Source organism: Somniosus microcephalus, chromosome 3 (genome assembly GCF_052327205.1).
Source record: "Somniosus microcephalus isolate GS21.2 chromosome 3, FLI_Smic_1.0, whole genome shotgun sequence".
Classification (NCBI taxonomy): Eukaryota; Metazoa; Chordata; class Chondrichthyes; order Squaliformes; family Somniosidae; genus Somniosus; species Somniosus microcephalus.
This window is the reverse complement of record NC_140989.1, coordinates 173,176,953-173,249,041: the sequence shown is the minus strand read 5'-3', so window position 1 is coordinate 173,249,041 and position 72,089 is coordinate 173,176,953. Positions and strand designations below refer to the sequence as shown.

Genomic DNA, 72,089 nt, shown 5'->3' with positions numbered 1-72,089 from the left:
ACAACCTGATCACACAGCAGGTCAAAAGACTGATACTGTTGAACAACCTGATCACACAGCTGAGAAATCATCATCTGAGGCAACAACTCAGATTCAAGGACAATCAATCAGAAAATCTTCAAGACACGTGAAGCCTCCTGAGAGACTCATTGAACAAATTTAAGGACTCTTGTTATGGAAGGAAGTAATGTTATCTTATTCTTTCTTCAAGTTCTAGGTGTTTACATATTTCATGTGAACACACAAAACAAGGTTAAAAAACCTTGATCATGATAATGATAATGTAAGTTCATTAAGTGTTACAGTTAAAATGCAGAGTAATACAAAGAAAACATGTTGTTAGATAAAAGTAAAATACTTTTGTTTTAAGAAAGGGAGATGTAGTGATATCAGCAAATAGAGATGTTATTTGCCTGTTTGATTATTTATGCCTTACCAGCATATTTGCCTGATTGATTATTTATGCCTGACCAGCAGAGGGCATGTGAGAGACAAGCAGTTTAGTTTTGGTTTCGTTTTAGATGGATCTCTAAGATGGTGTCTCCTGTAATGCTGTTAACAGAGTTGAACATACTTTAGATAAAAAGACATTTCTCTTTCATGAATGTGTCGTCATTGAACCCACATACAAATCAATACACCTTCCACTCCCAAGCTCAGCACCAACCTGTGTCCTGTAATCCGGTGCCTTCCTCCAGCCTCCTCCCAGATAGTAAATCAGTAAAAGGAAATGTATGGAGAGAGGAGACAGTGGGAAGGAGAGACTTTCAGAAGGAAAGAAAGACTTACATTTATATAGCGCCTTTCACGACCACCAGACGTCTCAAAGCGCTTTACAGCCAATGAAGTACTTTTGAAGTGGAGTCACTGTTGTAATGTTGTAAGGAGAGAGTGAGAAAGGGTCAGAGACAAACAGAAAGATGGAGACAGAAGGAATTAGTGAGTAAGAAACAAGCAGAAATATATTTACAGGAAGAGAGAGACACTTTTATTTATTTTTCTCTGCAAGAATCGACATGGGAAATCAACTAGTGTTCATTTAATTTCAGACAGCTGCAAATCATCATCACAAAGAGCCAGTCAATCTGATCAATCAATTCAAGCAAAATGGGATTCAAACTAATATTTGATTTCTATCCGCCAGTTGCTAAATTCCCTTTCCATATCTGCATCATATGAATCAACTTACAGCATTTACCAAAACTATAGAAATGTTGTGACATTGCAAGTCATTATTTCAATAGGCTTTGACTTGCAAGATATTTCAATTGCATACAGATTCTGAAAATAACTCCTTTCCCCAGAACTACTTTTAAATATTTATATAGGCACACCTATCAATATATATGTGAAGACAGTGATCTTCATTATTCAACTTGTGGTGCATAAAAGATGCATAGTGGGCTAGTTGGTGCAATGGGCTAGCACACAGCCCTTTTACCTCTGAAGATGCTTTTGTACTGCAGTATATTGGCCAGGATATGAGGAGAACTCCCCTGCTTTTATTCAAATCGTGTCATGGGATCTTTTACGTTCACCTGAGAGGGCAAAGGGGGCCTTCATTTAACATCTCATCCAAAAGACAGCACCTCCAACAGTGCAACACTCCCTCAGTACTGCACTGGAGAGTCAGCCTAGGTTTTGTGCTAAAGTTTCATGTGATTGAAGCTTGAACCCACAACCTTCTGACTCAGAGGTGAGAGTGCTACCACTGAGCCAAGGACCTACATGCTTGCGTCCTGACTCATTTCGCCTACTGGACTTCCAGGAACCTGCGGCAGATAAGGAAACCCAGCATTATTGGGTCGTTACTGCTGCCAAATTTGATGATTCAGCTACATTTGCTTCCAGTGGTGCCTCCAACTGAGCAGGGCCCATGTGCCAGGAGTCGGCAGTGCTACCATAACATGAAGAGCAACCTAACACTCTTGAAATCCCGCTCAGAAAGGCTGGTGCAGGAAATAGAAAATGCTACGATGTTCCTTTTTCCCTTGATGAGCACAAAAAGATAAATATATACCATACTGCCCATTCACATTTTACTGCAACATTACCACCCCTTCAGCAGCTTTGTGCTGTCAAAGTAAAACATCTTGTGATGCTGAATCGTGGAGGTAAGATGAAGTTTTAGCACTGTGATTTGAATCAAAGGCAAATGCCAACTGTAAAATATTGCTTTTCAATCAAAGTTCAGCCGCTATATGAAAATAAAATATGCTGCATGTAATTAGGAAGTTGCAGGCACCCAAGCGCAGCATCAAAAATTCCCAGGTCAGGTACAACACAGCCACTGTAGACTAAAATTCCTTTGATTCTCTCCCTGAGCAGGGAAGAGTATCCCCCGTGCAGCAGTGTGATGTATTTACACAATGAAGGGTTATAGACTAAATATTGTATTCAAGAGAAAGGATTCGAGCATGATAAGTGGCTCATTATTGAAAGTGTTGGGACATTGTATGGCAACAATAGCAAGAGCTGATAGAATGTTTGGGGCACAACAAGATCTACAGGGTAAGAAGCCCAGAACATCACACTAAAATCTCTCTGGAGCATTGGTCACCATATTTACTGCAAGATACTGATGAAATATTTCAAAGAAGAGCAACAAAGCTGGCTACAAGTCTCAGATCTTTGAATTGTGAAAAGAAGCTCCTTAATCTTTCTCATCCAAAGTTTAATAATTGTGAAGAGAATCAACAGAGTAGATATGGAGAAATGATTTGTCCAGACCAGGAATTATGATTTTGATATCATGGTTTTGATAGCGTGAATAAGGAGAAACTGTTTCCACTAGCAGGAGGATCGGTAATCAGCACAGATTTAAGATAATTGGCAAAAAAAACATGGGGAGATTGCTGCCGTCACTGGTTGCTGCATATGTACAAAATAATGAATCCATGACATCTGTAACTTGCATCATGAAGCCTATAACATCCAGAACCTAATAACGCATCATTTCATAGAAAGAAAGGAAAACTTACATCTCTGCGTTTCACAACCTCAGGACATCCCAAAGCGCTTTACAACCAATTAAGTACTTTTGAAGTATAGTCACTGTTGTAATGTGGGAAATGCCACAGCCAATTTGCGCACAGCAAGCTCCCACAAACAGCAATGTGATAATGACCAGATAATCTGTTTTAGTGATGTTGGTTGAGGGATAAATATTGGCCAGGACACAGGGGAGAACTCCGCTGCACTTCTTCGAATAGTGTCATGGGATCTTTTATGTCCACCTGAGCGGGCAGACGGGCCTCGGTTTAACATCTCACCTGTAGGACGCCACCTCTGACAGTGCAGCACTCCCTCAGTACTGGCACTGGGAGTGTCAGCCTAGATTGTGTGCTCGAGTCTCTGGAGTGGGACTTGAACCCATGACGTAGAAGGGAATGGTAAATGTTAATGTAGGCATTGACTTCTTGTTGGGATATGGTTCCATCGTGCTCCTTGCCCAAGTGGCTATTCCTCACGTTTGTGCCATAACAGTGGATGTTGACAGAGAATGTAACTGGAGGGCCATCACAGTCAAGTCTCATCCTGTCCTCGCCAAATGTCCATGCCAGCAAACTTCCAGCAGGGATTGCTTGATAACGATCAGAACGGGAACTCTGGCCAATTGTTCTCTCCCCAGCTCAGGGACGCAGAGGCTAATTGTAGCACCTCCATCTCCACACTATCAACAACAACAACAACAACTTACATTTATATAGCACCTTCAGCACAGTAAAACGTCCCAAGGCACGTCACAGGAGTGTCGTCAAACAAAATTTGACTCTGAGCCACATAAAGAGATGTTAGGACAGGTGACCAAAAGCTTGGCCAAAGAGATAGGCTTTAAGGAGTATCTTAAAGGAGGAGAGAGAGGTAGAGAGTTGGAGAGATTTAGGGAAGGAATTCCAGAATTTAGGGCCTAGGCAGCTGAAGGCAAGGCCATCAATGGAGGGATGATGAAAATCGGGGATGCGCAAAAGGCCAGAATTGGAGGAGTGCTGAGATCTTGGAGAGTTGTAGGGCTGGAGGAGGTTACAGAGATCGGGAGGGGCGAGGCCATGGAGGGATTTGAACGCAAAGATGAGAATTTTAAATTTGTGGCATTGTCAGACCAGAAGCTAATGTAGGTTAACAAGCACAGGGGTGATGGGTGAACAGGACTTGGTGCTTGGCTAGCTCAGCAAAGACCGGAGGTTGAATACGGGACTTTCCTTGGCCTCCATTGCTCAGGCTGCTGACTGTCTTAACCAACTCTCCCATTGGAGGGCCCTTTTATTTTTTGTTTATGTAAGTGTTGGCAAATGTTCTTTTTAAATCTTATTATTTGTTCTATTGCCTGAAATTATCATATGAGCATGGCAGCTAAATTAAAATAAGTGCTTGGATTATTTTTGTTTTGAAATTCTACTGCGTGATTTTCTTTCATTAGGGACAGAAATAGACTTTCCATATCCGCAGCAAATTAGGATGTCTGGTATGTGCTTTTGCTATGTTTAGTCCAGTAGACTGTGGTTTGTTAATATTTTGTGTCCAGACATTTGCGCAGTCTGGAATTCTGTTGCTCTTAGTTTCTCTCTTAATTCTCCTACACTGGTTAGTGTTTTCTGTTGGTATATTTACATTAGTCTTCTTTACCATTACTTTTATAATACTTCCTGATTTCTTAGGCTAGTTTTTATTTCACCATTGTTGGTGTTTCAGTACAGCTCTGTGTAATGTGTATATATGATTTGTAAACTTCTACTATGACCTGATGGGATTGACTGTTTTGCATGCTTTTTTGGTTTTAATGGCCTCATGTCTCTTGAGCTGGCTTGTGTGCCTGCCTTCTGCTGAGTACTCTTTCACTCCTGCCCCTTATTGTCTGTCACTTCATGTAATATATCATTCAATAAACCTTTTTTTCCAAAACAACAACAACTTGCATTTATATAGCACCTTTAATGTAGTAAAATGTCCCAAGGCATTTCACAGGAGTGTAATCAGACAAAAATTGACACCAAGTCAAGTAAGGAGACATTAGGACATGTGACCAAATGCTTGGTCAAGTGGTACGTTTTAAGCACGTCTTAAAGGAGGTAAGAGAGATAGAGGTGGAGATGTTTAGGGAGGGAATTCCAGAGCGTAGGGCCTAGATGGCTGAAGGCACAACATAATATTATGATGGATTCAGTAATACTACGCCATATAATATCTTGATAATACCAGCAGACAGCTCATCGTCAGTGGGTTTTTAAAGTTCTTTTTGCTTACTATTGCTTTACAATATAAATATAATTAGGTGTCAGCCTTGGCTCAGTAGTAGCACTCTCGCCTCTGACACAGAATGGTTCAAGCCTCACTCCAAACACTTTGGTGCAGTATGGAGGGAATGCTGCACTTTCATAGGTGATGTCTTTTGGATGAGACGTTAAACCGAGGCCCCATCTGGCCTCTCACAGGGACGGAAAAGATCCCATGCCACTATTTCGAAGAAGAGCAGGGGAGTTCTCCCGGTGTCCTGGTCAATATATATTCCTCAACCAACATCACTAAAGCAGATTATCTAGTCATATATCTAATTATCATTTGTGGGAACTTGCTGTGCGCAAATTAGCTGCCACGTTTCCTATATTACAACAGTGACTACGCTTCAAAAATACTTCATTGGCTGTAAAGTGCTTTGGGAGGTGATGAAAGGCACTATATAAATGCAAGTCCTTTCCTTTCCATTATTTTGAAGTCTTGTAAATATGCTTCTGAGTGCTGCTAGCTTATAGTTAGAGTTCATTTTTCATTTGTACCAAGTATGTTGCTAGTATATGGTCTGGCCCTATCTGGCAGGTTGGAGAGAACGATGCACTGACCTGCCGTGTGCTATTTATATGGGCCTGTAGTCACTATTTGCGCTCCCTGGGTTGTCCCCCAAAACAACCTAATTTTTTTCATATGTCCATCAATAAATTCTTGAACACAAAGCAAAATACTTCACATGCTGGAAATCTGAACTAAAACACGGAAAATGCTGTAAACCCTCAGCAGGTCAGGCAGCATCTGTGACGAGAGGAAGGTTGTGTTAACGTTTCAGGTCTATGACCCTTCATCTAGAACCCAATAAATTCTTCCTGTTTGATGTATTTGTCCAATGTTTTTTCTTCTGTGTCCGCACACCTGTTTTGTCTAGATAGCCATGTTTGTTTTCTGGTTTTCGAGTGATCCAGTGTTGGCTGTGCTACACATTGGGCAGCAATTGTTTGTTTGTTGTGTCTCTTAAGGCAAGTTGCAACTTTCTGGTTTCCTGTTAAGAACATAAGAACATAACAAATAGGAGCAGGAGTTGGCCATTCAACCCCTCGAGCCTGCTCCACCATTCAATAAGATCATGGCTGATCTTCTACCTCAACTCCACCTTCCCACAATATCCCCATATCCCTCGATTCCCATAGTATCCAAAAATCTATCGATCTCTGTCTTGAATATACTTAATGACTGAGCATCCACAGCCCTCTGGGGTAGAGAATTCTAAAGATTCACAACCCTCTGAGTGAAAAACTTTCTCCTCATCTCAGTGTTAAATGGCCGACCCCTTATTCTGAGACTGGGACCCCTGGTTCTAGACTCCCCAGCCAGGGGAAGCATCCTCCCTGCATCTACCCTGTCAAGTTCCTTAAGAATTTTGTATGTTTCAATGAGATCACCTCTCATTCTTCTAAATTCTAGGAAATATAGGCCTAGTCTACTCAATCTCTCCTCATAGGACAATCCCCCATCCCAGGAATCAGCCTGGTGAACCTTCGTTGCACTCCCTCTAAGGCAAGTATATCCTTCCTTAGGTAAGGAGACCAAAACTGTACACAGTTCTCCAGGTGTGGTCTCACCAAGACCCTATATAATTACAGTAAGACATCTTTACTCTTCTACTCCAATCCTTTTGTAATAAAGGCCAACATACCATTTGCTTTCCTAACTGTTTGCTGTGCCTCCATGTTAACTTTCTGTGATTCGTGTACAAGGACCCTCTGAATACCAACATTTCCCAATCTCTCACCATTTAAAAAATATTCTGCTTTTCTATTTTTCCTACCAAAGTGGATAACTTCACATTTCTCCACATTATATTCGATCTGCCATGTGTCACCTAAGTCATTAATATAGATTGTAAATAGCTGAGGCCCAAGCACTGATCCTTACAGTACTCCACTAGTTACAGCCTGCCAATATGAAAATGACTTTTTTATTCCTACTCTCTGTTTTCTGTCCATTAACCAATTCTCAATCCATGTTAATAATATGAACCCCAATCCCATGAGCCCTAATTTTGTGTAATAACCTCATGTGTCGCACCTTATCGAATGCTTTTTGAAAATCCAAAAACACTACATCCACTGGTTCCCCCTTATCTACCCTGCTAGTTACAACCTCAAAAAATTCTAACAGATTTGACAAACACGATTTCCTTTTCATAAATCCATGTTGACTCTGTCAAATCATATTATTATTTGCTAAGTGCCCTGTTACCACATCCCCAATAATAGATTCTAGCATTTTCCCTACTACTGATGTCAGGCTAACTGGTCTATAGTTCCCTATTTTCTCTTTCCCTCCTTTCTTGAATAGTGGGGTTACATTTGCTACCTTCCAATCTGTGGGGACCGTTCTAGAATTAAGGATTTCTGGAAGATCAAAACCAATGCATCCACTATCTCTGTAGCCACCATTTTTTAAAACCCTAGGCTGTAGGTCATCAGGTCCAGGGGATTTGTTGGCTTTTAGTCCCATTAATTCTCCAGTACTATTTCTTTACTAGTACTAATTTCTTTGAGTTCCTCATTCTCACTAGTCCCTTGATTCCACACTATTTCCAGAATATTTTTGTGTCTTCTTCCGTGAAGACAGATATAGTATTTGTTTAATGTCTCTACCATTTTGTTATTCCCCATTATAATTTCTTCTGTGTCTCCCTGTAAGGGAGCCACGTTTACTTTCGCTAATCTCTTCCTTTTTACATACCTATCAAAGCTTTTGCAATCTGTTTTTATGTCTCTTGCTAGTTTACTCTCATATTCTCTTTTCTATCTCTTTATCAATTTCTTGGTCACCCTTTGCTGAATTCTAAAATCCTCCCAATCCTCAGGCTTACTACTCTTTTTGGCAACATTATTACTGTTGTAACAGTTCTTCAAGTTTTTCCTCTGCAAAGTCCATTTTGTCGAGTATGTCCTGTATAATTTGCACCCTCCATAAACTAGAGCTCATCCAAAACTCTGCTGCCAGTATCCTAACTCACACCAAGACCCGTTTACCCATTACCCATGTGTTCACTGACCTACACTGGCTCCCAGTACAGCAACACCTCAATATTAAAATTATCATCCTTATTTTCAAGTCCTTCCATGTCCTCACCCTTACCTGTCTCTGTAACTTCCTCCAGCCCAACAACTCTCCGAGATCTCTGCACTCCTCCAATTCTGGCCTCTCGCGCATCACTGATTTTCCTCACTCCACCATTGGCGGTTGTGCCTTCTGTTGCCTGGGCCGTAAACTCTGGCATTCCCTCCCTAAACCTCTCCGCCTCTCTACCTCTCTTTAAGATGCTCCTTAAAACCTAACTATTTGACCAAGCTTTTGGTCATATGTCCTAATATCTCTTTGTGTGGCTCGGTGTCAATTTTTGTTTGATTACAATCCTGTGATGTGCCATGAGACATTTTACTATGTTAAAGGCGTTATATAAATGCAAGTTGTTGTTGTATGTCAAATTTGTTCGTAGAAGCATAGAATGATACAGCACAGAAGTAGGTCATTCGGCACAGAAGTAGGTCATTCGGTACAGAAGTAGGTCATTCGGCACAGAAGTAGGTCATTCGGTACAGAAGTAGGTCATTCGGCCCATCGTGCCTGTGCCGGCTCTTTGAAAGAGCTCTCCAATTAGCCCCATTCCCCTGCTCTTTCCCCATAGCCCTGCAAACTTTTCCTTTTCAAGTATTTACCCCATTCCCTTTTGAAAGTTATTATTGAGTCTGCTTCCACCACCCTTTCAAGCAGCACATTCCAGATCATAACAACACGTTATGTAAAAATGTTTTTCCTCATGTTGCCTCTGGCTCTTTTGCCAATCTGTGTCGTCTGGTTACCGACCCTTCTGCCACTGGAAACAGTTTCTCCTTATTTACTCGATCAAAACCTTTCAAGATTTTGAACACTTCTATCAAATCTTCTCTTAACCTTCTCTAATCTCTACACCTAACTGAAGTCTTTCATCCCTGGTACCATTCTCTGCACCCTCTCTAAGGCCTTGCAATCCTTCCTAAAGTGCCAGTGTTGCCAACTCTCACAGTTTAATCACGAGACATGTGATTTTTTAATGAAAATTCACCCCAACACGCGATCTCGCGATTCAGCTCAGATAAATCATGATCTTTTTTCTGTTATGAATTTTTGTCACCGCCTGCTGTGATTGGCTGCTGGGGACACGTGGGTTGGGTCAGGGATTCTCATCGGGCGGGTCCGCGAATTGGTTTATTATAGAGTGATCACAGGACCAATCATGTGGTGGCGTGGCTGGATGATGCTGTCTTCCGATTGGTATTTGTTCTTGCTGGGAGGACGGGGTGAAGTTCGGGGCTGGGAGGATGAGGCTGGAGTCTGCACTCCATTTGCTTTACATTTTTTTTCTGTTTGCGACGTTTCCCAGCCTCACATTGCCACCGTTCTGGCCAATGATTATGGCTGGAACGACATCGGATATCACGACTTCCAGATCCAAACCCTGGACGAGCTGTCGGCCAAGGGGGACAGGCTGGAGAATTACTACGCCCAGCCCCTGTGTGTGCCGTTGCGCAGCCAGCTACTGACCGCCAGGTAGGGCAATGTCAATGTCTTAAACATTAGATTTTTATATAATACCGCATCATTTTTGCAGTTATATTTTGCCACGTTGGATTTGTGTAATTTTTACTGATGGTCAGTATCAGTCTTCAGAGGCAAGCCATGCCGCGCCCCAAGTAACACTATCAACAACAACTTGCAAATATGAGGAGTCGCACAACACCAGGTTATAGTCCAACAGCTTTATTTGAAATCACAAGCTTTCGGAGTGCTGCTCCCTCGTCAGGTGAAGTGGAGAGATGCACATAGGCACAGCATATATAGTCAGAGAGCACTGCCAGATGATTACAGGTAATCTTTCTAACTGCCCTTTATCACACCTCGGCAGAGAGATAATCATAGCAATCAGAGGTGTGAATGGTGTCCAAACAGGTCAGTCAGGAAAACATTACATCAAAGAACAATGAGGTGGGGTCACAAGGGGTCAAATGTTGCAGATGCTGGGGTCTGTATGAAAACAAAAAACAAACAAAAAAATTTTTTGGGCTAGAAATCACAGCAGGTCCGGCCACATCTGTGTAGAGAGAACAAGCCAACGACGACTCGAGTCTGGATGACTCTACGTCAGGTGGGGTTACATGTAGCGTGACATGAACCCAAGATCCCGGTTGAGGCCATCCTCGTGGTTGCGGAACTTGGCTATCAGTTTCTGCTCGACGATTTTGCGTTGTCGTGTGTCTCGAAGGCCGCCTTGGAGAATGCTTACCCGAAGATCGGAGGCGGAATGTCCTTGACTGCTGAAGTGTTCCCCGACTGGGAGGGAACACTCCTGCCTGGCGATTGTTGTGCGGTGTCCGTTCATCCATTGTCGCAGTGTCTGCATGGTCTCGCCAATGTACCATGCTCCGGGGCATCCTTTCCTGCAACATATGAGGTAGACAACGTTGGCCGAGTCACATGAGTATGTACCACGTACCTGGTGGGTGGTGTCCTCACGTGTGACGATGGTATCTGTGTTGATGATCTGGCATGTCTTGCAGAGGTTGCCGTGGCAGGGTTGTGTGGTGTCATGGTCGCTGTTCTCCTGAAGGCTGGGTAATTTGCTGTGAACGATGGTCTGTTTGAGGTTAGGCGGCTGTTTGAAGGTGAGTACTGGAGGCGTGGGGATGGCCTTAGCTAGGTGTTCATCGTCATCGATGACATGTTGAAGGCTGCGAAGAACATGGTGTAGTTTCTCCGCTCCGGGGAAGTACTGGACAACGAAGGGTACTCTGTTGGTTGTGTCTCGTGTTTGTCTTCTGAGGAGGTCTATGCGATTTTTTCACTGTGGCCCGTCGGAACTGTCGATCAACGAGTCGAGCGTCATATCCCGTTCTTACAAGGGCGTATTTCAGCGTCTGTAGGTGTCCATCGCGTTCCTCCTCGTCTGAGCAGATCCTGTGTATTCGCAGGGCTTGTCCATAGGGGATGGCTTCTTTAACGTGGTTAGGGTGGAAGCTGGAGAAGTGGAGTATCGTGAGGTTGTCCGTGGTCTTGCAGTAGAGTGAAGTGCTGAGATGTCCGTCTTTGATGGAGATTCGTGTGTCCAAGAATGAAACTGATTCTGAGGAGCAGTCCATGGTGAGTTTGATGGTGGGATGGAGCTTGTTGATGTTATCGTGTAGTCTTTTCAGTGATTCTTCGCCGTGGGTCCATAGGAAGAAAATGTTGTCGATGTATCTGGTGTATAGCGTTGGTTGGAGGTCCTGTGCAGCAAAGAAGTCTTGCTCGAACTTGTGCATGAAGATGTTGGCGTTTTGGGGTGCGAATTTGGTCCCCATGGCTGTTCCGTGTGTTTGGGTAAGGAACTGGTTGTCGAAGGTGAAGACATTGTGGTCAAGGATGAAGCGGATGAGTTGTAGGATGGCGTCTGGAGATTGGCTGTTGTTGATGTTGAGTACTGAGGCTGTCGCAGCGATGCCGTCATTGTGGGGGATACTGGTGTAGAGTGCCGAGACGTCCATCGTGGCGAGGAGTGTTCCTGGTTCAACTGGTCTGTGGGTGCTGGGTTTCTGTAAGAAGTCTGTAGTGTCGCAACAGAAGCTGGGGGTTCCCTGTACGATGGGTTTCAGGATGCCCTCGACGTATCCAGAGAGGTTCTCACACAGGGTTCTGTTGCCTGATACGATAGGACGTCCGGGTGTGTTGGCTTTGTGTATCTTTGGGAGGCAGTAGAAGTCTCCCACGTGGGGAGTACGTGGGATGAGAGTGCATAGGATGCTTTGAAGGTCTGGTTCGAAGGTCTTGATCAGTCTGTTGAGTTGGCGGGTGTGTTCTTTGGTCGGATCTGCGGGTAATTGTCTGTAGTGTTCCTGGTTGTCCAGTTGTCGGTATGCTTCTTTGCAATAGTCCATTCTGTTCTGTATGACGATGGCTCCTCCTTTGTCCGCTGGTTTGATGACGATGTTGCGGTTGGTCTTGAGAGCGTGGATGGCATTGCGTTGTGCTCGGGTGACATTCTGGACTGTCTTGTGAGTGCGGCTGATGAATCTGGCATTGATGCATCTCCTGACAGCTTGAGCATACATGTCAAGCTTAGGGCAGCGACCCTCCGGAGGGGTCCAATTTGACTCTTTCTTCTTCGGTTGCTGCACCACGGATTCCCCTGTCTGCTGTTCCGGATCATTGAGTGTCTCATTGGGTTCGCTGCTGACATCTTGGGATTTGTGGAAGAATTCCCGGAGCCTCATTCTCATGATGAATTCCTCTGTGTCTGCCGCGAGACCGATGGGGTCCATTTTGGTGGTGGGGCAGAAATTGAGCCCTCGGCTGAGAACTTCGATTTCATCTGGTTGAAGGGTGTGGTCGGACAAGTTGACGATGGACTTCCCTGTGGTTTCAACCGTGGTACGGGGGGAGGCTTGGTTGCTGCTGGTGGTGATGCCAAGTTTCTCAAGCTTCCTGTTCTTGGTGTGCATGTAGGCAGCGTAATTCCGTTGCCTCGCCTGTTTGGCGGTGTCTCGTAGCTGGTCTGCTGTGTCCTGAGCACAGGCTGAGAACATGGACTCTATCTTGGTTTCGAGGTTGCGGCGTCTGCTGTATAGCTGGTGTACGAGATGCACCTCGGAACCTCGAAACCAAGATAGAGTCCATGTTCTCAGCCTATGCTCAGGACACAGCAGACCAGCTACGAGACACCATCAAACAGACGAGGCAACGGAACTACACTGCTTACATTCGCACCAAGAACAGGAAGCTTGAGAAACTCGGCATCACCACCAGCAGCAACCAAGCCTCCCCCGGTACCACGGTTGAAACCACATGGAAGTCCATCATCAACTTGTCCGACCACACCCTTCAACCAGATGAAATCGAAGTTCTCAGCCGAGGGCTCAATTTCTGCCCCACCACCAAAATGGACTCCATCGGTCTCGCGGCAGACACAGAGGAATTAATCAGGAGAATGAGGCTCCGGGAATTCTTCCACAAATCCCAAGATGTCAGCAGCGAACCCAATGAGACACTCAATGATCCGGAACAGCAGACAGAGGGATCCGCGGTGCAGCTACCGAAGAAGAAAGAGTCAAATTGGACCCCTCCGGAGGGTCGCTGCCCTAAGCTTGACATGTATGCTCAAGCTGTCAGGAGATGCATCAACGCCAGATTCATCAGCCGCAGTCACAAGACAGTCCAGAATGTCACCCGAGCACAATGCAATGCCATCCACGCTCTCAAGACCAACTGCAACATCGTCATCAAACCAGCGGACAAAGGAGGAGCCATCGTCATACAGAACAGAATGGACTATTGCAAAGAAGCATACCAACAACTGGACAACCAGGAACACTACAGACAGTTACCCGCAGATCCGACCAAAGAACACACCCGCCAACTCAACAGACTGATCAAGACCTTCGAACCAGACCTTCAAAGCATCCTACGCGCTCTCATCCCACGTACTCCCCACGTGGGCGACTTCCACTGCCTCCCAAAGATACACAAAGCCAACACACCCGGACGTCCTATCGTATCAGGCAACGGAACCCTGTGTGAGAACCTCTCTGGATACGTCGAGGGCATCCTGAAACCCATCGTACAGGGAACCCCCAGCTTCTGTCGCGACACTACAGACTTCTTACAGAAACTCAGCACCCACGGACCAGTTGAACCAGGAACACTCCTCGCCACGATGGACATCTCGGCACTCTACACCAGTATCCCCCACAATGACGGCATCGCTGCGACAGCCTCAGTACTCAACACCAACAACAGCCAATCTCCAGACGCCATCCTACAACTCATCCGCTTCATCCTTGACCACAATGTCTTCACCTTCGACAACCAGTTCCTTACCCAAACACACGGAACAGCCATGGGGACCAAATTCGCACCCCAAAACGCCAACATCTTCATGCACAAGTTCGAGCAAGACTTCTTCGCTGCACAGGACCTCCAACCAACACTATACACCAGATACATCGACAAAACTTTCTTCCTATGGACCCACGGCGAAGAATCATTGAAAAGACTACATGATAACATCAACAAGTTCCATCCCACCACCAAACTCACCATGGACTACCCCTCAGAATCGGTTTCATTCTTGGACACACGAATCTCCATCAAAGACGGACACCTCAGCACTTCACTCTACCGCAAGCCCACGGACAACCTCATGATGCTCCACTTCTCCAGCTTCCACCCTAACCACATTAAAGAAGCCATCCCCTATGGACAAGCCGTGCAAATACACAGGATCTGCTCAGACGAGGAGGAATGTGATGGACACCTACAGACGCTGAAAGACGCCCTCGTAAGAACGGGATATGACACTCGACTCGTCGATCGACAGTTCCGACGGGCCACAACGAAAAATCGCATAGACCTCCTCAAAAGACAAACATGGGACACAACCAACAGAGTACCCTTTGTTGTCCAGTACTTCCCCGGAGCAGAGAAACTACACCATGTTCTTCGCAGCCTTCAACATGTCATCGATGACGATGAACACCTCGCTAAGGCCATCCCCACGCCTCCACTACTCGCCTTCAAACAGCCGCCTAACCTCAAACAGACCATCGTTCGCAGAAAATTACCCAGCCTTCAGGAGAACAGCGACCACGACACCACACAACCCTGCCACGGCAACCTCTGCAAGACATGCCAGATCATCAACACAGATACCATCATCACACGTGAGGACACCACCCACCAGGTACGTGGTACATACTCATGTGTCTCAGCCAACGTTGTCTACCTCATACGTTGCAGGAAAGGATGCCCCGGAGCATGGTACATCGGCGAGACCATGCAGACACTGCGACAACGGATGAACGGACACCGCACAACAATCGCCAGGCAGGAGTGTTCCCTCCCAGTCGGGGAACACTTCAGCAGTCAAGGACATTCAGCCTCCGATCTTCGGGTAAGCATTCTCCAAGGCGACCTTCGAGACACACGACAACGCAAATCGTCGAGCAGAAACTGATAGCCAAGTTCCGCACCCATGAGGATGGCCTCAACCAGGATCTTGGGTTCATGTCACGCTACATGTAACCCCACCTGACGTAGAGTCATCCAGACTCGAGTCGTCGTTGGCTTGTTCTCTCTACACAGATGTGGCCGGACCTGCTGTGATTTCCAGCCAAAAAAAATTTTTGTTTGTTTTTCATACAGACCCCAGCATCTGCAACATTTGACCCCTTGTGACCCCCACCTCATTGTTCTTTGATGTAATGTTTTCCTGGCTGACCTGTTTGGACACCATTCACACCTTTGATTGCTGTGATTATCTCTCTGCCGAGGTGTGATAAAGGGCAGTTAGAAAGATTACCTGTAATCATCTGGCAGTGCTCTCTGACTATATAAGCTGTGTCTTTATGCATCTCTCCACTTCACCTGATGAGGGAGCAGCGCTCCAAAAGCTTGTGATTTCAAATAAAGCTGTTGGACTATAACCTGGTGTTGTGCGACTTCTCACATTTGTCCACCCCAGTCCAACACCGGCATCTCCACAACTTGCAAATAGTCAGAGCTTTTAACCAACACTTTTTATTTTTTAAATAAACAGGGATATACAGTAAGAGTTTGTGAGGAAGTTTGGGGGATGATGGAGGAAACTGTGATTGAGATAGCTTTGAAGACACTTTTGATCGTGGGGAGAGATATGATAAGATGGAGTGGTTTAGGGAGAGAATTGACTGCAAGGCTGTGATATACTAACAGCTCTGCTACCAGTTTGGGAGAGGGGAAGCTACAACGTACATCCGAGTTGGCGGAGTAAAGTTGGGATGTAGTGCAAGAGAATGGAGGGATTTAAAAATGAGTATAAGTGTGTCCTAGGGGATGGGAAGCAATTGAAGGTTGGTGAAGAATAGGTTGGTGATGGGTGAGCAGAACTTATTTTTTCTTAAATATTAAAGATGCAGATTGGCTGCTGGGGACACATGGGTTGGGTCAGGGGTTCTCAACAAGGGTGCGAGGGTGGGGGGGTTCCGCGAGTTGATTTGACCCATAGTACTGTCTCCCATTGGTTTTCCATCAGTAGGATCCAACCATCCGCGACTTTTACATAAAAATAATCAATCAGTTGGTGAATCCAAAGCAGCGCATCAACTAGTGAAACAACCCATTAAACTCTCCTCGCTGTGAACACAGGCCACGCTTCGGTTTGGTTTCTGGCGCAGCACCTCTGGGGAGGGCAGTGACCTCAGCACCTGGGGCCGAGGCTCCGCCAGGAAGCAGTGGCCGCGGCCAGCCCGAGGACAGGAGCGGTTGGTATTTGACACCGAGAGGCTTGAACGAGAGGCTGTGGCGGCTCAGGGTGGAAATACATTTGGGTGTTGGGCTTGCTTCGCCGCTGAAGGATTTCATCCCGAGTTTAAAACCTGAAAATCTTAAAATCCTCCTCACAACAGGTGCTGCCATCTTGGGGTTAAAGGAAAAAGGTCGCAGTGAGGGCACGTGATGTCATTACAGCAGCTCTGCTGTGTTCTATATTGGTTTGAACATAATTTTGCAAAGTTTAAAAATGCCCCAAAATATGTTCTCGGGATCAAGTTACAACTGAAGCAGGGCCACTGGTAAACTAAAACCAAAGGACCAGTGTCCGGTTTAAACACACAGGCTGAATGATTGTAATTGATTCCCAGGTAATGTTACTGATAATTAGCACTGAGTTAAATCTCATTCTCTGCTGCACTCAGCTCATTTGGTCACGTGCTCAGGATTACTTTAGAATATTGAACATTCATTTTAAATTCTGTCCAGGGACATAAACGTGGTTAAAAGCAGAAAATTGTGCCTATAATGTGGGCCGCATTAACTGCAAAATAAATATACAGGTAAGGAAAGCCATTCTTAGCCCATCTAACCGAAAGGAATTCCTACAGCATCCATTTGGCTAGCCTTCACTTCTCCATATAGATGTATGTGCCAGGTATTGATAAACTGTTCCCATTGGCGGAAGGGTCGAGAACCAGAGGACACAGATTTAAGGTGATTGGCAGAAGAACCCATTTGCGACATGAGGAAAAGTTTTTTATGCAGCGAGTGGTTATGATCTGGAATGCACTGCCTGAAAGGGCAGTGGAGGCAGATTCAATTGTAGCTTTCAAAAGGGAATTGGATAAGTACCTGAAGGAAAAAAACTTGCAGGACTATGGGAAAGGGCGGGGGAGTAGGACTAGCTGAATTGCTCTTGCAGAGAGCCGGCACAGGCTCGACGGGCCAAATGGCCTCCTACTGTGCTGTAACCATTCTATGATTCTATGATTCTAAGTATTGATTACTCTGCGTGAAAGAATGAATTGTCAATCTATTTTGGTTTATGTTTGAACAAAATAGCAACTCATGATTTCTTACCAAATCTCATGATTTTTAAGAGTTTGTCTCCTAATTTATGAGATGGTGGGGTTGGCATTACTGAAGTGTTTTTACCAGAACTGGCCACAATATTGCGGCTGAGGCCTAACCACTGTTTTATAAAGGTTTAGCATAACTTCCTTGCTTTTGTACTCTATGCCTCTATTTATAAAGCTAAGGATCCCGTCTGCCTTTTTCACAGCCTTCTCAACTTGTCCTGCCACCTTCAAAGTTTTGTTATACTGTAAAATGTCTTAATTTTGCGGGATTTCAACTTAATTTTAAACACCAACACATTGTAGCATTGGACATGCACATTTTCAGTAACACTTTAAAGATTTTTTTTTACAAAAGAATTTTTTTACATCGGTTAAATCATTCTGAGTTAAATCCCAGTTCCTATGTATAGGGGGGAGGAGGAGTACAGATGTATTAATAGCAGTGTAGTCTGTCGTTTCCTTATGGTGTTGTGCCTTGATTTTTTTTTCACTGGTAGCACGTTGTCATAGTAATGGTTTCAGGAGCTGAATGTGCAGTGGGCGGGATTCGAAAATTGCCCTGGGTTGATATTTATTTGCTGACAGATGCATTTAGTCGACCTCAGGCGACATATCACATTTTTTCAATTGTACGTGTTCCATAAAAAGATCGAAAGACATTCGCTCCTAAAATAAAGAAATGGGGCCGAAAGATTATTTTTACATGTTAATTAATGTTGGCACAGACTAGCATGATAGTCTTATACTTATGTAAAAAGAGGAAGTCTTGCATTTATATAGCGCCTTTCACGGCCTCGAGACATCCTGAAGCGCTTTACAGCCAATGAAGTACTTTTGAAGTGTAGTCACTGTTGTAATGTAGGAAACACGGCAGCCAATTTGTGCACAGCAAGCTCCCACAAACAGCAATGAGATATTGACCAGATAATCTGTTTTTGTGATGTTGAGGGATAAATATTGGCCAAGATGCCGAGGATAACTCCCCTGCTCTTCTTCGAAATAGTGCCCTGGGGTCTTTTACATTCACCCGAGACGGCTTTGGTTTAAAATCTCATCCAAAAAACGGCACCTCCAACAGTGCAGTTCCCTCAGTACTGCACTAGGAGTGTCAGCCTGGATTATGTGCTCAAGTCTGTGGCGTGGGACTTGAACCCACGACTTTCTGACTCAGAGGTGAGAGTGCAGCCCACTGAGCCAGATATGACACTTTTAAATGCGACCTCGCATTAAAATTCGATTGAATGTTGCAATCCCAGTCTCAGTGTGGGTTGGGGGTGGGCGGTGGTGGGGTGGGGGGAGAGGGAGGCGTTAGATTCTGTTTTAAGTTGGGGGTTTGAACGGGGGCACAACATTGGTAGTTTCAGAGAGAGAGAGAGAAAACCAGAACAGCCGGAGTGGGAGATGCTGCATCCACCAGTGAGGAGGGAAATTAAGGCTGCTGGCGAAAAGAAGCCAAGTGCAGAGCTGGGCTCAGCCAGTCCGTCTCTCTGACAGATTCCGCTTGCCTGTCAGACCCACTGCACATCTGCCGACCCGAGCCGGGGCAAATGACAAATGAGATCAAAAGCGTCTGAACGACCCCCCAGCGCATCGGCGTGGATGTGGGGCTTGTAGGAAGGGAGGGGAAGTAAGCAAGGGAACAGAAAACCCTCAGCGAGCCAGGGCGGCGTTGCGTTGGACGAGAGCAGGGAGGGCAGGTCAATGCTTGGGGCAGAGTAAGAGATGGAGAAGCGGAGCTGGATCACCGCGGCCAGCCTGCTGCTCGGTGTCTGCGCTCTGCTGCTGCTCACCACGGCCATCTTCAGCGATCACTGGTACGAGACGGACACCGGCCGGCACAGGGCGAGCTGCGACGGCGGCAGCCTGGGGAGTAGCGGCGAGGAGCAGAAGCGGGTGATGCCCATCTCCAGCCTGCCGCTGCGGGAGCGCGGCTCGCCGGCACAGGAGGAGCCCAGCGCCCAGGCTGCCCCTGGACCGGGCTTAGCCCCGGCCCCGGCCCCGGCCAGCCACCAGGACCTGCTGGAGAGCTGGCGCTCGGTGCTGGGGCTCGGGGTCTTCCAGTCGGACTGCGCCCGCCCTCTGTTCGCCACCTACACCGGATTGTGGAGAAAATGCTACTATCTGGGCATCGACCGCGACATCGACCACCTCATCTCCAAAGGTAAGATTCTGGACTGTGTGGTCCCGGGGTAAATGGACTTCATGATCAGTCATCTCGCAAAAGTCCATCTGCTTGGACTTAAAGCTGGGGAAAGTACCGAATGCATCGAAGGATTTGCTTGCATTAGCTCAGATATTGAGTCAGAGCTGGTGAATTTGCCCAATGTACATCTGGTGTGGTCCCTCAGCAGGAGCTGTTAATACCCCCCCGACTGTAAAACAAAAGCCAACCCACTCCCGTCAATCGCCCCCATGTTACTGGGGATACAAACGGGGGGCTGGTTCGGGAAAATCCCGGCAATTCTGCACCCGTTGAGGCCAGCTTCCGCTTTATCGCCGAATTCTTATTCAAGTACACGTTTCTTAGACCCAGGACAGCCCCGCAGGTGGGGATCAGCGTCAGCGAGATGTACTCGGAGTTGGCTTTACAAATACATTCTTACTGTTGATACATCTGTGCACTTCACATCCTCCCACAAACATTAACTCGGCCAGAATGATCAGAAATTCAATTTTCAGTGTGACTTATGGCGTTTAGTTTGTACCCAGGAGAGTTTGGTACAAAGTAAAGGCTTGCATTTCTATAGCGCCTTTCACGACCTCAGACTGTCCCAAAGGGCTTTACAGCCAATGAAGATTTTTTTTGACCTATTGTAATGTAGGAAACGCAGCAGCTAATTTGCGCACAGCAAGCTCCCACAAACAGCAATGTGATCATGACCAAATAATCTGTTTTAGTGATGTTGGTTGAAATATTGGCCAGGACACCGGGGATAACATTCCTGCTCTTCTCTGAAATAGTGCCATGGGATCCTTTACGTCCACCTGAAAGGACAGTTTAGCGTCTCATCTGAAAGATGGCACCTCCGACAGTGCAGCACTCCGTCAACATTGGTGTTAGTTGAGGGTTAAATATTGGCCAGGACACCAGGGGGCAGTATTCCCTCACTCTTCAAGTAGCACCATGGGATCTCTTATGTCCACCTGAGGGGGCAGGTGGTCTCAGTACTGCACTGGAGTGTCAGCATAGATCTTGTGCTCAAGTCTCTGGAGTGGGACTTGAATCCTCAACCTTCTGATTCAGAGGTGAGAGTGCTGCCCACTGAGCCAAGGCTGATACTTATAAAGTAGCTTATTTGGTGTCTGGTTTTTTTCTAACTGTGAAAACTTACATTGAACCTGTCATTAATTATATTTCTCTTTACTTTTGGGGAATTTCTAGTTGTCTTGGGGCTTCTCTGATGTCATACATTATTTCTAAACTGCAGAGTCTAAGTGATCTGTTCTCACAGCATTTGTCTGTGCTTCTTTTAAGCTGGCTGGTAGATGTGAATGAATGTAATATGGTTTGAAGTTATGAGTGTAAAGCAGTCATTTTCACTACTTCATGGAAACATATATATTGCCTCAATCGTGGTTGTCGGGTATTATATAAATATCTAGCAAATGTCACAAAAAATATTGCCGAATACAAATGATCCTAATAGCATAGGAATATAGGAACAGGCGTAGGCCATTCAGCCCCTCGAGCCTGTTCCGCCAAGGAAAATGTATTCTCCTTGGCAATTGTATTTTTTATATGGTGCTCAGTGCTGGAGAGTGGCAGATTCCACTACATTTTGCTCCTCAGTTTGAGAATTGATTGCTCCCTGGTCCACCATAGCACGCTGAAATTAAAAGTTATCCTTCTTCCAGGTTGCTTGAATCCCTTCGTTCCTCGAGCACCTGGACATGCACCGGTTATATCGGCAGTTAAATCGCCAGTTACATCGCCAGTTACATCGCCAGTTATATCACCAGTTACATCGCCAGTTACATCACCAGTTACATCGCCAGTTATATCGTCAGTTATATCTCCAGTTACAACGCCAGTTATATCGCCAGTTATATCAGCAGTTATATCGCCAGTTACATTGCCAGTTATATCACCAGATACATCGGCAGTTATATCGCCAGTTATATCGCCAGTTACATCGCCGGTTATATCGCCAGATACATCGGCAGTTATATCGTCAGTTACATCGCCAGTTATATCGCCAGTTATATCACCAGTTATATCGCCAGTTATATCGCCAGTTATATCGCCAGATACATCGGCAGTTATATCGCCAGTTATATCGCCAGTTACATCGCCAGTTACATCGCCAGTTACATCGCCAGTTATATCACCAGTTACATCGCCAGTTACATCGCCAGTTACATCACCATTTACATCGCCAGTTACATCGCCAGTTACATCGGCAGTTACATCGGCAGTTACATCGCCAGTTACATCGCCAGTTACATCGCCAGTTACATCGCCAGTTTATTGCCAGTTACATCGCCAGTTACATCGCCAGTTATATCGCCAGTTACATCGCCAGTTACATCGCCAGTTATATCGCCAGTTATATCGCCAGTTACATCGCCAGTTACATCGCCAGTTACATCGCCAGTTACATCGCCAGTTACATCGCCAGTTACAACACCAGTTATATCGCCAGTTATATCGGCAGTTATATCGCCAGTTACATCGCCAGTTACATCGCCAGTTATATTGCCAGTTACATCGCCAGTTACATCGCCAGTTATATCGCCAGTTACATCACCAGTTATATCGCCAGTTATATCACCAGTTATATCGCCAGTTATATCGCCAGTTACATCGCCAGTTACATCGCCAGTTACATCGCCAGTTATATTGCCAGTTATATCACCAGTTATATCACCAGTTATATCGCCAGTTACATCGCCAGTTATATCGCCAGTTATATCGCCAGTTATATTGCCAGTTATATCACCAGTTACATCGCCAGTTATATCGCCAGTTATATCGCCAGTTACATCACCAGTTATATCGCCAGTTATATCACCAGTTATATCGCCAGTTATATCGCCAGTTATATCGCCAGTTACATCGCCAGTTACATCGCCAGTTATATTGCCAGTTATATCACCAGTTATATCACCAGTTATATCGCCAGTTACATCGCCAGTTATATCGCCAGTTATATCGCCAGTTATATTGCCAGTTATATCGCCAGTTACATCGCCAGTTATATCGCCAGTTATATCGCCAGTTACATCACCAGTTACATCGCCAGTTATATTGCCAGTTATATCGCCAGTTATATCACCAGTTATATCGCCAGTTACATCACCAGTTACATCGCCAGTTATATTGCCAGTTATATCGCCAGTTACATCGCCAGTTATATCGCCAGTTATATCGCCAGTTATATCGCCAGTTACATCACCAGTTACCTCGCCAGTTATATCGCCAGTTACATCACCAGTTACATTGCCAGTTACATCGCCAGTTATATTGCCAGTTATATCGCCAGTTATATCGCCAGTTACATCGCCAGTTACATCGCCAGTTACATCGCCAGTTATATTGCCAGTTATATCACCAGTTATATCGCCAGTTATATCGTCAGTTACATCACCAGTTACATCGCCAGTTATATCGCCAGTTATATCGCCAGTTATATTACATCACCAGTTACATCGCCAGTTATATCGCCAGTTATATCACCAGTTATATCGCCAGTTATATCACGCCTATCAGAACCTCAGGGCATCCCAAAGGGCTTCACAGCCAATGAAGTACTTTTTAAAGTGTAGTCACTGTTGTAATTTAGGAAACGCGGCTGCCAATTTGTGCACAGCAAGCTCCCATAAACAGCAATGAAATAAATGACTAGATAATCTATTTTAGTGTTGGTGGTTGAGGGATAAATATTGACCAGGACACCGGGGATAACTCCCCTGCTCTTCTTCGAATAGTGCCACGGGACCTTTTACATCCACCTGAGAGGGGCAGACGGGGCCTCGGTTTAACATCTCATCCAAAAGATGGCACCACCGACAGTGCAGCGCTCCCTGAAGTGTCAGCCTAGGTTAAGTACTCAAATCCTGGAATAAAGTTTGAACCTACAACCTTCAGACTCCAAGACAAGACGTGCTCCATGGAGCCAAGGCTGACATTTTAATGGTATCAGCTCTCTTTGTGGTGATTCTGAGACACGGTTACATTTAGGTGCTGTTTAGTGCCATATTGGCCCAGAACTTCGGGTCTCCACGGGTGAGTACGCACGGGATACTCACCCGTAGGCCCAACGGAAGTGCCGGTTTCCTGCATGCACTGCGCATGCGCGGGGAACCGGAACTTCTGTTCCCTTAAAGGAAGGAGTTCAGAGGTCGAGCGCGTGCGCAGGAGAGGCAGCGCGTACGCATGGAACTTACATTTTTTTTGCAGGTTTTTCCGGGAGGGTAAGTCTCCAGGAGTTACACATGTAAAAAGCAGGCGCAAGGCCTGCTTTTAACAAGGTAAGTGGTGAATTAATTAAAATTAAAACATTTTTTCCACAGGTTTATTATTTTTAAATACTTTAAAGAAAGGTAAGTTTATTTTTAGCCCCGTTAGAAAATGTAATTAATTTTTTCAAAAATTTAAATTATTGTTTAAAATAGTTATTTTATGTAATTTAGTTATTTTAAAAATGTGATTTAAAAAAAATGTATTTGAAGTTTTAGTGATGTTTTGGGGCGTATAGTATTTATAGTTTTGACAGCTCTTCCTGTCAATTTTATGAATGGGCATTTCCCTGCTACCATTGGCTCTCCATGGCCCACGTAATCCCAGGGGACGCATCGAACTAACTGCGCCCCTGGTATACGCAAGCACTGTGAGCCGGCTGTTGGAGCAGGCCCAGGATTGGAATTCCACGCGGGCCCACAGCTCAATGGCCGGCGTGCTAGGTAAGTGCAGGTCGGAGGCTTGCACCCGCTGGAAGCCACCGACCCGAATTTCTGGGCCATTAGGGCAGTTTTACACTGCTGCTTTCATTTCACTTGGTGCCCTTGCACGAGCAAGGACAGTTTCAAATCATTTTCTATAGGACGTGAGTCTGTAGCACAAAAGATTCATAATTCAGCACAAATTGGCACTGAATTGCCAACTTCAGTTATTGAAGGATGCCTCAGTGGGAAATGGAGCAACAAACACCAAACTGGTGTAGTAAAGGCATGGAGTTAATATATCATTGGGGAAGAACTGCTCAGGTCTCTATCTGTAGTGACCTCATAGATACATTCAAGAATGTGTTTATAATTTTGTTACACATCACAGCCATTATTGGGACAGAGCAAAGGAGCTTTCACTCTGCATTGGGTTGTGCTATACATAACCTGGGGGTATTGGATGCTTACGTTTGCTGCCAAAAGTGGAAAATGCTCCATTCCTCACTATAGGCATCCTTCACCTATCAATTTCTGTCGCGCCTTAAAGTCCTACTCCAGTGACTTGAGCACATAATCTCAGTACAGTGCTGAGGGAGTGCTGCACTTTCAGAGGTGCCATCTTTCAGATGAGACATTAAACCAAGGTCCCGTTTGCCCTCTCAGGTGGATGTAGAAGGTCCCATAGTACTATTTGAAGAAGAGCAGGGGAGTTCCCCCAGTCTCCTGGCCAATATTTATCCCTCAACCAACATTTATCCCTCAACTAACTGTACACAAATTGGTTTGCCACGTTTCCCTACATTACATTGATTACACTTCAAAAAGTACTTAATTGGTTGTAAAGCACTTTGGAAACATTGTGAGGTCCTGAAAGGTGCTATATAAATGCAAGTCCTTTCTTTCCTGCTTTTCAACACATTAATCTCTGCTCATCAATCCATGGATGAACAAAGAGCAATAGTTCTAGGTATGTCCGTGTGTGTATGATAAAAGGATTTTATACATTTGTGCATGGTATTTCAGATTTTAAATAGTGTGAATTGCATTGAAATAACACCTTCTCGTTTCAAAGTGCTTCCTATACAATGTATTATTGTTATTTAGGCAAACATGGCAGCCATTTTGTGCATATCAAAAACCTACAAGCAACACTGAGGTGACTAACCAGTCAGTCTATTTTTGGTGGTGTTAGTTGAAGGAGAAATATTGGCCAAGACAGCAGGAGAACTTCCTGTTTTTCTTCAGATAGTACCGTAGCATCTCCAACATCCATCTGAACCATTGGAACAGACAAAGCCTTGGTTTACTGTCCGATCTAAACAGTGGCACTGCCAACAAAAACAATTTAAAAAAATAATTCTCAGGATATGGGCACCGCTGGCAAGGCTGGCATTTATTGCCCATCCCTAGTTGTCCTGAGAAGGTGATGATATAACTGAGTGGCTCGCTAGGCCACTTCAGAATCAACCACCTTGGTGTGGGGCTGGAGTCACATATAGGCCAGACCGGGTAAGGACGGCAGGTTTCTTTCCCTAAAGGACATTAGTGAACTAGTTGGGTTTTTACGACAATCCGACAGCTTCAGGGTCACTTTTTAGTTAATTCAAGTTCTCAAACTGTCATGGAATATCCATTGTTATTGCACTGAAGTGTCAGGATAGATTATGTGCTCAAATTCTAGTGAGGGCTGAGTTAAGCCCCCAGCCTTCTAACATGAAGGCAAGAGTGTTACCACGTGAGGCAAACTAACACGATACTGACCTTAGCTTTTCATATTATTAACAATTTTCATAGAAAGCCTTCAGAAAATATATGTATATAATCTTCTGAAAGCAAATTTAAGAAATCACAAATATTTCAATGTTATTCTTCTGATGATTAGTGTCCTTTTCTCAAAGTCATCCCACAGAGCGTAGGTGAAAATTGTTTACGTCAAGATGTGGGTTTGGAGACCCTTAGTGGACATTATAGTGACTGCAACTTCTTACAGTATTCTGTTTGTACTTTTGTACATTAAAGCCAGCCGTGTTCACTGTGCTATTGGCACTCAGAAAGATTATTTGTTTTAGGAGTAGGAATGACCTTTGGGCTTTTCCAGGATTCAGGAGGTGATTGAGCCACTTTCTTGAACAGCTGCTGTCATTGTAGCAGATTGGTACAACTGAGTGGCTTGTTAGGCCGCTTCGGAGGGAAGTTAAGAGTCAACCACATTGGCGTGGGACTGGGTAAGCTGGGCCGGGTAAGGATAGCAGGTTTCCTTTACTAAAGGAGATTTATGAACCAGTTGTAGATTTATGACAATCCAATAGCTTCATGGTATTTCAGATTTTAAATAATGTGAATTGCATTGAAATAACAGCTTCTCGTTTCAAAGTGCTTCCTATACAATGTATTTATTGTTATTTAGGCAAACATGGCAGCCATTTTGTGCACATCAAAAACCTACAAACAACACTGAGATGACTAACCAGTCAGTCTCACTGAAACCATCTTTTTCTATTTCTAGATTTCTTTTTAAACTGAATTCAAATTCTCAAACTGACCTGGTGGGATTTGAACTTGTACTCTACTGGATTATTAGTCCAGGCCTCTGGATTGCATCTTACCATGTCATACAAATAGGTTCAAAGCACTTTACACAATGATTTACTTTTAGGGCGCACTGACTGCTGTTATGTTCCATCAATGGACAACAATCAATGTCTGGCAAAGCTATTTTCATAGAATCATAGAGTCTTGCAGCACAGCCGGAGGCCATTCGACCCATCATGCCTGTGCTGGCTCTTTGAAAGAGCTCTCCAATTGGTCCCACCCCCCCCGCTCTTTCCTCATAGCCCAGCAAATGTTTCCTTTTCAAGTATATATCCCATTCCCTTTTGAAAGTTACTATTGAATCTGCTTCTACTATCAATTCAGGCAGTGCATTCCAGATCACAACAATTCGCTGCATAAAAAAAAAAATTCCTGATCTCCCCCCTGGTTCTTTTGCCAATTATCTTAAATCTGTGTCGTCTGGTTTCTGACCCTCCCACCAGTGGAAACAGCACCCTTCCAAAGTGCTTATGGTTGAGGGAGGAATGTTCAGCTCCTCTTCAGATAGTGCCATGGAATCTTCAGTATCCACCAATGCAACAGGACACCTGGTAGTGCAGCTAAACCCCACTTGTATTTTTCCTCGTTACATGTGTAATAGTCAGCAGGATGAGAGGAAAACAATGCAACAAAACCCCACTCTCCGAGCCACTGCTGCTGCATGTCAGCCGTGGCTCAGTGGGTAGCACTCTCACTTCTGAGTTGCAAAGGTTGTGGGTTCAAGTCCCACTCCATGAGACTTGAGCATAAAATCAAGGCTGACTCTCCAGTGCAGTACTGAGGGAGTGCTGCACTGTTGGAGGTGTTGTCTTTTGGATGAGTTATTAAACTGAGGGTCCCTTTGTCCTCTCAGGTGGACGTAAAAGATCCCATGGCACTATTTGAAGAAGAGCAGGGGAGTTCTCCCCAGTGTCCTGGCCAACAATCTCAATCAACATCACTAAAACAGATTATCTAGTAATTATCTCATTGCTGTTTGCGGGACCTTGCTGTGTGCAAATTGGCTGCTGTATTTCCTACATTACAACAGTGACTACACTTCAAAAGTTAGCTGTAAAGCATTTTGGGACATCCTGAGGTCATGAAAGACACTATGTGAATGCAAGGTTGTTCTTTTCTTTTTGTTTGTTCTGTTCATTCCATTCTTTCTGATCATTTGATACATCTTGCATTCCATCTCGCTGTGTGTTCTCAGCTTTAAAACTGGTAAGGGATAAAAATAATTACATATAGGTAAAGGAATATATAGGAAATAAAGGTAGCTCATTTATGATTTTCAGAGAAAAATGGACAGAGTTGTGCAATTGAATCCCCAAAGCACCAATAAGAATCCCAGAATAACATTTCATAAAAATGGAATTTGATGTATTCAGTCACGTTAAATCGATGGCCCTGATGTTAACCCCTACATGGTATGAACACCTCTATTGTCACAAAACTGCAAATTCTCTGACTCACTATGAGCAATCTCCTGTGACTTTGCACACGGTAAGTTGGAGAACATGGTCACTCTCTTACCTGTCTATGATGTCTTCATGTTGCTGATTCTCTCCTTTTCTGCTTCCGTCTCTCTATTTCTCTTCTCTGCTGCTTCTCTCCCTATAACTTTTACTTCTCTCACTTTTTCATTTCTTCTTTCCTTTTGGGTGAGGTGTAGGTAATGTGGCAGAGAAAGGAGCCACTAACAGCTGGTGGCTACATTTGGGTTGGGGAAAATATAGCCCTCAGTGGCTCCCTTCCCACCCCTTCCCCTAATCACTTGTGTTTCCCTCCCCCCACCCTCTCAATGCTATCTCATTCTACGCTTACACTCCACTATCCATTCCTCTTCCTACAAACCCCTCATTCCTATTGCTACATTTACCTCCTCCTCAAATAGCTTTGGTCTCCTTATCTGAGGAAGGACATACTTGCCTTAGAGGTGGTGCAACAAAGGTTCACTAGATTGATTCCTGGGATGAGAGGGTTGTCCTATGAGGAGTGATTGAGCGGATTGGGCCTATAGTCTCTGGAGTTTGGAAGAATGAGGGGTTATCTCATTGAAACACAAGATTCTGAAGGGGATTGACAGGGTAGATGCTGAGAGGTTGTTTCCCCTGGCTAGAGAGTCTAGAACTAGGGGGCATAGTCTCAGGATAAGAGGTCAGCCATTTAAGACTGAGATGAGGAGGAATTTCTTCTCTCAGAGGGTTGTGAATCTTTGGAATTCTCTACCCCAGAGGGCTGTGGATGCTGAGTCATTGAGTATATTCAAGGATGAAATAGATAGATTTTTGGACCCTCGGGGGATCAAGGGATATTGCTATCGGGCGGGAAAGTGGAGTTGAGGTCGAAGATCAGCCATGATCTTATTGAATGGCCGAGTAGACTCGAGGGGCCCAATGGCCTACTCCTGCTCCTAATTCTTATGTTCTTATGTTCTTAAACTACCTCCCTTCCCCTTGCTCGACTGTTACTCACCTCACCCTCAGTCCACTCCCCCCATTCCCACTTTCTCCCCCCCAAGGGTGTGTGCCAAGTGGGTAAAAAGCTCCTTTACCACCAAGCAGTTTCCTGCCTCCCTGCTCTCTTCTGTCCGCCCCTCCCATCTGTTTCTCTCAAAGATGCTTTGCTTTCAAAATTCCACTTAAAAAAAAATCAAATTAGAGTAAGGAAAGAGACTGCCTGTCTGCCTTTCCCTCTACTCGTGTCTTCCTCCACGTCTCTCACTCTGTCTCTCTTGCCTGATAAGAGTTAGTAATTATAATCTCTACCTCATAGTTGTATGCAATTAGCATTGATCTTTTCTGTTAACAAAACATAAGTGAGGTAATTAGTTGGGATCAAAATTCAACTAGTGGTTATTTTGAATGAAGACAGACTCTCTCTCTGACCTTCACCTTCTCCGATCCCAGTCTTTCTCTCACCCTTGCTCTCTGACCCCAGTCTTTCTCTCACCCCTTGCTCTCCGACCACAGTCTTTCTCTCACCCTTGCTCTCTGACCCCAGTCTTTCTCTCACCCTTGCTCTCTGACCCCAGTCTTTCTCTCACCCTTGCTCTCTGACCCCAGTCTTTCTCTCACCCTTGCTCTCTGACCCCAGTCTTTCTCTCACCCTTGCTCTCTGACCCCAGTCTTTCTCTCACCCTTGCTCTCTGACCCCAGTCTTTCTCTCACCCTTGCTCTCTGACCCCAGTCTTTCTCTCACCCTTGCTCTCTGACCCCAGTCTTTCTCTCACCCTTGCTCTCTGACCCCAGTCTTTCTCTCACCCTTGCTCGCCGACCCCAGTCTTTCTCTCACCCTTGCTCTCCGACTCTAGTCTTTCTCTCACCCCTTGCTCTCCGACCCCAGTCTTTCTCTCACCCTTGCTCGCCGACCCCAGTCTTTCTCTCACCCCTTGCTCTCTGACTCCAATCTTTCTCTCACCCCTTGCTCTCCGATCCCAGTCTTTCTCTCACCCCTTGCTCTCCGATCCCAGTCTTTCTCTCACCCTTGCTCTCTGACCCCAGTCTTTCTCTCACCCTTGCTCTCCGACCCTAGTCTTTCTCTCACCCTTGCTTTCCGACTCTAGTCTTTCTCTCACCCTTGCTCTCTGACCCCAGTCTTTCTCTCACCCTTGCTCTCTGACCCCAGTCTTTCTCTCACCCTTGCTCTCTGACCCCAGTCTTTCTCTCACCCTTGCTCTCTGACCCCAGTCTTTCCCTCACCCTTGCTCTCTGACCCCAGTCTTTCTCTCACCCTTGCTCGCCGACCCCAGTCTTTCTCTCACCCTTGCTCTCCGACTCTAGTCTTTCTCTCACCCCTTCCTCTCTGACCCCAGTCTTTCTCTCACCCTTCCTCTCTGACCCCAGTCTTTCTCTCACCCTTCCTCTCTGACCCCAGTCTTTCTCTCACCCTTGCTCACTGACCTCAGTCTTTCTCTCACCCTTCCTCTCTGACCCCAGTCTTTCTCTCACCCCTTCCTCTCTGACCCCTGTCTTTCTCTCACCCTTCCTCTCTGACCCCAGTCTTTCTCTCACCCCTTGCTCGCTGACCCCTGTCTTTCTCTCACCCTTCCTCTCTGACCCCAGTCTTTCTCTCACCCCTTGCTCGCTGACCCCAGTCTTTCTCTCACCCCTTGCTCGCTGACCCCTGTCTTTCTCTCACCCTTCCTCTCTGACCCCAGTCTTTCTCTCACCCTTCCTCTCTGACCCCAGTCTTTCTCTCACCCTTCCTTTCTGACCCCAGTCTTTCTCTCACCCCTTGCTCTCTGACCCCAGTCTTTCTCTCACCCTTCCTCTCTGACCCCAGTCTTTCTCTCACCCTTCCTTTCTGACCCCAGTCTTTCTCTCACCCCTTGCTCTCTGACCCCAGTCTTTCTCTCACCCTTCCTTTCTGACCCCAGTCTTTCTCTCACCCCTTGCTCGCTGACCACAGTCTTTCTCTCACCCTTCCTCTCTGACCCCAGTCTTTCTCTCACCCTTCCTTTCTGACCCCAGTCTTTCTCTCACCCCTTGCTCTCTGACCCCAGTCTTTCTCTCACCCTTCCTCTCTGACCCCAGTCTTTCTCTCACCCTTCCTCTCTGACCCCAGTCTTTCTCTCACCCCTTCCTCTCTGACCCCAGTCTTTCTCTCACCCCTTGCTCTCTGACCCCAGTCTTTCTCTCACCCTTCCTCTCTGACCCCAGTCTTTCCCTCACCCTTCCTCTCTGACCCCAGTCTTTTTCTCACCCCTTCCTCTCTGACCCCAGTCTTTCTCTCACCCCTTGCTCGCCAACCTCAGTCTTTCTCTCACCCCTTCCTCTCTGACTCCAGTCTCTCTCTCTCTCCCCCAGTTTAATACATTTTGTAAAAAGCTTATGGAACACAAAACAAGATCTATAACAGGTGTATCATCAAAACGCTGACATTTCTCTCTTCCACACATACACAGCCTATCTTTGTTCTTCTGTAAAAAAAACATTCAATATAAATTTACCATAGGAAAGCTTTTGAAATATGTCCTGGTATTTTTTATATAATTATTTGAATAAAAGCTGTAGGACAGAAAGTGCTAGAAGCAGAAGAAAAATATTGCATTGGTAGAACTGACTAAACAGTTGCAATCTGTGAAATTCGGTACAGTGCATATGCTCAGGCTGTAAAAAATCCAAATTCAGCTCCCAGCTTCACAGCTCTGAGTGAGTTATGTCTAACTGCAGGCTTTTGGGAGAAGCTAAGAGCTTCAGTTAAAACCTTTAATGCAGGCATTAAACACAAGAAACAATTCAATGGATACATGTAATCATGTTATTGTCAAATATAATTTTTTTTAAACATTTTAACATTTTGTTTAAACCCTTGCTATGGACATTAGATATTTCAGTTACAGACAAAAAATGCTGGTTGAAAATAAAGTTCGGAAAGCATTTTGAGCGATTTGTTGCAGCCTGTTGGCCAGATTGACAGGGTGTTACATTTTGTTTCAGTATCTGAGGAACAGGTCCAGACACAGCAGAACTCCAATCCTCTGGTTTTCCCCAGTTTGACGATTTACCTCTTACTTGTACTCTTCATTTCCTATCCTTTAACTAACTTCCTATCCAGCATGATTGTATTTTCTGGATTCCCACTGCTTAATTAAAAGCTTCTAAATTTGCGGCCGACACCAAATTTGGGATGGGGGGGGGGTGGGATAATCAATACTGAGGAGGACTGCAACAAATTACAGGAGGACATTAATAAACTTGCAGAATGGACATATAATTGGCAAATGAAATTCAACACAGATAAATGAGGTATTACATTTTGGTAAGAACAATAGGGAGGTCACATATTATTTGGAAAATAAGAATCTAAATGGGGCAGAGAAGCAAAAGGATCTCAGTGTACAAAAACACAAATCACTAAAAGTATCGACACAGGTTAACAAGGCCATAAAAAAGCAAACCAAGCACTAGGGTTTATTTCTAGAGGGATAACATTGAAAATTAGTGAAGTTATACTAAACTTGTATCGAACCTTGGTTAGATCACACTTGGATTACTGTGTACAATTCTGGTCACCATATTATAAAAAGGATATAGAGGCACTGGAGAGGGTGCAGAGAAGATTTACAAGGATGATACCAGAAATGCGAGGGTATACATATCAGGAAAGGATGAACAGGCTGGGCCTCTTTTTGCTTGAGAAGAGAAGGCTGAGGGGTGACCTAATAGAGGTCTTTAAAATTATGGAAGGTTTTGATAGAGTGGATACAGAGAGAATGTTTCCACTTGTGGGGAAGAGCATAACTAGAGGCCATCAATATAAGATAGTCACCAAGAAATTCAATAGGGAATTCAGAAGAAACTTCTTTACCCAGAGAGTGGTGAGGATGTGGAACTTGCTACCACTGGGAGTGGTTGAAGTGAATAGTATAGATGAATTTAAGGGGCAGTTAGATAAGCAGATGAGGGAGAAGGGAATAGAGGGTTATGCTGATAGATTTAGATGAGGAAAGACGGGAGGAGGCTCGAGTGGAGCATAAACACCAGCATGGACTGGTTGGGCCGCATGGCCTGTTTCTGTGCCGTATATCCTATGTAATCCTATGTATAAAATAGCAGTTTTTGTGTATCATTCAGTGACACCTTTAACATTAAAAAATACCCATCACAATGCCACCCAAAGAAGTAACAGGTACTTATAATGAGTTTTCAATTAAATGCACGGCTAGTGTACTGAATTTAATATATAATGGACGGTGAGTCGGAGGATACAATGTTTTGTACCATACAATATATAATCAGGACCACTGAATGTCAAATTAAAGTTTTATTACAAAGTACTATGGGAATGTTAGTTATATTTTCAGCCTTGACTTTCCTGATCAGCTGCTTATTTGTACAGAAACTGTAAATCGGTGTCTTGGTTGCGATTAAAAATATGTTTAACTATATTGTTGATTTTACCGCGTATGTTTTTTCAAGCTCAGAAAATGGGAGGGATGATGTTCCAAGTTTCAGGTAGGTAAAAGATAAATTGCAGGAACTCATGTAGTTGTCCTGGGAAGTGGAGAGTGGGTTAATAGTGTCAGGATGGTGGTCCTAGGTTCTGGGAGCACCGTGAGCTGGGGTCATGGCACATGGGAGCATTGGTGGGGTTCAAGGGTCCATGAGACCTGGAAGGCGGGGCTGGGGGAGTTGCAGGATGCAGGGGAACTGGGGGGCTTGGAGAGCACTGGAAAGACAGTACCAGGGTCTGGTAGTAGTGGAAAAGGGGTATTGGGGTAAGGCTGATGGAACCCTGGGGTGTGGAAGGAGTGGGAGAGGGTCCTAGGGTGTGGAAGGTGTGGGAGAGGGTCCTAGGGTGTGGAAGGAGTGGGAGGGGCTCCTAGGGTGTGGAAGGTGTGGGAGAGGGTCCTAGGGTGTGGAAGGTATGGGAGAGGGTCCTAGGGTGTGGAAGGTGTGGGAGAGGGTCCTAGGGTGTGGAAGGTGTGGGAGGGGGTCCTAGGGTGTGGAAGGTGTGGGAGGGGCTCCTAGGGTGTGGAAGGTGTGGGAGAGGGTCCGAGGGTGTGGAAGGTGTGGGAGAGGGTCTTAGGGTGTGGAAGGTGTGGGAGGGGGTCTTAGGGTGTGGAAGAAGTGGGAGAGGGTCCTAGGGTGTGGAAGAAGTGGGAGAGGGTCCTAGGGTGTGGAAGAGGTGGGAGAGGGTCCTAGGGTGTGGAAGGTGTGGGAGAGGGTCCTAAGGTGTCGAAGGTGTGGGAGAGGGTCCTAGGGCGTGGAAGGTGTGGGAGAGGGTCCTAGGGTGTGGAAGAAGTGGGAGAGGGTCCTAGGGTGTGGAAGGTGTGGGAGAGGGTCCTAGGGTGTGGAAGAAGTGGGAGAGGGTCCTAGGGTGTGGAAGAAGTGGGAGAGGGTCTTAGGGTGTGGAAGAAGTGGGAGAGGGTCCTAGGGTGTGGAAGGTGTGGGAGAGGGTCCTAGGGTGTGGAAGGTGTGGGAGAGGGTCCTAGGGTGTGGAAGGTGTGGGAGAGGGTCCTAGGGTGTGGAAGAAGTGGGAGAGGGTCTTAGGGTGTGGAAGAAGTGGGAGAGGGTCCTAGGGTGTGGAAGGTGTGGGAGAGGGTCCTAGGGTGTGGAAGGTGTGGGAGGGGGTCTTAGGGTGTGGAAGAAGTGGGAGAGGGTCCTAGGGTGTGGAAGGTGTGGGAGAGGGTCCTAGGGTGTGGAAGAAGTGGGAGAGGGTCCTAGGGTGTGGAAGGTGTGGGAGAGGGTCCTAGGGTGTGGAAGGTGTGGGAGAGGGTCCTAGGGTGTGGAAGGTGTGGGAGAGGGTCTTAGGGTGTGGAAGGTGTGGGAGGGGGTCCTGGGGTGTGGAAGGTGTGGGAGAGGGTCTTAGGGTGTGGAAGGTGTGGGAGAGGGTCCTAGGGTGTGGAAGGTGTGGGAGAGGGTCCTAGGGTGTGGAAGGTGTGGGAGAGGGTCCTAGGGTGTGGAAGGTGTGGGAGAGGGTCCTAGGGTGTGGAAGGTGTGGGAGAGGGTCCTAGGGTGTGGAAGGTGTGGGAGAGGGTCCTAGGGTGTGGAAGGTGTGGGAGAGGGTCTTAGGGTGTGGAAGGTATGGGAGAGAGTCCTAGGGTGTGGAAGGTGTGGGAGGGGGTCTTAGGGTGTGGAAGGTGTGGGAGAGGGTCCTAGGGTGTGGAAGGTGTGGGAGGGGGTCCTAGGGTGTGGAAGGTGTGGGAGAGGGTCTTAGGGTGTGGAAGGTATGGGAGAGAGTCCTAGGGTGTGGAAGGTGTGGGAGGGGGTCTTAGGGTGTGGAAGGTGTGGGAGAGGGTCCTAGGGTGTGGAAGGTGTGGGAGGGGGTCCTAGGGTGTGGAAGGTGTGGGAGAGGGTCCTAGGGTGTGGAAGGTGTGGGAGAGGGTCTTAGGGTGTGGAAGGAGTGAGAGGGGATTGGATGTGCCCTGTTGGAGATGCTCATTGGCCCTGAAATTAGGATCGGGAGCTTGCCGCGCGTGCAAGCCCCCGATGTGCACTCACCCTGCGCGCCGACATCTGAAGCCCGGGCCTGCTCGCATTTCCTGTCACTGGCCCGGTTCAGATGTCGGCGCGATGTGCTTACCTGATCCAGCGGCGTAGTTAGTGCGATGTGCCGGTTGGGATCAGGTGAGCACTGTGCAGCCAATCAGGGGAGGGGAAACTCATTCATGAGTTTGACAGTAAGAACTGTCAAACTCATGAAAAGTATGGGTTGCCAAAACACTACTTAAACTTTAAATAAAATTTTTTAAAAATCCCACTGATTATATTAACTATAAATAAGTTTTTAAAAATGTTTTCAACAATTAATCAATTTTTTGAAAAAAATAAATTTTTTAAAAATAGGGTCTAAAACTAAACTTACCTTACTGTAAATTCTTTAAAAAGAACAAACCTGTAAAAAAATTTCTACATTGTACTAAAAGCCCACTTACCTGAAAAACTAAATACTTACGTCTGGTTTTTCCACGCGTAAAGACCGGAGGCCTTTACACTCGGGCAACTCTGAAAAAAAAAAGGAATTTCACTGCGCACGCGCTGCCTGTGCAGTCGCGCGCACTCTGCCTCTTAACCCCTTGGGTCAGAGGACAGGAAATGCCGGTTTTCAGCGCATGCGCTGTGCATGCTGAAAACCGGCAATTCCTCCGGGCACACGCGTGAGTACCCCATCCGTACTCACGCGTTGTGACAGGAATTACTGGGCCATTAGTGTCACTTTCTTCTGTTGGCCTGAAGCGGATGATCCAATTGGTCAGTCGAGCTGACCACAATGATAGCTCCACTCTCTGTACAGTGTAGCTGGTGTTTCTATGGTGCTGAGTTCCGTTGTTTTCACCTGTGTTACACACCATTTTAGAAAATAACCAGTAAGCAGTAACCAAGGAAGTAAAGCACACAGAACAACCAAAAAACACACTCACACACTCTGCTTTACGTCTTACCATTTTACCGACAAGTACACAAAAAGGTTAAAGTTCACATGCATACGCCGTACAAATATGAGTATTGAGATCACGTGACCAATGTCTATTACACATTTTTTATTTATTAATCAGAACTGCAATGGGCCACATCTGGATTCCCAATTAGCCACATGTGGCTCGTGGCTAGGGTATTGGACAAGACTGACATATATGGAATGATGATATTTCTGTAAAAATCTTTCATGATGAGTGTTATTTCATGAGCTGACCATTGTAGACTATGGCATTAATGATCATTATTCTGATGCTAACATAATGCCATTTCTATAGGTATAATTTAATCATCTGCATCATAAAACAGTCCATATATAAACATGTTAATTGCGATGGTCACTACTTAGGAATAATATTTGCTGTGTTTGTATGATTACTGCATACTTCCATCGATATTTAATCCCCAGCTGTCTGATGTTGATGAATCTCATTTTCCCTTCAGGAATTGCACAGAGATGCACATCTGTCAAGTATCACTACTCCCAACCCATCCGTCTAAGAAATATTCCTTTCAATCTTACAAAAACCATTCAGCAGGATGAATGGCATCTGCTGCGTAAGTGTAAATTAGCCTAAAACCGTGCTGTACTAATGGTTATTTCCTGCATTGCTTTCAATTTCTCCTCTCCTTGCAGGTGGTTCTACCCCTGCCTTTTCCAGCTGGGCAGGTAGAATTGCTGTTGGTGTGGCTCTGTGGTTACTGGCAGTAGGTGTCAGAAACAGAGCAAATGGCAGGAAATAGAGGCCTAGAAATTCAGTTGCGTTCGCCAGCCGTTAACGCCATAAGAGGGGTAGATTTCCAGCGCTAGGCACTTAGCGCCCGGGCGCAGAACGAACTGCGCCTACGCCCAACTTCAGTTGTCATTTAGCGCCGGCGCAAAGTGTTTGCGCCCGCTCAGCTGCGCGCGCAGCTTATGACGTCATTTCATCGTGCAACGCTGTTTGTGCGCCCCAAACCGGAAATTCAGTGGCGCCCGCCCAATGTGGGCGTGGCGCTGTTAAGAACTGTGAAGTGGAACGCAACAGAGGCCCTGCGGGCCTCGGGGAGCGCTAATTAAAGGGCACTTACACTGACCTATAAAGCCCAGCCATTTTGCTGCAATGACTTTAGTGCTTTGGATTTCTGGACAGAGACCAAGGAACAGAGCTTACTGATTTGGGACAACATAGGAGAGGTATTTTTGGCTTCTGGCCAGAGCTTGGAAATTTGATTCATTGTGATTTCACTGTTTGCAAGTTTATTATGGGGGCTGTATGGGGTGGCAACCCTCAGTTGCAGCATTATGTGCGAAGGGCTCGCAGACGCTGTGTGAGAGGGCCAGCCATGCCTAGACGCAGAGGGGCCATCAGGCGTTGGCAACGTAGGCCTTACCCACTCAGGGAATACCGGCAGCAGGTGTCCTATCTCACCATGACTGCCGCGCAGTGTGTTAAGAGGCTACGCTTCAGAAGGGAGGTGGTTGCAGAGATCTGCCAGCTGCTTCACCGAGATCTGCGTCTGCAGCTGATGTGCAGGACGTCTCTCTCGGTGGAAGTGAAGGTCACGGTGGCTCTGAACTTTTATGCAAGCGGCTCCTTCCAAGCCGCTGCTGGGGACATAGCGAACATCTCCCAGTTCGCCGCGCATCGCTGCATCCGGCAGGTCACCGATGCCCTTTTCGCGAGGAGACACCAATTCATCTCCTTCCCCATGACCCTAGAGAGGCAGGAGCAGCGTGCAGTCGGATTTGGCAGGATCGCGGACTTCCCCATGGTGCAGGGCGCCATTGACTGCACGCATGTGGCTATGCGGGCACCTATCGACAATGCTGAGGATTACCGCAACCGGAAGGGCTACCATTCCCTCAATGTACAGCTGGTGTGTGACCACAGGCAGCGCATCCTAGCTGTCAATGCCCGCTTTCCAGGAAGCAGCCACGATGCATTTATCCTGCGCCAGACTACTGTGGCTGACATGTTCGAGGCACAGCCTCCACCAAGGGGATGGCTTATTGGGGACAAGGGCTACCCTTTGTGTACATGGCTCATGACCCCGCTCCGCGCGCCCAGGACCCCTGCGGAGGAGGCATACAACGAAAGCCATCAAGCCACAAGGAACATCATAGAGCAAACGATTGGCGTCCTCAAGCAACGGTTCCACTGCCTGGATCGCTCCGGCGGATCTCTACAGTATTCGCCGGATAGAGTCTCCCAGTTCGTCGTCGTTTGCTGCATGCTGCACAACCTGGCTATCCGCAGGACTCAGGCACTGCCACCTGACGTAGCACCACCACCTCAGGAGGACGCGCAGGAGGACCATGAGGAGGAGGAGGAGGAGGAGGAGTACCAGGCCAGGAGGGAGCCACAAGGTCCAAGGGCCGTCCGCCGGCGGCTTATTGAACGACACTTCTAGGCCCCCTGTCAGGGAATGGCTTGTGGCAATGAACGCACCTGAATGCAGCCGCTCCGCAAGCCCTCAGCCGCTTAACGCAACAACCACTGGAAACATGACACCTGGACAAGCTGAATAAATAAAAAGCTTTATTTAACAAACTCAGGGCCCTTCCCACATGAAACAGAAAAACAGACAACACCCCCCAAAAAACTGTGAAAAGAATATCTCACTCCCACAACCTGGGGAGGAATAACAAAACTTGCCCATCCAATTGGCCTTCATCCTCGGCCTTACCAAAAGAAGCCCCCCCACAACAGAACACAAACACCCCCATATAAAAAACCATTGGCCTTCATCCTCGGCCTTACCAAAAGAAGCCCCCCCACAACAGAACACAAACACCCCCATATAAAAAACCATTGGCCTTCATCCTCGGCCTTACCAAAAGAAGCCCCCCCCACAACACAAACACCCCCATATAAAAAACACCGTTGCCACCATACTCTACTGGGTGTGCCGAGAGGGCGAGTCCTTGTGCAGCCTTGTGCGGCCCCTGCCCGACCTGTTGCTCCGCCTCAACCTGGGCCCTGTGGGTGTTGCAAGGCTGGGGGAAGGCTCCTGAGGGGCAGAATGCGTGACGGCAGATGCCCTTGGGGGTCGGCCTAGACGAGGTCCGGCCCTGGAGGGGCCGGCTGCTGACTGCTGCAGCTGTGGCTGCGCAGCATCAGTCTCTGCAGCAGCTCGTCGCACCTTGGCTGGGGGAGTTGCAGTGGCGGCTGCAGCAATGGGGGCAAGCTGGCTGATGGCACGCGCTCGCTGTTCGCCAGAGACACTGGCACTCAGCCGGGCTGGCAGTGCAGCAAGCGCAGCAATCTGGTGGAGGCCAGACCGCTGTGCTGCAGCAGGGCGGCGGGTGCCCTGGCGATGCTTCCGCGACACAGCGAGTGTGGCAGAAGTGAGTGCCCGAACTGCCCTGGTCTGTGCCCGCATCAGATCAGTGAGTGTCTGCACGGCACCACTCATGAACTCGCGACTCGCGTCCTGCGCTGCCGCGAGTTGGTGGACACCCCTGTCCTGCGCTGCCGCGAGTTGGTGGACACCCCTGTCCTGTGCTGCCGCGAGTTGCTCGACAACCCTGTCCTGTGCTGCCGCGAGTTGGTCAACACCCCTGGCGTGTGCTGCCGCGAGTTGCTCAACACCCCTGGCCTGTGATTCCCCGAAAGCGGCCACACTATGAGCCAGGGACTCAATGGCCTGAGGCAACTGTCCCACAACCCCCATGAACTCCTTGTGGCGCCGCTCCGAATCCGCCGACATTTGATCAAGGAGGCGCACCTCCTGGGCGAGGTCCGTCTCCGGACTGGAGGCCGGACTCTCCCTCTGGGGAGAAGGCCGCCGAGCTGGCCGACCCTTCCCGCGTGCCTGGACGCCACTGGGCCCAGCAACTGCCCTCCCCTGCAACACTTCCCCCCTCTGGGGAGAAGGCCGCCGTTCTGCCCGACCCTTCCCGCGTGCCTGGACGGCACTGGGCCCAGGAGCTACACCCCCCTGCAACACTTCCCCCTGGCTCTCCTCCAGGCAAGACGTGTCCCCTCCATTGCCATCCCCAGCGCAGATGATGCTTCCCCCGATGTGCCGCCTTCCTGTTGGTCCTTGTCGTGCTCCTCTTCCGAGGGTCTGGCACTCTCTGCTTCAGGGACCTCCTCCTCACCAGCTGAAAGCAGGAAGGCACAAGAGTAGCTTTACAGTGAGGACAGGGCGTCAGCGAGGGAGGCATGAGTGGTGGCATTCAGCGCATTGGTCGGACAGTGGCAAAGGATGTAGATCTGATGCGCTAGGGGAACGAGAGAGGTCCAAACAGTCATGTCCTTACCATTGGGTCGCAGCACAGGGTCGGCATCTCCAATGGCAACAGGGCCAACCACCCGGCCACACATGAGTCGAGCCACGCTCTCCTCCAGCTCACTGAGCTCCTGGAACTGGGCACGGCCTCCCCCGGTGACATTCTGGCTCTTCAAATTCCGGGCCATCTTGGCCTGCAAGAGAAAGGACGGCCTCTAAGTACATTGTGGTGGCCTGTTGTTGTGTGCACTGCCTCCCATGGTGGAATAGCTTGGCCAGTGTGGTGGCCTGTTGTTGTGTGCACTGCCTCCCATGGTGGAATAGCTTGGCCAGTGTGGTGGCCTGTTGTTGTGTGCACTGCCTCCCATGGTGGAATAGCTTGGCCAGTGTGGTGCCCTGTTGTTGTGTGCACTGCCTCCCATGGTCGAATAGCTTGGCCAGTGTGGTGCCCTGTTGTTGTGTGCACTGCCTCCCATGGTCGAATAGCTTGGCCAGTGTGGTGCCCTGTTGTTGTGTGCACTGCCTCCCATGGTCGAATAGCTTGGCCAGTGTGTTAAGTGCAGAAAGTGCTATTGAGGATCATGCCAGTGCCATAGCTGCGGGAGGAGGGCTGGCCATTAGGCCTTTGAGGTCCCTTTGCCCATAATGTGAGGTGCACATGCAAGGATGAGGAGGACACTGGAAAGGGTACTCACCCTGACCAACCGAGTGAGGTCGTTGTACTTCTTGCGGCATTGGTCACCAGTCCTGGGGACATCGCTGTTGACTGACACCCTGTGGGCGATTTTCCTCCAGGCTCTCCTGAACTGCCTCCTGGGAGCCTTCTTGCCACTGTCCGGGCACAAGATCTCTTTGTACCTTTCCAACCCCCTAACCAGCATCCTCAAAGCATGCTGGGAGAAGCGCTGCGCTCGTTCACGGGCCTTCTCCATGGCTTCAGGCGCTATTTGGGTCCACCAGCAGTGTTCAGGCCTAGCTGCAGGGCTCCACTATCCAGGGCGTGGCTGCAGACAAAGTCGACCCTTCCCCCTTTAAGAGCTGGCCGGCGTCAGGGTGTCTGCTGTCAATCAAAACATGACCGCACCTGCGCTGCGCCCGGCCTCGGCGTTATCAGTCCGCACCGCCGGCTTAGTGCCTGAAGATAGGAGTGCAACGCCAGTTTCAGCGCTCGCCCAAACTCTTGGCCAGATCTACTGAATTTCGGCGAAGTGACCTGCAGTTTCCAGCGGGCGCTAACTTTAGCGACCGCCCGACTTTACCACCCCAAAAGTGGCTATACTGAATTTCTAGGCCAGAGTCTACTCCTGCTTTGCCACCATACCTCCGGTGGAGGGTCAGCGGAAACCCTGTTTCCACGCATAAACAGAGTTGCCGTTGAAGTTGTAAAAGGAAGACTTCTTTCTGTATAAGTTTTTTTAAATTATTCATTCTCGGGATGTGGCCATTGGTGGCGAGGCTGCATTTATTGCCCATCCCTTGTTACCCTGGAGAAGGTGGTGGTGAGCCTTCTTCTCGAACCGCTGCAGCCCGTGTGTTGAAGGTTCTCCTACAGCATTGTTGGGTAGGGGGTCGATGGCGCTGATGAAGATGGCTGCCGTCCTTGCGGGCTCCGTGCGTACCAGGCAGCTAAGTGTCCTTTGCTGATCGGTGCGCTCGGCTCGTTAAGAAAAAAGCATTTCACTGACTGGATTTCACTTGTTGTATTTGGTTATGTGACAAATAAAATTGAAATTGAAATTGAAAATAGGGAGTTCCAGAATTTTGATCCAGCGACAGTGATGGAATGGGAATTGGGTCCTAGTTGGGTTGGTGTGTGACTTGGTGGAGAACTTGGAGGTGATGTTCTCTTGCACCTGCTGCTCTTGTCCTTCTAGGTAGTGGAGGTCGCAGGTTTAGGAGGTGCTGCCAAAGAAGCTTTGGCGAGTTGCTGCAGTGCATCCTGTGGATACTACATATTGCAGCCACTCAACAGCTAAAAATCAACATTTAAAACCCAACAGTTTGGCTTTTCCTCTGATAACCACCTGATCTGAGTAGAATATTTAGGTGGTATTCTGCAGATGGGGGGCAGATAATAGGGCGGTGTACCTGTTACATTGTAGCCCTGCTCCTTTTGATATCCATAGAATTTTCCAATGTCACTTCTGCTGGATGCCAGAAGTGCCTGTCCGAATAGGGACAATCATAGTTAAATGAGGCGGGAATAGTGTGGTGATGCCATGGGTCCCATTTTCCGTCATTACCAACTAATTTACATTAGATGTTAATCATCATGCTTGTATAAAGTAGGCACACAGTGTTGCTAGGTACTAAGTTAAAGGCTGAAGTTAAAGGTGGCACGCAAGCAATGCCACGGGAGATCCGCTAACTTTGTAAATTATTTTGACCCTCAACTTTGGTTATCTACCGGTTCCATTTTTGAACAGGCCACTAGTAAGTGTACTGGCAGAATTTTACCTGCATCTCTAAGGAGCAATGCCTGCGATCTGCTTAGCTCCTTCTATTAGTTCAGCTAAATTGGGAACTCAGTCTCTGGAATTACAAGGCAGAATCCCAAGTCCCATTGCTCTGTGATCCATAATTTTAACCGTAATAAAAATAAGCGACATTTTATTTTATGGAATTTGTTCAATGGAATGCTGTCGAAACTAAGACCTTTTGTGCCTTTTCCCAAGAAATACTTACAATTTTTTAAAAAAATTTCCTTTTCCCTATTCTACCAACTCAGATTTGAGGAGGATCACCGCTGGATTCCTGGGCATGGCAGCTGCGGTCCTGCTGTGCGGGTGCATTGTGGCGTCAATGAGCTTCTTCTGGGAAGAAAACCTCACTCAGCACGTGGCAGGTCTCCTTTTCCTAATGGCAGGTCATTTTCCAGCACTTTTCTTCAGCAGTCTGTGTGTCTGCAGTATTTTCAGATTGTGAATTGTACTATTCGTACGCGTAATCCAGATACTTTTCGACAGCGAGCTGGGCGAACAGTATATTGCCTTTCACATCGCTGTGGAATGGTGTGAAAGCAGAGAAAAAGAAATAAAGAACTTGCATTTATAGAGGGCCTTTCATGAACTCAGGAAGTCCCAAAGCGCTTCACAGCCAATTCAGTACTTTTAAAGCGTAGTCACTGTTGGAATGTGGGAAACATGGCAACTAATTTGTGCACAACAAGGTCCCACAAACAGCAATGTGATAATGACCAGGTAATCTGTCTTAGTGATGTTGGTTGAGGGATAAATATTGGCCGGGACACCGTGGAGAATTCCCCTGCTCTTCTTCAAAATAGTGCCGTGGGATTTTTTACGTCCACCCAAGAAGGCAGATGGGACGACATCTCCAACAGTGCAGGACTCCCTCAGTCCTGCACTGCAGAGTCAGCCTAGATTTTGTACTCAATTCCATGGTGTAAAGCCCCACATGTGTATCCAAACGGTGAGATGTTTCAAAGAATTGCAAGAGCAGATGGGACAATGAGCTTATTTCAAGCCCCTAAAACTGGCTTCAAAATAGGCCAACAGAGAAATTTTAAAACAAAAACTCAAAATAATTTTAAAAAGTAGTATTTTACGTGCTTGCAGGTGAAAAGTGAAATGAATCAAGGCTTCCTGTTGAAGCTGTTCTCATTTACCTCAACGCTATAATGGAATTCCAGCATTGTTGTGATGGGATCACAATTTGGATGGAGCCCAGATCCATTGGTTAAGTTAAAATCCCAACCTATACTCCAGCTATACTCAGCACTTTAGGACAGGAAGGGAGAAAATTGCCAAGAAAAAAAAGTGAGTTTTCTGGCATTATGTTCCTACAAGGTATGGCAGTCTGAATATTACTTCTCTGTTTTAGGAACATAGGAAGAACAGGAGTTGGCCATTCAGCCCCTCGAACCTGTTCCACCATTCAATGAGATCATGGCTGATCTGCGACCTAACTTTGCCCCATATCCCTTAATACCTTTGGTTAACAAAAAGCTATCAATCTCAGATTTAAAATTAACAATTGACCCAGCATCAATTGCCGTTTATGGAAGAGAGTTCCAAACTTTTACCACCCTTTGTGTTTAGAAGTGTTTCCTAACTTCACTCCTGAAAGGTCTGGCTCTAATTTTTAGGCTACGCTCCCTAGTTCTAGAATCCCCAACCAGCAGAAATAGTTTCTCTCTATCTACTCTATCTGTTCCCCTTAATATCTTGTAAACTTTGATCAGAGCACCCCTTAACCTTCTAGATTCCAGGGAATACAACCCTAGTTTGGGCAATATCTCCTTGTAATTTAACCCTTGGAGTCCAGTTATAATTTTAGCAAATCTGTGCTGCACTCCCTCCAAGGCCAATACATCCTTCTTAAGGTGTGGTGCCCAGAACTGCTCACGGTACTCCAGGTGTGGTCTAACCAGGGCTTTGTATAGCTGCAGCATGACTTCTACCCCCTTGTATTCTAGTCCTCTAGATATAGAGGCCAACATTCCATTAGCCTTTTTGATTATTTTCTGTACCTGTCCATGACATTTTAATGATCTATGTACATGGACCCCCAAGTCGCTTTGGTCCTCCACTGTTTCTAGCTTTTCACCATTTAGAAAGTGCTCTGATCTAACCTGCTTAGGTCCAAAGTGGATGACTTCACACTTGCTTACATTGAAATCCATTTGCCACAGTTTTGCCCATTCACTTAATCTATTAATGTCTCTTTGTAATATGATACTTTCATCTACACTGCTTACAAGGCCGCCTATCTTTGTGTCACTGGCAAACTTGGATATGTGCCTTTCTATCCCATCATCTAAGTTAATAAATACAGTGAATAGTTGAGGCCTGTGGGTCACCACTAGTCACATCCTGCCAATTAGAGTCCCTGCCCATTACAGTAAAATGAGTATTTTTGTGAAAATGTGATACTGTAGGAACGGAGGTTCCTATCTGAATAAGGTATTCGACTCAATGAATCAAATCAACAGGTTTTAATGAACAACGAAGTTAACAGGGAAACTACAGGAGAAATGGTACACAGGTCTATACAGCTTGCTGGGCACTCGACGACGACTGGAAGATTCTGGAAGCTGACGTCATCGCGTTCTTCGCGCCACTGGTGGTCACGTGATCGGCGTCATGACATCATCACGTGGAGTGCAGGAAAACACAATACAGTACAGTTTAAAGGTGCAGTCCGTGGCTGCACTACACTGTAGTTAAAGGGATTATTACCAATTGTTCTGAGACCCTTGGTGGCTCCGCCACAGGCGCCCCCCCAGAATCCACTTTAACGGACATTGTCAACCGAGTAGGAGGCTTAATGATCCTGGCCGAACGGCAACGAAATTCAGGCAGCGGAAACGGGGCATTAGTGGAAGGACCAGTGCCGGATTGCGGCAGAAGCGGCGTCTCGGGCGAGGCAGAAACGGTAGTCAGAGGTGCAGGCGCGTCAGAGGCCGAATCGGGCTGTTCGATGGTGGGCTGGTGCACGGCTGGTCTGGCGGCTAACGGCGGTCGGTTGCGGCGAGGCGGTTGGGCAGCCACGACAGGTTCACTCCGATCCAGGTGGGCTGGTTTGAGCCGGTCGATAGAGACGGTATCAGACCTTCCACCGACTTCGACTGTGAAAAACTTTTCCCCTGGTGCGATGACACGAAAAGGTCCGGTATACGGTGGCTTAAGTGGGTCTCTGTGACCGTCTTGTCGAATAAAGACATAGTCCGAACTCATGAGCTCTGCCGGGACGTGAGGCCTCTGCAGGTCATGGTGCGAGGTTGGGATGGGCAGGAAATTCCTAGCCGCCTCCTGATGAAGTAGGAGCTGTTGAGCTGCAGACCATGGTTCGGTGTGTGGAGGGAGAAAGTCACCTGGTACTCTGAGTGTCTGGCCATAAACCAGCTTAGCCGATGAAGACTGAAGATCCTCCTTTGGTGCTGTCCGGAGGCCTAGCATCGCCCATGGGAGCCTGTCCATCTAGTTGGGTCCCCTCAAGCTGGCACGGAGGGACGCTTTGAGAGACCGATGGAACCTTTCGCACAGGCCATTCGCCTGCGGATGGTACGCGGTGGTACGGTGCAGCTTGGTTCCCAGGCCTTGTGCCACTGCGTTCCACAGCTCTGATGTGAATTGCGGACCGCGGTCCGAGGAGATGTCCGATGGCACCCCGAACCGAGCCACCCACGACGAAAGAAATGCCCTGGCGACGTCTGCTGCGGTGGTAGCGGCCAAGGGAATTGCCTCTGGCCACCTGGTGGTCCGGTCTGCCACCGTCAGGAGGTGTGTGAATCCACGCGACCCGGGAAGGGGACCTACTAAATCCACGTGAATGTGGTCGAAGCGGCGCTCAGGCACCGGGAAGTTGGCCACCGGAGCCTTGACGTGACGGTTGACTTTGGATTTTTGGCAATCGACGCAATTGTTTGTCCAGTCCCGGACGTCCAAATGCATGCCTTTCCAAACGAATTTGCGGGACAGTAGCCGTTGAGAAGCCCGCATCCCCGGGTGAGATAACCCGTGGATTGCCTGAAATACCTTCTTGCGCCATGCGACTGGCACAATGGGCCGGGGCACTCCCATGGATGTGTCGCACAAGAGCGTGGTTCCTGCCGCTTGAAATGGCATGTCTGCAACCTGCCAACTGGAAGGCGTGGTCCTAAACGCTTGTACCTCTGGGTCTGCCAGTTGATCCTCTGCCAGTCCGACGAAATCTATGCCCAGGTGGACTGCCTGGACTGGAACCCGGGAAAGGCACTCTGCCACGAGATTATCCTTGCCTGACACGTGCCGCAAATCCATTGTGAATTCGGATATAAACGTGAGGTGGCGCTGCTGCCGAGCTGACCAAGGTTCTGCCGTTTTGGCCATGGCGAAGGTGAGTGGCTTGTGGTCCATGAATGCAGTGAACGGACGGCCTTCTAGCAGGAAACGGAAATGCCGGATGGCCAAAAACAGGGCTAGCAACTCTCTGTCAAAAGTGCTATACTTTCGCTCGTTCTTGCACAGTTGGCGGCTGAAAAAGGCTAACGGCTGCCAACCCCCGTCAACCCACTGCTCTTGAACCGCTCCGATGGCGTAGTCAGAGGCGTCCGTAGTGAGGGCAACAGTCGCGCCCGGGACTGGGTGTGCTAGCATAGTTGCATCCGCCAACACTGCCTTGGTATCGCGGAATGCCTGGTCCATTTGCGGTGTCCAAGTGAGAACATCCTTGCCCGACTTCCCTTTTAGTGCTTCGTACAGAGGTTGCATTAACCGGGCCGCCTTGGGGACAAAACGATGATAAAAATTTACCATCCCCAAGAACTCTTGTAGGGGTTTGACCGTGTGAGGCAGCGGGAATGCGGTAACTGCCTCTACCTTGGTGGCTAGCGGGACGGCGCCTTCTGGGGTAATCCTGTGTCCCAGGAAATCAATGCTGGATACTCCAAATGTGCATTTAGCCGGATTGACAAGAAGGCCGTGTTGGCTGAGTCGGGCGAAAAGTGTACGTAAATGGGCCATGTGAGCTGTCGTATCCTTGCTGGCTATTAGGATGTCATCCAAATATACAAAAATGAAGGGCAGGTCCCGTAAGACAGAGTCCATCAACCGCTGGAATGCTTGCGCTGCGTTCTTTAGACCGAACGGCATGCGGAGGAACTCGAAAAGGCCGAACGGAGTGATGACTGCCGTTTTGGGGACGTCTGGAGGGTGCACCAGAACTTGATGATATCCACGAACGAGATCCACTTTAGAAAATATAGCGTTGCCAGCCAGATGTGCCGAAAAATCTTGGATGTGGGGAATAGGATACCTGTCCGGTGTCGTGGCGTCGTTTAAGCGTCTGTAATCCCCGCACGGTCGCCATCCACCACCTGGTTTGGGTACTATATGCAGTGGGGAGGACCAAGGGCTGTCCGAACGCCGGATGATCCCAAGTCGCTCCATGGTCTGGAACTCAGCCTTTGCGGCTGCCCGCTTGCCGGCTTCTAATCGCCGCGCCCGAGCGTAAACGGGTGCTCCGGTCGTGGAGATATGGTGCTCCACCCCGTGCCGTGTGCTTGCAGCCGAAAAAGTAGGCCTGGTGAGCTCCAGGAATTCACTGAGCAGGCGCGTAAACCCGTCTTGTGATGGAATCGCACAGGCCACCGACCAGGACACGGCGGTGCTGCGGTGGCAGGGCACTGCGTGGAAAGTGGACGCATTAATGAGTCGGCAGTGTTGGACATCGACCAGCAGACCGTTTGCACAGAAAAAATCAGCACCCAGGATGGCCTGTGAGACCTTAGCTGTAATGAAGTCGCAGACAAAACGCTGACCGGCGAAGGTTAAGTTTACCGTCCGTTTCCCGAACGTACGCATGGCAGCGCCATTTACTGCCACGAGGGAAGGCCCCTGGCCGCCGGACAGTAGGTCCAGCTTTGAAACAGGGAGGATGCTGCACTGGGAACCAGTGTCGCACAGGAATCGTCAGCCTGTAACGGAATCCGTAACGTTAATGAGTTTGCCCGCTGAGCCCGCCGCCATAGCTAACTTGCTGTGCTTTCTAGACCTTGTCGTCCGTCCAGTAGGACGCGGGCTTGTTGGAGTTTTTTTTTCTTGAGGGAAACTGCAAGGAGGCCGGCAGCATTGAGCTTTGGCGCCAAAACGGGCGTGGTACGCGCACCATCCTGCTAGGGGAGGGCTGGGCTTCGCTCGCGTGGGGGAAAGGCGCCTCGTGGCTGCACAACATTGCTGAGTAACAGTAAATATCTTGTCTGCCTCTGCAGCGAGTTCAGCACCGTTTGTGATGGCAGTGTTGGCCAATGCCGCCTGAACCGGTTCGGGTAGCTGGCAGAGGAAAAGCTCACGGAATAAAAAGCATTGGGGTTCCGCGCCCAACAGCGTGCGCATTTGACTCATCAGCTCTGACGGTTTTGAGTCCCCGAGGCCGGGCATGGAAATAAGCTTGCGTGCCCGCTCCGACTTATTAAGATCAAATACCTGTAGCAAACGGGCTTTAAGCGCTTCGTACTTGCCCTCCTCTGGTGGGCTTCCGAGGATGCTGATGACCCGCGAGGCCGTGGCACTGTTGAGAGCGGCAACCACGTAATAATAACGGGTCGCATCCGCTGTGACCTCCCGGAGAGCGAACTGTGCTTCTGCCTGGAAAAACCATGCTGCTGGCTGCTGTTCCCAGAACTGCGGCAGTTTAAGGGCGACGGCGTTCGTGTTCATCCTCGACGAAAGTTGTCCGACGAGATCGGGGTCACCAATGTAGGAACGGAGGTTCCTCTCTGAATAAGGTATTTGACTCGATGAATCAAATCAACAGGTTTTAATGAACAACGAAGTTAACAGGGAAACTACAGGAGAAACGGTACACAGGTCTATACAGCTTGCTGGGCACTCGACGACTACTGGAAGATTCTGGAAGCTGACGTCATGACGTCATCGCGTTCTTTGCGCCACTGGTGGTCACGTGATCGGCGTCATGACGTCATCACGTGGAGTGCAGGAAAACACAATACAGTACAGTTTAAAGGTGCAGTCCGCGGTTGCACTACACTGTAGTTAAAGGGATTATTGCCAATTGTTCTGAGACCCTTGGTGGCTCCGCCACAATACAGTATATATATTCAACTCTGAGTCATATTGTATGATGTGATTGTTTCTGGACTGTTGGTTACACATGAAAAAAAAAACCTTACATGGATGTAAATGTAAAGTGCTGTGTTTTAAGTGACACTAGCCATTTTGCAATATACCCAAATACCTGTCAAAATGCATCATTTTCATCCATTTAAACTCATTTGCCATACACACTGTTTTGCCACACGTTTCTTTCACTGACCTCTTGGTGAAAAATGCTACATTGTTGCTTAGCATTATATTTTGGATATAAGTAACGGCACTTTTTCTTTGCTTTTTTTTAGGAATTTTTTGCACAATTTCTCTTTGCACGTTTGCAGCCAGCATTTCGTATGATCTGTCGCGTCAACCAAAATTTATCTATGGGCTACCAGGCGATGTTGACCATGGGTACAGTTGGTCCATTTTCTGCGCATGGTGCAGCCTGGGTTTGACGATGATGGCAGGCTGTTTGTGCACTGCTTTTCCGTTCCTTAGCAGAACCAAGACAATCCATCAAAAGTCCATCAGAGATTCCTCCGTGTGAGCACAGCTTGACAAAATACTGTTGATTTTATGAGCGACCTATGCTTCTCCGATCTGATCTTGTGTTGGGAGTGTAGCATGCCAATAATGCACCTGTGTTTTTGATTCTTCGTATGTTATGCCAAGAATATATCTATGCTTGTGTCTTTAAAACACAAAGTGGTTATTTGAAAGAACTGCAGCGTTCAATGTGAAGCAATCAAACACAAAAAGGACTGTTAAGCAGGTACTGACTATAATCTACTTAAAACAGCAAATATTTTGTGACTGACCACTGCCGTCTCCATTTTGTTTTGTTTTGTCATTTCAGTTCTGAGATGAGTTGAAATTGTTTTCCTGTGGTATTTGCTTTCTGTACAACACCAGTATTTTATTATTGTTGTACTCCAAATTCAAAAAAGTAACAGAAACATTACGCTGGGCTCACTATTAAAGTATCAATTGTATCGGGGTTTAGACATGTTACTTTTTCGGTGTCCAACGGAAAAATGTTGCAATAGTTCTCCATAAGTAAAGCACGTGGAATCGGTCTTTGGCAGTAGCACTAGATGGGTGATAGCGAATCGCCAGCCCCTTTTATATCTGTCCAATTTTTTTTCCATTCAATTTTAAAGAAAATCAAGTGGGATGTAAAGCGGATCCCAATTTGCCATCGCCCATTTAGTGCTATCACCAAAGATCGATATCACCCCATTTATTTTAAACTGTCAGGTCCAGTGTCAACTTGCACTTTTACATTTCAAATATTGCCTTTCTTAGAGCTGTGGTGATTCTTTTACAAAACAATGTATTTTTAATAAGGTTTCAACTGTAATTATTTGACAATAGTGTGCTGTCGTTTGTTGTATATTAGATAATGTGAATGGAAATGTGAGTAATAGTGTGCTGTTGTTAAATAATGTGAATGAAAATGTCAGTAATTGGTATCATTGTTACAATGTTTCCATAAGTGTGGTACTGAGTGTAAATTCTTTGTGCTCCTTGTCTATATACTGTACACAATTTTTATTTGTTAAAATTGAAGACTCAGTGACCTAGAAATTGGATTGCGCCTGATTGGATCCCGGTGCAGCACATGCTGCACACGTCTAATGAGGCCAGTGGATGGTCTCATTTGTTTACTACCGGTGAGCTGCGGGCACCAGTAGTGGCCCCAGAAGCAGCTCACGGTCCCGGGAAGAACAAAGATCGGACGGCCGAGGCGGTAAGCAGAGGAGGAGGAGGGAATCGGAGGGCAGCAAGTGTGAAAACCGCCCGCAAATTAATGTGGAGCTCCTGCTCCTCTAGGCTCCACAAAAGGTAAGTTTAAAAAAAAAACTTAATTTCAGAAAGCAGCCTCCAGCGGTCCCTTTAAGAACAGTTGGTTTAGCTGCCAAGCACCTGAGAATACTGACCGCAGCCTGCATGGCGCACATGACAGTCAGTTGTTAAAGAATTTTAGAGAGGGGACACAAAACAGGCCCTAATTTGCATATGCAAAGGACCTAATGCCTGTTTCAGGCACGGGCCCTGGACGCCTATGGAGGAGCGTTTACCCATATGACGGGCGGCACACTTTGAGCGCAGAATGTGCGCGCGCGCGCACGCCGCCCGCCATATTGGAGGTTTTGGCTCCCATTTTATGCCTGTAAAATGGGCACAGCGCTAATGAATTTCTAGGCTAGTATGTTTTTTTATAAAGAACCTTCAAGGTAGATATTGTTTACATACCATGCTAGATAAGGTGTTTAGATACTATACGAGATAATATACATATAGCGCTGTATGAAGTATCCATACTTAGATGTTGTACAAGGATTCTGTATGGTGCAAACATTTTAATGCCTGTACCTTGTTAGCGAAGTGACGTGGTTTTTCGAAAGTGAAGTAAACATATCCAGTAACAAAAACCTTTCTTCCAATAAAAATTACCCAATAAAAAATTACTTTTTCCACCAATTATTCTGAATTCTACAATGTTCGTCACGATGAAGTAAAAGTTTAACTCAACGTGAAGTTAACACAATAAATGTGCCGTCCACAACAAAGTTTTTACACACATTTACCTGAAATTGACGTGCAAGTAAATGGTGCTTGTCAAAGTTATTTGAATTAGCTGTGTATTGTGGCCAATGCAAGTACAAAATCTTGGGATGCCACGGCATACCAGAGAAGATCATAAATGTGGCCACGTGCCTCTATGCGAATGTCAGCTTCAGTGTTCAACAACAACAACAACTTGCATTTATATCGCGCCTTTAACGTACTAAAACGCCACAGGAACTTAATCAAACAACATTTGACACCAAGCCATGTAAGGCAGTGTTAGGACAGGTGACCAAAGGGTTTTAAGGAGCATCTTAAAGATCTGGATTCAGGCAGAGATTCATGATGTCTTGCTTCCTATTCTTGTTCATGATGAGGATCAGCCTCAGCCTCAGCAAAAGGCACAAGTTGGAAAGTGAATGAAAGTCTCAAAGATCTGGATGACATAGCATTTGACTCACAATCAAGAACTGATGTGCAGACGTCAGAGATCTATTCCGGGAGAAAGGAACTGGACCTTAAAATCAGCAAGAGGAAGCCGAGGTGTTTAGATCGAGACACGAGAATCTCATGGATTGCTTTGGGGGTCATTTTGAATTTGGGCAATAGTGTAAAATGGACGATATCGGATCAGCCGCCCGTCACATAATCGGGAGAGATGCGATGTTTGCGGCTTAAATGCAAATCAGAGGAAGTCTCGGTCAAACTGTAGTTCTCTAGTCTGACCAGAACTTGAGTACTGTGCCCAGTTCTGGTCACTGAGATATAAGTGGGATGCATTGGAGGTGGTGAAAATAAGGCTGAGTCTTGAAGGTCTTAAATTGTGAGGAAATATTGGAGAAACATCTTAAAGGGGAATCTTATGAAAGAAAAAAGACAGACTTGCATTTATGTAGCGCCTTTCACAGCCACTGGACATCCCAAAGCACGTTACAGCCAATGTACTTTTTGAAGAGTGGTCACTGTTGTATGAGGGATAAACAAGACTGTAAATAGTATATAAAAGGTAACACCAAATAAATGCAAGTATTTACTTTAAATTAAATTGAGATTAGGACATGGGTGCGGGGGGGGGGGGAGGGTTCACAGCTTCAAACTATTAAAAGGCAAATTTAGGGCTGAGATCAGGATTTCTTTCTTCATCCAACACATGAAATGGACTCCTGATAGATTAGTGGAGACGAAAACGCTAATATAATTTAAGAAACAATTGAGAAACAGTGGAGAGTCTTTTCTTTGTTAATCAGGATGGATGAACATGGGCCAAAGGTAATTTCCAAACAAGTTTTTTTTTATTCGTTCATGGGACCTGGACCTGGCTAATCTGCCCATCCCTAATTGCCTTTGAGAAGATGGTGGTAAGCCGCCTTGCTTGAACCGCGGCAGTCTGTGCGGTGATGGTACTCCGTTAAGGAAAGCGTAATCAACAGTTCAAATTCAGACCGATACATCAACACGTCTATATAGTCAAATATAAATTTGAACACAGTGAAATGGATACTAGACTTGGAAGTGGATCCCCCATTGCCTCCTTTCCATGCAGGACTCTGAGCTCTGTGTCTGCACTCATTGTGTTAATGGCTTCCTGTATGAACTAAAATATGTTTGCTCACTAGCAGAAACCGTGCTGAACCAAAATTTTCACCTGAAGGTTCAAACACAGAGAATAAAAAACCGAAGTAAACTTGTACCAAAGAATTAGACACGTCAGCAAACCCAGCCCACACAAAGCTCATTTGCATACCCATAATGTTCCACATAATACCGAGCCAGAAACCAAAATAAACTTCAGTTTTGACCGTGGCTTTCACGGAGATTGAAGATTTCAGTTGCTTTTCCTCGTGCTGTATTGATTTGTGGCAATAGGTTTTCTCAGGAGGTTAGTTCTAGCGGCTCAGTACAATGTTAAAGAGGCAAGCCGGCGGTTAGCAGCGAGGAGCTGACTGTAATTGTTCAGTACTCTGGTTTCTCTTCAGATCGTATAAATCTTTCGCCTTTTACTAAAGATTTCCGTGGAGAGGAACACTCGGAGTTTTAACTAATTTTTTGAGGCCCTGCTTTTGTGGGGCTGTCTTATTGTTGAAAGAAAGATTGATCTTAGTTGTTGAATACGTAGTTATTTCGATGAGGCAGTTATCGGAGTATTAGTCAGGTTAGCAAGTGCTTGGGGTTTAGATAAGTTGTGTTCTTGAACTGCTCTTAATATTTATGGGATTGTGTATGTTTCAAATAACTTCACAGGTGGACTGCAGTGGTGTGAAACTGATTCTAGTGGGGCTCATGCACCAATGGTAGGGTAAAGGGAGGAGGTGATGCACAGATGTGGGTGTGGGGCAAAGGGAGGAGGCAATTTGCAGAGGTTGGAGGACTTGTAGAAGTAGTATGACGTGAGGCCAAGGTGGATTTTGAAGATGAGATTAAATTCTCACGCTGGAGTCCAAATCCCTCCATGACCTCACCCCCTCCCTATCTTCATAACCTCCTCCAGCCATACCAACCATCCGAGAACTCTGCGTTGCTTCAGCTCTGACCTCTTCTGCAACCCCATTTCCTTTGCCTCTACCTTAGCCATCTAGGCCCTAAGCTCTGGAAAAATTTGCATTGCTATGGGGAAAGAGCGGGGGAGTGGGACTAATTGAGCAGCTCTTTCAAAGAGCTGGCACAGGCACGATGGGCCGAATGGCCTCCTTCTATGCTGTATGATTAGTTAGAAATGGTGGAACTGTCTTCTTCAAATTGAATTATCCATAAAACATCAGTCACAACCACTAATAAAATACGATGAATAAATATATCCACAGCCATGTAAGTGTTTGTAAGTTACTAACAACACATAAACAAAGCATCAAGCTGGACTTAAAATTCATGAACACTCTTCTTAGTAGAAATCACTACTAAATGGCAAAGCAGTCCTGAAATTGTAAAAGAAACAGGAACACCTGCCGAGAAAACAAACCAGCAAAGGCTGGAAACTCACAGCTGGTCAGTCAGCATCAGTGGAGAGAACAGAGAGGTTTAGATTTCAGGTGCGGGCCCTAAATCAGAACTGAAAATTAACAGGCGGACAAACATATAGTAAAAAAAGGCAAACCCAGAAAGGAAACATAAATAGAATGAAGTACCATCCACAAGATGCACTGCAGCAACTCGCCAAGGCTTCTTCAGCAGCACCTCCCAAACCCGCGAACTCTTCCACCTCGAAGGACAGGGGCAGCAGATGCATGGGAATACCACCACCTCCAATTCCCCTCCAATTCACACACCATCCTGACTTGGAAATATATCGCCGATCTTTCATCGTTGCTGGGTCAAAATCCTGGAACTCCCTCCCTAACAGCACTGTGGGAGCACCTTCACCACACGGACTGCAGCGGTTCAAGAATGCGGCTCACCACCACCTTCTCGAGGGCAATTAGGGGTGGGCAACAAATGCTGGCCTTGCCAGCGACGCCCACAACCCACGAATGAATAAAAAAAAGTAACAGATCATCTCAGTCAAGTCCTGTACAGAGGCAGTAGGCAGATAAAGAAACAAAGGGTGTGTACGTAGATAATGAAATGGGAGGCCCAGAAAACAGTAAGAAAATGGGAGAGATGGAAAACCTGGAGGTCAGGTATGAAATTAAAACAGGTTTGAAAATAAGCATATAGCAAAAGTCTGAAGTTACTGAAGTCAACGTTTGGAGAGTGGGAACGGGAAGGGTTAGTTAAAAGTGGCAAGCCGCAGGTAGCCCGAGGTCTCACTTACAGATAGAATGGAGGGGTTTGGCAAAGCAGTTACCTAATGTCCGTTTGGTTTTGCCGATGTAGAGGAGACCCCCATAGTGAGCCGTTAATACAGTACACTAGATTAAGGAAGTAACTGTAGATTTCAGTTGCACACGGAAGGAGTGTTTGGGAGGAGTGGATGGGCAGGTGTTGCATTTCTTGCGTTTGCCATGGAAGGTGCCGGAGAAGGACATGTGGAAATAGGGGTGGGGATGAATGTTAAAAAAAAAACAGTCCCTCCGGAAAAAGGAGAGTGGAGAGGATAGGAGATGCGTTGGTAGTGGGATCATGCTGTAGGTGGTGGAGCTGACGGAAGATGAGATGGTGAATGTGGAGGCTGGTGGTGTGGAAGGTGAGGACTGGGGGATTCTGTTACAAAAGTTGCGAAAGGAGAGAGAAGCATGTGAAATGGGACCAGAGCCCTGTTGACCACAGCAGTGGGGAATCCTTGGCTTCTGTAGGTCATTTAAATTCACTGCATCATTTACCATGATGATTTTTCTTCTGTCACTATATTCCTTGCATCCATGAAGTAAGGATTTTTTTGACTCACTGAGGAAAGTTACACAACCACAGCTTTAGATTTCGTTAATATAATATCCTGGTAATTGTTCACATAACATCTACATTCAGAGGCAGCTACCACAGATTCTAATACCCACTTTTGTTCATAAACACAACAAAAATGGGACGAGTAAGAGGAGGGTGTGCCTCAGAGCCAGACCCTTGGCATCAGGGATTCAAACTCTGCAGGAAGTACAGCCCCACCATACTGGATCCCTGATGCTGCCATGATCTTACTTCTAAAGAAGCCAGACGGGCATAGTGGTTAGCACTGTTGCCTCACAGCACCAGGGACCCGGGTTCGAATCCGGCCTCGGGTGACTGTCTGTGTGGAGTTTGCACATTCTCCCCGTGTTTGCGTGGGTTTCCTCCGGGTGCTCCGGTTTCCTCCCACAGTCCAAAGATGTGCGGGTTAGGTTGATTGGCTATGATAAATTGACCCTTAGTGTTAGGGGGATTAAATATGTGGGGATAGGGTGGGATATGTGTTGGTGTAGGGGTTACGGGGATCGGGTGGGATATGTGTCGGTGCAGGCTCGATGGGCCGAAATGGCCTCTATCTGCACTGTGGGGTTTCTGTGATTTCTGTGAAAAACACTGCAGATGCTGGAAAGCTGAAATAGAAACAGAAAATGCTGGAAATACTCAGCAGGTCAGGCAGCATCAGCCACCTGAAACGTTAACTCTGTTTCTCTCTCCACAGATGCTGCCTGACCTGCTGAGTGTTTCCAGAACTGCAGGAAGTTTTATTTCAGGTTACAAATCAGTTTGAAGTTCAGGACAGGTATGTAGGGCTGATTACTGACAGATGCAAGTTTTTCTTTAAACAAAACAATTCCATTAAAAAAATATTTTTCTATTTTCCTCTCTCACAGAGGGTTAGTTTGAGAAAACTAATATAAGTTATAGCTGGAGTTTTAAATTTAAATGGTCTAGTCTTGACTAGATTTTGGTTGCTCACTTTTTTTATTCATTCACGGGATGTGGCAAGACCAGCATTTATGGCCCATTGCTAATTGCCCTTGAGAAGGTGGTGGTGAACTGCCTTCTTGAACTGTTGCAGTCTGTGAGGGGAAGGTATTCCCACAGTGCTGTTAGGGAGGGAGTTCCAGGATGTTGACCCAATGACGATGAAGGAATATTTCCAAGTCAAGATGGTGTGTGACTTGGAGGGGAGTTCCCTCTACACTGTGATAGTGTGGCGTGAATGTTACTTGCCACATATCAGCCCAAGCCTGGATGTTGTCCAGGTCTTGCTGCACACAGGCATGGACTGCTTCATTATCTGAGGAATTGCGAATGGCGCTGAACACTGCGCAATCATCAGCGAACATCCCCACATCTGACCTTATGATGGAGGGAAGGTCATTGATGAAGCAGCTGAAGATGGTTGGGTTAAGGAACACCTGCAGCGATATCCTGGAGCTGGCCTGAGAAACTCCTGCAGCGATATTGTGGGGCGGAGTTGGTTGGCCTCCAACAACCACAACCACCTTCCTTTGTGCTAGGTATGACTCCAGCCAGTGTAGAGTTCCCCCACCCCACCCCCCCCCCCCCACCCACCCAATTCCCACTGATTTTAATTTTACTAGGGCTCCTTGATGCCACACTCGGTCAAATGCTGTCTTCATGTCAATGGCAGTCACTCTCACCTCACCTCTGGAATTCAGCTCTTTTGTCCATGCTTGGACCAAGGCTGTAATGAGGTCTGGAGCCGATTGGTCGTGGCGGAACCCAAACTGAGCATTGGTGAGCAGGTTATTGGTGAATAATTGGCGCTTGATAGCACTGTCGACGACACCTTCTATCACTTTGCTAATGATTGAGAGTAGGCTGATGGGGCGGTAATTGGCCGGATTGGGTTTGTCCTGCTTTTTTGTGGATAGGATATACCTGGGCAGTTTTCCACATTGTCGGGTAGATGACAGTATGGTAACTGTACTGAAACAGCTTGGCTGGAGGCATGGCTAGTTCTGGAGCACAGCACGACAGCTAAGGTGTTGTCGGGGCCCAGTGCCTTTGCTGTATGCAGTGCGCTGAGCCATTTCTTGATATCACGTGGAGTGAATCAAATTGGCTGAAGACTAGCTTCTGTGATGTTGGGGACCTCAGGAGGAGGCCGAGATGGATCATCCACTCGGCAGTTCTGGCTGATGCCTTGTATTGAGGATGCGGATGTTCATGGAGCCTGTGCTGGTGGGGAGGGTTTAAACTAAAATGGCAGGGAGTTGGGAAACTGAGCAGGGAGACAGAGGAAAGGGAAACAAGGATAAAAGCAAAAGATAGGAAGGAGAAAAACAAAAGTGGCAGTCAGAGAAATCAACGGTTTAAATCAAACATGGCCACAGTAAATAATAATTCTAATAGGTCTAAGAGCGTTAAAAAAACAAGCCTGAAGGCTTTGTGTCTTAATGTGAGGAGCATTTGTAATAAGGTGGATGAATTGGCTGCGCAAATAGAAGAAAACAAATACGATTTGGTTGGGATTACGGAAACGTGGCTCAAGGAAGGCCAGGACTGGGAACTCAACATCCAGGGGTATTCGATATTCAGGAAAGATAGGCAAAAAGGAAAGGGAGGTGGGGTAGCATTACTGGTTAAAGAAGGGATTAACACAATTGTAATGAAAGATATTAGCTCTGATGAGGTGGAATCTGTATGGGTAGAATTGAGAAATACTAAGGGGAAAAAAATATTAGTGGGAGTGGTTTATAGACCTCCAAACAGTAAGGCGGAGGTTGGGGATGGCATTAAAAGGGAAATTAAAGAAGTGTGCAATAAGGGCACAGCAGTCATCATGGGTGACTTTAATCTACATATAGATTGGGCCAACCAAATTAGTAACAATACTGTGGAGGAGGAATTCCTGGAGTGTTTACGGGATGGTTTCCTGGACCAATATGTCGAGGAACCAACCAGAGATCAGGCCATCTTAGACTGGGTATTATGTAACGACAAAGGATTAATTAGCAATCTTGTTGTACGAGGCCTCTTGGGTCGGAACGATCATAATATGATCGAATTCTTCATTAAGATGGAGAATGAAGTAGTTGACTCAGAGACTAGGGTCCTCAATTTAAATAAAGGAAACTACGATGGTCTGAGGAGCGAGTTGGGTAGGATTGATTGGGTAATGTCACTCAAAGGGTTGACGGTGGATAGGCAATGGCAAACATTCAAAGACCGAATGGATGAACTACAGAATTTGTTCATCCCAGTTTTGCATAAAAATAAAACAAAAAAGGTGACCCAACCGTAGCTAACAAGGGAAATTAGGGATAGCATAAGGTCCAAGGAGAGGGCATATAAATTGGCCAGAAAAAGCAATAATCCTGAGGATTGGGAGCAGTTTAGGATTCAGCAAAGGAGGACAAAGGGATTAATTAAGAAAGGGAAAATAAAATATGAGAGTAAGCTTTCAGGGAACATAAAAACTGACTGTAAAAGCTTTTATAGATATGTGAAGAGAAAAAGATTGGTGAAGTCAGGCGTAGGTCCCTTGCAGTCAGATTTGGGGGAATTTATAATGGAGTACAAAGAAATGGCAGACCAACTAAATACATATTTTGGTTCTGTCTTCACAAAGGAGGACACAAATAACCTCCCAGAGATGCTGGGGAACATAGGATCTGATGAAAGGGTGGAACTGAAAGAAATCAGTATTTGTAGGGAAATGGTGTTAGGAAAATTGATGGGACTGAAGGCCGATAAATCCCCAGGGCCTGATAATCTACATCCCAGGGTACTTAAGGAAGTGGCCCTAGAAAAAGTAGATGCATTGCTGGTCATCTTCCAGAACTCGATAGACTCTGGAACAGTACCCATGGATTGGCGGGTAGCTAATGTTACCTCACTATTTAAAAAAGGTGGTAGAGAAAAGGCGGGGAATTATAGACCGGTAAGCTTGACACCGGTAGTGGGGAAAATGCTAGAGTCCATTATAAAAGATGTAAATGCAGAGCACTTGGAAAGCAGTGACTGGATCGGACAAAGTCAACATGGATATACAAAAGTTAAATCATGCTTGACTAATCTACTGGAATTTTTTGAGGATGTAACTGGTAAAATAGATAAGGGAGAACCAGTGGATGTGGTGTATTTGGACTTTCAGAAGGCTTTCGATAAGGTCCCACATAAGAGATTAGCATGCAAAATTAAGGCACATGGGATTGGGGGCAAGGTATTGACTTGGATAGAGAACTGGTTGGCGGACAGAAAGCAAAGAGTTGGAATAAACGGGTCGTTTTCCGAGTGGCAGGTAGTGACTAGTGGGGTACCGCAAGGATCGGTCCTAGGACCCCAGCTGTTCACAATATATATTAATGATCTGGACGAGGGAATTGGATGTAATATCTCCAAATTTGCAGACGACACAAAGCTGGGTGGGAGTGTAAGCTGTGAGGAGGATGTCGTGAAACTCCAGTACGATTTGGACAGATTGGGTGATTGGGCAGAAACATGGCAAATGCACTATAATGTGGATAAATGTGAGGTTATCCACTTTGGTGGCAAAAGCAGGAAGGCAGATTATTATTTGAATGGCAATAGATTGGGAGAAGGGGAAGTGCAAAGAGACCTGGGTGTTCTTGTGCACCAGTCGCTGAAGGTAAGTATGCAGGTGCAGCAGGCGGTTAAGAAGGCAAATGGTATGTTGGCCTTCGTAGCAAGAGGGTTCGAGTACAGGAACAAGGATGTCTTGCTACAGTTGTACAGGGCCTTGGTGAGACCGCACCTTGAGTACTGTGTGCAGTTTTGGTCGCCTTACCTGAGGAAGGACGTTCTTGTCATGGAAGGAGTGCAGCGAAGATTCACCAGGCTGATACCTGGGATGGCAGGAATGACGTATGAGGAGAGATTGTGTCGATTGGGCTTATACTCACTGGAGTTTAGAAGATTGAGAGGGGATCTCATCGAAACTTATAAAATTCTGTCAGGCCTGGACAGACTAGATGCAGGAAGGATGTTCATGATGGCCGGGGAGTCCAGAACCAGGGGTCATAGGCTAAGAATAAGGGGTAAGACATTTAGGACTGAAATGAGGAGGAATTTCTTCACCCAGAGAGTGGTGAACCTGTGGAATTCTCTGCCACAGAGGGCGGTGGAGGCCAGTTCATTAAATATATTCAAAAAAGAGTTGGATATATTTCTTAAGGCTAAAGGGATCAAGGGATATGGGGAGAAGGCAGGGACAGGGTACTGAATTTGGATGATCAGCCATGATCTCATTGAATGGCGGAGCAGGCTCGAAGGGCCGAATGGCCTACTCCTGTTCCTATCTTCAATGTTTCTATGTTTCTTCCTCCCATTAGTTGTTTAACTGGCCACCACAATTCATGACTGGATGTGGCAGGACTGCAGAGCTTTGATCTGATCTGTTGGTTGTGGGATTGCTTAGCTCTGTCTATAGCATGCTGCTTCCGCTGTTTAGCATGCATTTTGTGATAGAATCATAGAAATTTACAGCACAGAAGGAGGCTATTCGGCCTGTTGTGCCTGTGCTGGCTCTTTGAAAGAACAGTCATGCTTAGTCCCTCATCCCTGCTTTTTTGTCCGTAACCCTGTAGGTTCCTTGTCCTCAAATATCTGTCCAACTCCCTTTTAATATTGTTTATGGAATCAGCTTCCACCATCTTTCCGTGTAGAGCGTTCCAGATCCCGACAACTCTCTGAGTGAAAAAATTTCTCATCATCTCCCCCCTAGATTTTTGCCAATTATTTTAAACCTATGACCTCTGGTTCTTGACGCACTCGCCAGATGGAATAGTTTTTCTCTATCTACTCTCTCAAAACCTCTTTTAGGTCACCTCTTAACCTTCTCTGTTTCAAGGAAAACAGTCCTAACTCTTCCTACCTCTCCTCATAACTGAAGTCCCTCATCCCTGGTAACATCCTGGTAAACCTCCTCTCTACCGTTTCTAAGGCCTTTCCATCTTTCCTGAAGTGCGGTGCCCAGAATTGTCCACAATACTCCAGCTGAGGCCTAACCAGTGATTTACAAAGTTCTAGCATGATCTCTTTGCTTTTATCCCCGGTGTTATCCCTGGTGCCCTGGCCAATATTTATCCCTCAATCAACATCACAAAAAAAGATTATCTGGTCATTATCACATTGCTGCTTGTGGAAGCTTGGTGTGCGCAAATTTGCTGCTCGTTTCATACATTACAACAGTAACTACACTTGAAAAAGCACTTAATTGGATGTAAAACGCTTTGAGACGTCCGGTGGTCGTGAAAGGCGCGATAGAAATGCAAGGCTTTCTTTATTTATAGAATCATATAATGATACAGCACAGAAGGAGGCAAATATTCTATTCCTCTATTTATAAACCCAAGTAACCCACAACTTGGCCTGCCACCTTTAAGATTTGTGTATATGGAAACCAAGGTCTCCCTCTCCTCCATGAACTCTGACCCTGCAGTGTGACATTCAAAGATGGGGTTAATGCGCAAATACCAGAATGCAGGCTTGACCACGCCAGACGCGGGGCTTCCTTTTCCTCACGGTTATTTATTAAAATCACCTCGTGAGTACAAAGACTGAGAGAAGAAATAATAAACTTCCGGCTAACTGAGCTGCTCAGTAACTACAATCCGCAACATCTCATTCCCGCCGGCCTTTGGTCGCTAAGCAAAAGGAAAAATATCTGTCATATTGGGCAGAAACAACAAAAACCCAAAGCAAACTCAATTGCTACTTGGCCCTAAACAGACAATACAACATAGCTGATTACCTGACCATGGTAAAGGATAACAAACTGAGAAGAACCTTGACAAGGTACAGACTTAGCGAACATAGCCTAGCGATCGAAAAAGGCAGACACAGGCAGACCAGGCTGCCAAGAGAAGACAGGATATGCTCTCACTGCAGTCAGGGAGTAGTTGAGACAGAGATGCACTTCCTCACAGCCTGTGGAAAATATCAGGGCATCAGAGAGAATTTCTATCAAAAATTCTCACAAATATGCCCTGAATTCAGAAATCTGACTGACAACCAAAAACTCCCATTCCTACTGGGGGAGGAGAGAAGCTGTGTAACACTGGCAGCACACTATGTTACAGCTTGCCATGAACAGAGGGACAACCAGTAAACTAAGACAAGAGTATATATAAACAAGGCGAAAATATATTTATAAACTCAGGGATATACCTGTTTATACACTGTATGAATGGAACCGCGTTTATGTGTTCAACCATAAATGTATTTTGATGCTTTGGCAACATAAGATGTACCTTATCATGCCAATAAAGCGATTTGTATTGTCTTGTATTGTATTGGTGCAGCCGGTTAGGACCCGCCCCCTGATCGACATAACCAGAACGCCTTGCGAAATGTGACAAGTTATTCCTCTTTCTGTTGAAGATGTTGAAAGTTTTCAGTTAGTTTTTCTAATAAATTCAATTTGGGTTACATTTGGCTTTCTGTGGTATCGATGTTGATTGTCGGTGTGGCCGCTCAGTACGATGTTAAAGAGATGGGTTCGCGGTGGGTCTGGAGTAGCGGCGGCGGCTATTCAGTACACTCTGGTTTTTCTTCAAATGGTATAAATCTTTCGCCTTTTACTAAAGATTTCCGTGGAGAGGAACACTCGGAGTTTTATTTAATTTTTTGAGGCCTTACCTCTGGTAGGGCTTGTGCTCAAATGAATGTCAGATTTAATTTTTTGTGCGTGGCAAATTTTATGTTCAGTAGCTGACATTGTCGTCTATTGTGTTTTTCTACTTTACAGCAGTGACAACAATATTTTAAAATATCTCATATTGTAAAGCATTTCAGGACACTTTCAGGGTATTAAAGTTGCAAGTATTTCTTTTGGTGCAGGTGCTAGTCTTGTTTGTCTGTTGTATTGTATGGAGTGCCACTACACATGCCTCAGCTCTCTGATTCAGCGAGAAAATTCTATACTGATAGTGTAGCTCAAGCAAAAAAGTTATGTCAGAAGATGAATATAACAAAAGCAGTACTTAATTTAACTTTACATCAGCTGTTCCAAAACAATAGCTTTTCCAATAGCTTTTTTTATTATTTTCAGTAACTTTTGAACATGAATCTGTGATGAAATTTGCAAATATGAGCAGCTTCAACAACCAACATTTCTGCGTTACCCCCTTATGACTCAGAAACCAGTTACTTTGTTTTAAAAATGAAGTTAACAGAATCTGGTGGTCAGGATTTGGTGCCACTGAGACCCAGATTTGACTCCTGGTCGGGGAATATGATTATCCGAAGGGGACATAATCTTAAAATTAGAGCTACGCCATTCACGAGTGAAATCAGGAAGCACTTTTTCACAAGACGTGTGGTAGAAATCTGGAATTGACTCCCCCAAAAGACTGTGGATCCTGGGACAGTTAGAGCTTTCAAGACTGCGATAGAGTTTTGTTAGGTAAGGGTATCAAGGAATATGGAGCTAAGATGGGAAATGGAGTTGAGGTGCAGATCAGCCATGATCTAATTGTATTGCAGAGCAGGCTCGAGGGGATGAATGGCCTGTTCTTATGTTCCTAACTAGTATCAATGTGTCATGAATAGGGTTGCAAAATTCTGGGAATTTTTAAAAGAGGAAACTTTCCATGGGAATTTTGGGAATTTATGAGAATTTTGAGTTTTTTTGCACACTGATGGTTTTTGTCTCTGACCCTTACATTATCTTTGTCGTCAAAATAGACATACTGTTCCATACAAATAAAAACAGGCTTTCAAAACTTTATTTAGGTTATAATTTTGAACTTTATTGAACCCCCACAAAAAAGACCCATCTAAAATAAAATAAAAAGAGCGTCAGCTTATTTAACCTGTAATTTGTCCTTATTTTGTCCCTTTGAGTCTTCTACTCATGAGTCTTCTGAGTCTTCTACTCCTCATTGCTCCTCCTGATTCTCTGACTCTGGCTCTGACGTGTCCATTTCCTCCTCTGTGTCAGTGTCTAGCTGTGTGGTGGACGCTTCTGTATCTGGCTCAATAAGTTGTAGGTTCGCCCAGATAGCCACCAGTTTCTCCACTCTCTTGTTAGTCAGCCTGTTGCGCACCTTTGTATGCGTATTCCCAAAAAGTGACCAGTTTTGTTCAGAGGCCGCTGATGAAGGTGGGATTTGGAGTATCACCGATGCAATAGGTGACAGGGCCTCAGATGCACAAAGTCCCTTCCACCAGGTATGTGCACTGATATGCTTGCATGATTCCCATATCCCATCCCCATTCCAAAGACCTTGCTTGGTAGAGAACTTTGCCAGACTTCCCAGAACTTTGCCCACATCCAGATTGAGATGGTGTGAGAGGGTAGAAATCACACTGTAAGCGCTGTTGATCTGTTCTCCAGAAAGTATTGGTCTCCCAACATGCTTTGGGTCCAGCATGTATGCTGCAGCATGAATCGGCTTGACACAAAATTCTTGACGCGTCTGTATGAATTGAACAATTGCCTTCTCCTCTGCTTTGAGCAGCAGGGATGTGGGTAGGGCAATGCTGATTTGTTCTTTTAAATCAGTAAAAAGCCTGAGAACATCTGACAAGACAGCGTCGTCTCCTTCAATCTGAGCAATTGCAGATGCTACTGGTGAGAGTAGTTTAAGGCTGCTAACCACTCTCTCCCAAAACACATCATCCAGCAGTATTTTCTTGATGGTGGTTTCCATATCCCCAGACTGGGATATTGCCATTTCTTGCAGCGACTCCTTACCCTCCAGAAGGCTGTTGTACATTATGACAACACCACCCCATCTAGTGTTGTTGGGCAGCTTCAGTGTGGTGTTCTTGTTCTTTGTCATTTGCTTGGAGTTGTAGGTTGCTGCAACTACCTGTTTTCCCCTGACATACTTAACAACTTGCTTGGCTCTCTTGTACAGTGCTTCCATGGTTCTCAAACCCATGATGTCCTTGAGGAGCAGGTTAAGCCCATGAGCTGCGCACCCAATAGACGTAATATGAGGGTAGGCCTCCTCCACTTGAGCCCAAGCAGCCTTCATATTCGTAGCATTGTCAGTAACTACTGCAAAGACCTTTTGTGATCCAAGATCGTTGATGACCACTTTCAGCTCATCAGCAATGTATGTGCCTGTGTGTCTGTTGTCCTTCGTGTCTGTGCTCTTTGTGGCATTATTTACATATGGCTTTCTACAGTGTTTGCACATGTACACAGTCTTTCCATCTTTAATGCCTGGGGTAAAATGCTTCCACACATCCGACGGTAAACGTGGCATTGTTCTATGCAGAGAAATAAAGGGCATTCATCTCTGTGTCGAACTGCGGTCGATCAGCACGATTGCAACAGGGTGAGTACATTTTTGCTGATGCTCCATGTGATGGAAGCATGACCTGTACACACACGACGCTACATCACCAATAGTGTATTATTTTGTATATTTTAAATTGAAGGACAACAGAGTTCAACAAGTAACTGGTTTATTTGGTATAAAGTCTGATTTACTTACTGCATCATCACAACATCAGCAGAAAACAAAATGACTTCCCTCAGGACCCCTAACCTGGATCTTAAAAAAACTATAGCAGTCTTACAGATGCCTGCAGGCCAATCACAATTCGATATGCAAATATTACAAATAGAGGGAGCTAAGCGCTCATCCACTCATCCAACCAATCAGGACACATTTGTTCACAGTCACACACAAAACTTGTAATTATTAAAACAAGCCAAGTAAGAAGATAAACATATATTGATTAAGAAATTCCTTAATAATTAAGATTCCATCTCTGTTAGTAATTTTAAGAGAGGACCTGTGGAAAAAAAAGAAAGAAATACAAAAAAAACAATATTATGCTAGCATGTGCTTTTTTGGGCAAAATTCCCAAAATTCCCAAGCTAAACTTCCCGTGGAAAATTTCCGGAAATTTACCAGAAACTTTCCACCCCTTTGCAACCCTAGTCATGAACATGTAATAATTTCAGACAGAGGTTTATGTTTAACTTAGATGCTCAAACTAAAACAAAGGAACATTAACAAATCCAACAGCCAGTGCTTTTTAAACATTCAATTGCATTAGCCAAGCTACAAAATCATATGAAAAGATGAAATATAGAATTCTTATGAACTGCCACCAATCCTGGGCTCTAACACTGGGGGAATTATTCCAGGTTGTGGTGGTACTCGGGTCATGTCTCTCTACAGGTAAGTGTCAGCTTGGGTCAGCTGATGGCATTCTTCCACTGAGTCAGGAAGTTGTAGACTACAGTCCAGGATGTGAGAACGTAATCTAGGCTAACACTTCAATGCAGTGCAGCATTTTCAGAGTTGCCATTTTCTGGGTGAGACACTAATCCAAGGCTTTGTCCGGCTGTTCAGGTGGATGTAAATGATCCTATGATACGTTTCTAGGAAAACATTCTCTTCAAAACCAACAACAACAGAAAACTGGTAATTCATCTCATTTACTGTTTGTGGCACTTTGCTGTGTGGAACTGGATGCCATGTTTCCTTATATAACAACCGTAACTACACTATAAACGTAATCCATTTGAAGCACTTTGAAAGATACCGAGGCTGTGTGATAAGGCACTATGTAAATCCTTTCTTACATGGAAGCTATGACTACCTTCTGCTTGGACTGCGACACCTGGTCACCAATGGCACGCCATGTAGATAAAAACTCCCTGGGAGGAAGTCAGGTCCAGCAAAGGCTGAGACTAACAGCTTAGAAATGCTGGAAGATGGTTAGAAGCCAATGTTTGATGATGGTTAGAAGCCTTCATAATAAGGTGAATGAATTAGCTGCGCAAATAGAGGTAAACGAATATGATATGATTGGGATTACGGAAACATGGCTCCAGGGTGGCCAAGGCTGGGAACTCAACATCCAGGGGTATTCAATATTCAGGAAAGATAGGCAAAAAGGAAAAGGAGGTGGGGTAGCATTGCTGTTTAAAGAGGGGATTAACACAATTGTAAGGAAGGATATTAGCTCTGATGATGTGGAATCTGTATGGGTATAACTGAGAAATACGAAGGGGCAGAAAACATTAGTGGGAGTGGTATATAGACCTCCAAACAGTAATGTGGAGGTCGGGGATGGCATTAAAAGGGAAATTAGAGAAGCGTGCAATAAGGGCACAGCAGTTATCATGGGTGACTTTAATCTACATATAGATTAGGTTAACCAAATTAGTAACAATACTGTGAAGGAGGAATTCCTAGAGTGTATACGGGATGGTTTCCTGGACCAATATGTCAAGGAACTGAAATAAAGGATAGATTTGCCTTTCTAATCTAGGCTTTATTAACTTAAAAATCCTGTAGCACATCTTCAACACCCAGTCCCAACTAAAGGCTGGAAAGAACTGAATTTAAGATGGCCACCACAAATCACATGACATCAACTACCAATGAGATTACAGCATATATCCCAAGGCAGGAAACAAACAACCAATCACAATACTTCTTACTAAACATAAAGAATAATCACCACATTTACCCCTCCTTTTAAAATATACTCCAACCTAAATAACCTTTACAATTTATAATTAATTATTTACAACTAAAACTATGCACAGACAAAATAAAACTAGTCAACATGACACAATACTAAGTGAGCAACAACAATTAGTAACATTGCACATAAGTATTAAGTATCTCTCAACTAAAACAATATAATATAATATTTCAACAATTTTAAAACATTACTATCAATTTAAAAGTCCATTTTCAATCGGTCGACCAGATATCTTGTTCGTGTCGACCTTCTCAACCTTGGTGAAATTCCTTGCCCTCCCACATCAGAACACAGAGAAGTATCTTCTGCAGGAAGGCTATCCATATCCCGGTTTTCAACGGTTTCCGGATTAGAAATCCCATCAGGAGGTAAACTGGGACGGTCATGAACATCCATCGAGGGCTGACTAATAGAAGTATAATTATCTGCAGTTGGATTGGAAATATTCGTAGTATCTGTAACAGCATCCATATTATCTGAATCATGACTATTGTTAATATCCTCAGAAGAGGGCTGGCCACCACAAGGAGCCAAGTCTTTAATTGAAACGGTACTTTCTTTCCCATCTTGGAATCGAATATGAGCATATTGGGAATTTGCCTCCAACAGCTCCACCTCCTCCACTAAAGGATCATATTTTGACAATCTAACATGGCGTCGAAGCAGCACAGGTCCCTGCATAGTAAGCCATGAAGGTACCGAATATCCCGTAGTAGATCTCCGCGGATAGTTAAAGAGCCTTTCATGGGGGGTCACATTAGTAGCCGTTGAAAGCAATGATCTAATGGAATGCAGGGCATCAGGCAGTACCATTTCCCACTGTGTATTCTTAAGGTTCCGGGATGTCAAAGCCAACATAACTGCCTTCCAGATCACCCCATTGTATCGTTCGCACTGTCCATTACCCTGGGGATTATATGGGGTAGTTCTGCTAGTAGAAATTCCCCGACTCTGAAGGTATTCCTTCAACTGGGAAGACATAAAAGAACTTCCCTGATCCGAATGGATATACGCAGGCATCCCAAAGATGACAAAAAGTTGAGTCAGACATTTGATAACTGTAGCAGCTGATACATCTGCGCAAGGAAAAGCAAAAGGGAACCTTGAAAACTCATCCACAACAGTAAATATATATCAGTTTTGAGTAGTTGAAGGAAGAGGCCCCTTGAAATCGACGCTCAATACGTTCAAAAGGAGAAGTAGCCTTTATAAGATGAGCTCGTTGAGGCTTAAAGAAATTCGGTTTACACCGAGCACAGATAGAACATGATGAAGTCATCTGCTTGACGTCTTCAACTGAAAAGGGCAAATTCTTACTGCGTACAAAGTGTATCATCCTCGTAACCCCAGGATGGCATAAGGCATTGTGAAGATTAATAAGCGTATCTCCATGAATCACTGAACAATAAGCCCTCGACAGCACATCAGCAGCAACATTATCCTTCCCCGGACGATAAACTATATCAAAATGGTAACATGCCAACTCAATCCTCCACCTCATTATTTTATCATTCTTAATCTTTCCAAAATATTTGACATCAAACATAAAGGACACAGACTTTTGATCAGTTACCAACGTAAAATGTCACCTCGATAAATAATGCCTCCATTTACGCAGTGCTTCTACTATTGCATACGCCTCTTTCTCTATTGAAGAATGCCTTTTTTCACTATTGTTCAAGGTACGTGAGAAAAAGGCCACAGGTCTTCCATTTTGGTTCAGAGTAGCCCCAATTGCAAAATCAGAAGCATCCGTCTCAATCACAAAAGGAACCTGCTCATCAATAGAATGCACAACTGCTCCAAGGATATCCTTTTTAAAATTATCAAAACACGACCTGGCCTCCCATGATAGAGGATATGTCATAACCCGAATAAGAGGCCGGATCTTCTGTGAAAAATTTGCAATCCAATTAGAATAGTAAGAAAACAGTCCAACAACTCGTTGCAAA

At 46.0% G+C, this 72,089-nt stretch overlaps 1 protein-coding gene and 2 non-coding genes across 4 annotated transcripts; all 3 read left to right on the top strand.

Moving 5' to 3' along the window:
- The first annotated feature begins 18,939 nt into the window (after nt 1–18,939).
- tmem178a (transmembrane protein 178a) lies at nt 18,940–53,280 on the top strand. Of its 2 annotated transcripts, none has more exons than XM_085981928.1 (4): nt 18,940–19,800; nt 37,469–37,582; nt 43,971–44,104; nt 51,099–53,280. In XM_085981928.1, the coding sequence occupies exons 1-4, from the start codon at nt 19,362–19,364 to the stop codon at nt 51,246–51,248; spliced, it is 837 nt and encodes a 278-aa protein (XP_085838054.1). In that variant the 5' UTR covers nt 18,940–19,361; the 3' UTR covers nt 51,249–53,280. The 2 variants fall into 2 exon arrangements, with proteins under 2 accessions (XP_085838054.1, XP_085838053.1); XM_085981927.1 differs by having other exon boundaries at nt 43,971–44,108.
- Nucleotides 53,281–55,320: 2,040 nt separating this feature from the next.
- LOC147121578 (U5 spliceosomal RNA) lies at nt 55,321–55,434 on the top strand. The gene has a single exon (XR_015077779.1). It is a non-coding gene; the product is annotated as a U5 spliceosomal RNA (small nuclear RNA).
- Nucleotides 55,435–65,211: 9,777 nt separating this feature from the next.
- LOC147121577 (U5 spliceosomal RNA) lies at nt 65,212–65,326 on the top strand. The gene has a single exon (XR_015077788.1). It is a non-coding gene; the product is annotated as a U5 spliceosomal RNA (small nuclear RNA).
- The last annotated feature ends 6,763 nt before the right edge of the window (nt 65,327–72,089 follow it).

Excerpts from the sequence above, each read along its gene's own strand:
- tmem178a (XM_085981927.1), top strand. The coding sequence starts at position 19,362 with ATGGAGAAGCGGAGCTGGATCACCGCGGCCAGCCTGCTGCTCGGTGTC. Across the intron at positions 37,583-43,970 it reads GGATGAATGGCATCTGCTGC|ATTTGAGGAGGATCACCGCT; the intron begins GTAAGTGTAAAT and ends CTACCAACTCAG. Across the intron at positions 44,109-51,098 it reads TCTCCTTTTCCTAATGGCAG|GAATTTTTTGCACAATTTCT; the intron begins GTCATTTTCCAG and ends GCTTTTTTTTAG.